Raw genomic sequence first — 72,089 nt, 5'->3', positions numbered from 1 at the left:
CAACCCTGGACAGACACCATTTTTATCCAATCTATGAAGGTTGATTGAAACCCAAAAGCATCCAGTGTGTTGTACAAAAAGCTCCACTTGACCCGATCAAAAGCTTTTTGTGCATCTAAGCTTAGTAACATGGTTGGCTGAGGATTGTTTTTAGTACATGATATGAGATTTAATGTTCTCCTAATATTATTAGCCCCTTGCCTACATGGGATAAAACCTGTTTGATCCGGTTTGATAAGTTTGGTTATACATCTTTGCATTCTCCGAGCCAATATTTTTCGTCAATATTTTTAGATCGTTACAAAGCAAGCTAATTGGCCTATATCCCTCACATGAAGTTGGATCTTTGCCCTCCTTATGTAGGACAGATATAATGGCTTCAGACCAAGTTTTCGGTGGATTACCTGAAGATAGAGCATAATTAAAAACTTTAAATAATATTGGTTTATTTTATTTATAAAATTCACCTGGAAACCCGTCTGTACCAGGGGATTTGTTATTTTTCAAAGTTTTTATAGTGTCAGATATTTCCTGCAATGAAATTGGCTGTATCATTTGAGATGCCTCCTCCTTTGTTAATGATGGTAAATGTAATCTATGAAGAAATTGTTGTGTTTTGGATTCTGTAAATTTAGAGTCTGAGTCATCATATAGCTTTTCATAATAATCTGCAAATGCTCCTGCTATCTCTGATGGGTTTGCCAACATTTGTTTAGAATTAGGGTGTCTTATTTTAGATATTATCCTATTTTGCCTTTCTGAGTTTGAATGCGAGAAGGCGACTTGCTCTGTTGCCCATTTCATAGTATCTCTGTTTTGTAAAACGTAGAGCTCCTTCTGCTTTGTATGTCAGAAGTTCATCCAATTTACATCTGTTTCTTTTTAGTTCAAGTAAGGTGCTATTGTTGGATGCTCTTTTATGTTCTCCCTCCAATTCTCTAATTGTACTCTCCAAACTTTTTTGCTGTTCCAGACGAGCCTTTCTCAGCCTAGATGTTATTTCAATTATTTTCCCTCTAATAACTGCTTTTCCAGCCTCCCATAAAATTGATGGTGATACCTCTCCATTATCATTCATTTGAAAGTATTCCATTAGATTTTGTTTGATCTCCTTCACCACTTTCTGGTCCGATAGAATTGACACATTAAGCCGCCCATATTTGAAAAAAGATTCTCTTCCCATGTCTATAGTCAATGTTATAGGAGCATGGTCACTTATGGTTATAGTCTCCATGTCACAATTCAAGACTTTGTGTATATGTTGTTGTGACACACAAAAAAAGTCTATCCTTGAATAGCTACCATGTGGGTTAGAATAGAAAGTAAAATCCTTCCCTCTGGGGTTGTTGTTTCTCCATGGATCTATGAGACCCAGCTCTTTAACAACATTGTTCAACACCTTAGATTTTTTGGAAGTTGGTCCTTGTTCTGGTGGCAACCTGTCTAATTTGCCGCTCTGTACAGTATTAAAATCCCCTCCAACTATTATCATGCCTTTTCCATTAGTAGTAATAATCTTAGCTATGTTTAAAAATAAATCCTCGTTCTCTTCATTTGGGGCATACACGTTCAGTATGGAAATAGCCATGTCTCCAATAGACCCAATTACCATTACAAATCTTCCCATGTGATCTTTTATCACTTTCTCTGCTGAAAATGGCAAATATCTATTCATTAGTATGGCCACACCCCTTCTCTTGCCATATGAAGCATGAAATACTTGGTTTACCCATTCTCTTTTTAGCTTTTGGCTTTCAACCTCGACAAGATGGGTTTCTTGAAGCAACGCAATTGAACATTTTAGTTTCTTTAGTTGGCTCATTATCTTTTTCCTTTTTATGGGGTGATTTAAACCGTGGACATTATAGGATACAATATTAAACCTACTCATATTGAATTATGTTGAAACCCCTCAGTTTTGCACCTCATGTAAATCAAAACAACTGTGCAAAACGACACACAGCGAAAAAGGTAAACAATAAACATCTCCATCAGAACACATAAACAATGACAAAACAACATGACTCCCAAAAGTCCCCTAACCAGAGAGGTGTGGCGAATTCTCCCTGTGGAAATAGCACTATGTGCACTTGCAACTTCCAGCTGTTATGTAAAGTTGCTACTTACTCTAAGTGAGTTGTGAATTTGCTCTATATTACCAACATTTTCAGAGGTAGTATATTACTCTAAAAAGCTCTGCTTGTGTTATACGTACATTATGTTAGGCATATCTCTAATCTCACTATGTTTCAGGACCTTCTCCTGGTTTTGTATATATTTGTTTTAGTCCTTTTTCTCATCCTTACCATAGTGATCACGACCGTCAGTTTATTCTGTGACGGCCTGTGGATCTGGCCCTGTAGTGTGAGGCTGACTCCTCTTCTCCTTCTGACTCATCACCATTGTCCAACTGCTTTGCGTTCTCAGCCTCTGTAGTTCATCCCTCTCCTCCTCCTGTACATGGATCCCCATGTCCCTCGGCATAGGCGCAGCCTCTGTTAATGTAGTGAATATCCTTTAACTTTTTTATTACGTCCCGCACCTGCTTTCTCTTTTTCTGAACCTCATTCGTGTAGTCTTAATTGAAGTAGATGGTCTGTCCCTCATATGTGGTCTTTTGTTTCCATGCCTGCTGTATGCACCTTTACCAGCTTTGATAACACTTTAATGCAGTGGTTCCCAACCTGGGGGGCGCGCCCCCCTTGGGGGGGGCGCCAAAGATCGCAAGGGGGGCGCCAGGCCTCAGATGATTTGAGGCCAAATATCATATTTAGACTTTTTATTTTTTATTTACATAAATATAAAAAATAATTGATAATTAATTTTAATAAAAATTCAAGTTAGTAGCTAATAAAGGCATAAAAAGACAGAAATGTATAGTTTTTTCTTTAATATAAATGTTTCTTCTGCCCGTAAAGTGTCCAAACCAGGCTTTTCTGGATAAGCGCATTTTTAAAACATAGTCATTGTCCACGCCGGTTTCAGTTGGATTATTTGTCACAGTTGCTCCAATCAGATCGGTCTCCTCCATTTTGTAGATTATTTACGACTTTTGAATCCACATAAACACATCGGCAAAATCCGGCTTACTTTGAGCATGTGTTTTAAACAGTTTAATTCCTTTGTGAATTGTTTCCACTTCCGCCATCCTTTAATTTCTTCATTCAGCGGGAATCCAAATGAATTAATCCTGAGTCCAATAACCATCAAAGTCACTCCAATAGTGCTCCTTAATTACGCTTTCATCCTCCTTTAACAAAATACTTCACATTAATTACATAACATTACATTGCATTTAGCTGACGCTTTTATCCAAAGCGACTTACAATAAGTGCGTTCGACCAACAAAATACAAACTTGAAGAAAACAGAATCATATAAGTACATCAGGTTTCATAGAGCAAAAACATTTCAAGTGCTACTCAACTGGCTTTAGATAAGGATGTAGGAAGGGCCAGATCCATTCGCAGCATGGTACGCTAGTACCATTGTCTTTATATTCTAGCAGTTACCGGAAGCCAGTGAAGGGAGCGGAGGAGCGGCGTGGTGTTTCATCTACTCTGACAGTCGTTGTAGCATTTTTGAGACTTTTAAACTTTAATTACCGCTGTTGCGCCCCAACTTACAACAGGAGTCATTTGGGGGGGCTCTTGGGAAAAAAGGTTGGGAACATGCATCAATAATTATAAAACATATATATTATTCTGAAATGGACCAATCTGCATCATGAATACTTTACTTGTTGTACTTTAAGTATATTTTGATGGCAATTACGTTCAACTTTTACTTGAGTAACATTTTGATTACAGGACCTGATAATTACCAACTTCAACTTTTACTTGAGTAACATTTTGTTATAGGACCTGATTACATTACCTGTAACACAGTATTCCTACACTCTAGTACTTCTACTTAAGTACAAGATCTGAGTAGTAGGATAGGGTGCATTGCAATAGCGTTTATAATCCCCTGACTTAGCCCTCCTAGATATCTTAAAAACTGATATTCTCATTGGCCTTAGCTGCACTTTGTGTTCAATGCTAATTAGCAATGTTAGCGTGCTAAACTAAGATGGTGAATATAGTTAACAATACCTGCTAAACATTAACATGGTAGCATTGCTATTGTGAACAGATAATCATGCAGATATCAGACTTTCAGCACCAAACAGCCTTTGCACGCCAAGTCCTTATTTGTATGAAAATATTGTCTCACCTTTAAAATAAATACGATCTGACAGTGTCAATTCCGTTGCACCAACTTCAAACATGTTTGATGTTATGCTTTGTCCAAAGCTTTTAGAATGTAGTTTGACCACTCAGTCATTATGGCCTCTGTAAAGTTGATTGACTTTGTCTGACAAAACACTTTACAACAAACCAGAGATTTTAATATAAAGATAGATTGTGGCAGCTGATTGTATCACTAGGCCACCAGGGTGGGTGGAGGGGGTCAGGAGGACGGGACTGAGCTGACCGCCCAGAGGCACAGCAGAGGACCAGGAAGGGATCTCGGGCGGACGGCCCGGGGGCAAGGCAGAGTTCAAAAAGGGGGATTCGGGCAGACGGCCCGGGGGCAAGGCAGAGTCTAAGGTGGGGGACTCGGGCGGCCGAGCATGAGGGCGAAGGCAGCGGCAGGAAGAGTCAGGGGGCCGGGCTCGAGGACGAGGGCAGCGGCAGGAAGAGTCACGGGGCCGGGCTCGTGGGCGAAGACCACGGCTCACAAAGGGCCGGGCTCGCGGGCGAAGACCACGGCTCACAAAGGGCCGGGATCGAGGGCGAAGACCAGCGCCGGAGGCCGGGCAGGACCCGGTGTCGGCCGGACAGGAACCGGAGCTGGTGGGACAGGCCTCGGCAGGATCCCCCACGGAAGAGGACCAGGACACGGGATTGGCAGGACCCCCGGCGAGACAGAGGATGGCGGGGCCTCCAACGGAACAGGACAAGGGGTTGGCAGGACCCCCGGCAGGAGAGTAGACAGCGGGACCTCCAACGGGACAGGACCAAGGGTTGGCAGGAACCCCGGCAGGAGAGTAGACGGCGGGACCTCCAACGGGACAGGACATAGGGTTGGCAGGACCCCCGGCAGGAGAGTAGTCGGCGGGACCCCCAACGGGACAGGACATAGGGTTGGCAGGACCCCCGGCAGGAGAGTAGTCGGCGGGACCTCCAACAGGACTGGACATAGGATTGGCAGGACCCCCGGCAGGAGAGTAGTCGGCGGGACCCCCAACGGGACAGAACATGGAGTTGGCAGGAGCCCCAGCGGAACCTCCAACGGCACTTCAGTAGGGACTTGAGTTGGGACTGGCGAGGGAACTCGAGAGGGGACTTGAGAGGAAACTGGAGAGGGGACTCGAGAGGGAACTAGAGTTGGGATTTGAGAAGGGACTAGGGAAGGGACTAAAGGAGGGACTGGAGATGGGACTAGAGGAGGGACTAGAGGAGAGACTTGAGAAAGGACTTGAGAAAGGACTAGAGAAGGGACTTGGGAAGGGACTAGAGAGGGGACCAGAGATGGGACTAGAGGAGGGACTAGAGGAGTAACTAGAGGAGGGACTAGAGAAGGGAACTCGAGAGGGGACTCGTGAAGGGAACTAGAGGAGGGACTAGAGAGGGGACTAAAGGAGGGACTAGAGGAGGGAACTCGAGAGGGAACTCGAGAGGGGACTCGAGAGGGGACTCGGGTAGGAACTTGAGAGGTGACTAGGGAGGGGACTCGAGAAGGGACTCGAGAGGGGACCTGAGAGGGAACTGGAGAGGAGACTTGAGAGGGGACTCGAGAAGGGACTGGAGAGGAGACTCGAGAGGGGACTCGAGAGGGGACTCGAGAGGGGACCTGAGAGGAGACTGGAGAGGGAACTGGAGAGGGGACTCGAGAGGGGACTCGTAAGGGGACTCGAGAGGGGACTCGAGAGGGAACTCGAGAGGGGACTCGGGTAGGAACTTGAGAGGGGACTCGGGTAGGAACTTGAGAGGGGACTTGAGAGGGGACTTGTGTCGGTCGGTACACCGACAGGACACAGGGAGCTGGCGTCGTCTGGGGAGCCAGCAGGAGACGAGGTGCTGGAGTCGGCCGGTACGCCGACAAGACTCGGGGAGCTGGCGTCGGCTGGGGAGCCAGCAGGAGACGAGGTGCTGGAGTCGGCCGGTACGCCGACAAGACTCGGGGAGCTGGTGTTGGCTGAAGAGCCAACAGGAGACGAGGTGCTGGAGTCGGGACCATGACTGCTGGAGCCGGTACTTGAGCCGGAACCATGGCTGAAACTGGGGCCGGAACCATGGCTGTATGGGCCAGCTCTGGTGCAGGGACCATGGTTGTAAGATCCAGTTCTGGAGCCGGAAACATGGCTGTAAGGTTCGGAGCTGAAGCCTGGATCATTGCTGTGTGGGCCGGTTTTGGAGCCGGAAACATGGCTGCTGGGGCCGGCAATGGAGCCGGAACCATGGCTGCTGGTCAAGGAACCGGAACACGGATCCATGGCTGTGTGGGGTGGTACTGGAGCATGGTACCATGGCTATGTGGGATGGTACTGGAGCACGGAACCATGGCTGCTGGGTCCGGCACTGGAGCCGGAACCATGGCGGTTGGGTACTGGAGCCGGAACCATGGCTGCTGGGGCTCGGGCTGCTAGCCTGGCCTTGCGACGACTCCTCTTAGCAGCCTCCTGAATACTCCGTGGACCTCCATAAGCCTGACGAGTTCCGGAATACGACTCCTGGACAGGAGCAGGAACTGGGGCAGAAGCACGGGTTGACTTCAGGCGGAACCCACCAAGGCGTATGGTGCCAGGTTGGGAATTGGGAGACAGGGAGCTAGCATGCTGGGTCCATTTTGTGGTCGGTTCGTTCTGTCACGGTAGAGCGAAGGAAGCAGGACCCAAATGCAGATTAAACTGATAATACCTTTATTTCAAGGATATTGAAATAGAACTTGGACAGACAGAACACTCACCGGTGAACACAGTCAACAACAAAAGACGAACCGACAAAGACAGACAGAAAAACCAGAACTTAAATACACACAAGACTAATCACACAAACAAGACAGGTGAGGAGGGAGGAGAAAACACAGGGGCCACAGGTGAACACAATCGGGTAATCAGACACACCAGGGAAACTAACGACAGGGAACCACAGACAGATCCAAACAAGACAAAACACAACGCAGACAGAAAAACAAAAACAGAAAACACCACAAAGACAGATCGTGACAGAACAATTAAACAGGAGTGATGTGTAGAACTAAATGATAGATTCTTGCTTATTTATTATCCAGCTTTAGACCCTATCGTCACCTATTGCACATTTTTCCCAACACATACAATAACAAAATGCATCGGACTCCAGTGTTAAGGCTATCTGTGTAAAGATTTTCTATCCATTCATGGATTAAAACTTAATACACTTTTTTAACAGTTTTCAATAGAACCGAATTGTAAGGATCATCATTTTTCGCACACAGACAAACATGTCCAACACACAGCCCTGAACCTTTACCTTCCTTAGGTCCAGATCCAAGGCTGCAAGGTAACCTTATGTCAGTTCATGATTCATGGACAAACAATCCTTTAAAACATGTTAAAGAGCATAAAGCAGCATATTATAAACTGCTGGTCATTGGTTTACTTTTGTTCCACATTTAAACCCGATGTGCAACAAGTATTTGCCAATTATTTCGCAATTGTTTGATTCATGTGAAGTGTAATCTGCATTTGTATTCCACCAGATGGGTGTTTTGTTCCTGTACCGGCAGACATTCACTACTAATAATACTGTTTATTTTATACTTCTGAGTATTTAACTTGTATCTCTGTCTGAACGTATACATACATTCATATTTGTACTGTTGATGTAATCACTAGTCCTTTTCATTTGTTTTGAAGAAAATGTTCACCTTCTGCTCCGTCATCACTGACAGATGATAATATCCTGTCTAACGCTTTGAATGGAGCCAGTACCAGCCAAGACAGTGACAGACAGTTTCAACACATCGAAACTCACATGTACATTCCAGCCACAGCGCCACACACACACACACACACACACACACACACACACACACACACGCACGCGCACGCACACACACACACACACACACACACACAGCTTTGTCTCAGAGGAAGCATCACAAACAGCCAGTCACTTCCTGTTTTTTGTACCTTGTTTTCGAGTTCTTCATTACTATAAACTGCAGACCGCATAATCCCCAGTTTCCTATGCTATTAATGAGTGATTAACAAACAGCCCAATGGAAAGATCCGGCAGTGCAGTCAGGGGATAATTCATGGTCAGGCTTTCTCTACTCAGCAGTTACTATCAGCCCGGTTGGAGCCGGAAAGCCTCTCCAACAGAGCGTATTCTACGTCAACCCAATCAAAATTGATGGAGGCGTTGGCGTTGGCCAGCGCCAACGCGGCAGAGTTGTGTACAGGCCGACGGGTAATAATGGATTTGGACGGAAATGTTGCGATCCTGTCCGTCAAATTGATGGGCAGCGAAAAAGTCTATCGCAACCTCTGAACCGCTTGATCATAGCTTTATTTCCAGGAATACTCATTAAACTGTATAGTGAGTGCTTACAATCAGAATGTGTGTAATTGTAGAAAAGACAAAGCAGGTCAAAGCTCTTTTGATTTCAGGGATTATATTTTAGCCAGAACAACATTGTGAAAAAAACCTTTTAAAGGTTGTGCCAAAGTTCTGAAAACATGACTTTACTCATTTTGCTAGAGAAGGCTCATTGCAGGTAACAAGATAATAAACAGTGTTCATTTTTCTTCCCATCTGTGAAAACAGGAGAAACAAAGTGTTTTGGTATTTGAAATGATTAATTATTATAGCTATTGAATGTCAGGATTTTGTTCTTGTTGTTGTAGTCTGACTTTCATCCACAAGGGGCAACATTACCCTAAATTACACTAAAAGCAAACATATTTTCTTCCAGGTGCATTTTAATGTACCGTATTCTCTTAACAAAAGTAATTTGCTGAAATTATATAGTAACCACTTTAAAAAATACTTGCCTTAATATGGAAACAAAGCAATTAAGGCAAAACCTCTTTTCTACCTGGGTAGATGTGTAGATGTCGACCCGGGCTGCGACCCGACAACATGTCCTTTGCAGCTTGTGAATAAATCACTATTCTTGCACCTTCCTTGCACCGCCTCTGACTCCATATCTCTCGGCACTACAATATTATGATTTTGGGTGTTTGACACTTTCCTGTGGTGTGTTATACAGGTTTTTGTGCATGTAAATGGTTTGCAAAGGCTCAAGTTAAATTAAAAAAATGTGTGAACTCACTTCTTAATTCATAAACACAAGAGCAAACAATATGTGACAGACTTGCCTCTCATGCCTTCCTCATGTTGTTTCGCTCAGTTTTTTTACAATTTTGTATTGCCACCTCATTGTGTCTTTCCTCTAACCCTTGCCCAATCCAAACAGAAATGATGGTTCATATAGTTCACTGCACCTGCCTCATTCATGCAGCCTTAGAAATCATATATCATTTCGGAATCAATCACCTGCCACTGACAATCCACAACAACAGGGTTAAGAAATGCAGTGTATGGTAATCGCTTCAAGTATGTAATCTACAAACACACCGAAGCCAGCAAGCAGAAGCTAGAGTGTTGCCACATCAGTGTTCTTTATTGGTTTTTCAGGAATGAGGAAGTGTGTGAGGCAGCGTCTTTACGGGAAGACAGTGAGTCAGTGTGGTAGGGAGGGGCTAATGGGAATGCATGTGGGCCGGGAGGTTATGACAAATATTTGTTAAGACACACAGTTAGGGGTGAGAAGTAAGACAAAGTGCAAATGTGGAACACTTTAATTACATTGGAGGCTGGGTAATCACATTTCTCATCGTACTCACACTCCTCAACTGTTGGTCTCTTTGTATCCACCCTGCCTTTGAATTATCATTGTTGCTACTTGCAAACATGGTGGTTGTTGTGAAGGGAAGTTTCATATCTTATTTGGCAAACTGGAGCATTATTCAAAGAGGGAATTATTGTAGTGTATTGTAGGGAATTAAATAGAACACAGTGTAATAACGCCCCAGGGCGTTATTACACTGTGTTCTATTTCACAATTACAATCAAATATGTTCCAGTTGCAGTTTTTGTTGTAGAATCTGACAGACATTGAAAGACATACAAAAAAACCCACTGTAGAAACAGTTACATGATTCACAGGTCAGTGACATGCACGTGTTTGCACCACCTCATTGATCTATGTGTGTGTTTTCCGCTACTACATGGATAGATCGAATCGGAGGGATGCAACCCTCTTTAATGGTCACACATGCAGAGAGCACATAACACACAGTGAAATATGGCCTCTGCATTTAACCCATCCTAGTACTATAGGAGCAGTGGGCAACTATTGTACAGCGCCCGGGGAGCAATGGGGTTGTCTGGTGCCTTGCTCAAGGGCACCAAGGAGCCAAGGAGGTGAACTGGAACCTCTCCAAGTACCAGTCCACACTCCCATATATATGGATAAAGTCTCTCACTGCAGTGCATTATTGTATTTTCTTCTTAGGTCCATATCTGGTGTTGCTGTGTCTGTTTTCCCACCCGCTGACAGAGAGCGATAGCAGGCTGACCTTTTCCCTTAAAGGACGTGGCAGCAGCCGGCACCTTCTGCAAGCTGGTGTGTCAGCCAATAGGAATGCACAACACTCCTACGGAATCTCCTAGAAACCTCTTTCCTTTCCCACAGAGAGATGGAGAGTTGACAGCTAACTACTGCTGCTAACTCATATATGTCTCATTATAGACATTAAAGCTTTTTTGTGTTTTGCACAATTCTCTTTTTAAGACAGGCAACCACCCAAACCCAAGAGCCACCTTTAGCAAACACTTAGTCTAACTCTATTTCCTGTATTCTAATCAGGCAATGAAATTAACATGATCATTTCCTAGTGAAACTCTTTATTCCTACCAAGAAGTTGGAACCAGATGGACCTGGTGGACCTGGTTAGAGCCTGCTGGGTTAGCCCTTCATCTATTACCACTCTCTTAACATCAGGTCTGATTTCATTCTGCATGTCAGCAACAGAATACCAACAATAACTTTTACTTCTGGAAGGTCAAATAACTTTGGAGATGCTGCTGAAACTTAGTGGAGCTCAAGTAAGGACTTCCGTCAAAATGTTCTAGGCATCATTGCTCCAATGTGCAAGTGATGCTAAACATGGTAACAAGTTGTCCTGCATTTGTATTGCTTTATCAAATAGTTTGACATTTTGGGAAATAAACATTATGCTACTTCTTGCAGAGAGTCAGTAGAGATGATAACACCACAAGATAGGTATCACTCTTGTACTGTAGCCTCGCAAGTAGGTGGTTAGCTTAGCTTAGCATTACAACTGTTAGCAGCTAGCCTAATTCAGTCAAAAACCTCCCACCATCACCTCTGAACCTCACCAATGTCATGTCTGTTATGTTAAATGAATTTTAACATTTTACAAGAAAAGATAGAAAGATGAGAAGTTGAGGTTTTAAATGGAGTTATGTGGTGTTACCACTTCTTGACGAGCTAGCAGCTGGGCGCAGTGACTTATTAGGTCTCTACTGCTGTGTACAGATCAAATAAGACATACAAATGTGTACAATTAAAATGGTTTCAGTCTTTGTGCCAAGCTAAAGCAGCATTTTCTTTTCTATTCATTTTTCTCAATCTGCTCTTTTCTTTTTCTTTTTTTTTCATTTGCGAAAGTTAGAGATGGCTTCCTTTTTTGGTACCAAAAGGTGGTTTTAAAACACAGCAGACAACTAATTGTTTAGAAAAAATGAACACTAGTGTGACAAAAAGCCGCATTCTTGGATAGCCCAGCTGCCGGTAGCAACCACAATTTTGTTTAACTCTGTGAAGATTGTTATCAATTGTATCTTGCTATAGATACATTGTACAGGTGCAGATTTGTTATAATTGCATCTCGCTAAAAGTAGGTTGTACAATTGACAAAGTGCAGATGTTTCTCTGTTTTGATGCCAACAAAAGGATTCACAGATTGTTAAATGTAAGATGATGTAACAACAGTTTAATTTGGCGTCGCTGTGGCGATCAGCCTGGAACCCTGTCTAAGCTAAGTAGGTACTATAGAAAAAGGCCTGGCACCAAATGTCAATTGTATCGAGTCGAGCCAAACAGTGCATCGGAGACTAGGCATGAGACTTGGCTTAACTCTGCAAAGAGAAAATAATAGTTTTTTCCCAAGAAATCCATCACTATTTCTTTATGGCGACAGTGTGCATTAACTGGACATTTATAGGGACAATTAAAAGGATCACACGTTGAGGTCATGACAAAAACTCAAACACTTCATCTAAATGTAGAGGAGAACCTTTTTTTGGTGATTTTGTCTGACTCCATTCTTCCGAGTTTCCTCCACCTCCCCTTCCCATAACCTTTCAGACTAGAGGATCTGCTGCCTCCCTGTCCCACAGCCTATCAGCTGCTCAGGGAATTAGCCAAAGAGAAAGTCAGGGTCAACCCTGGCTCAGACTCCCACTACCCTGGAAACCTAACAGGCATCCTGGAGACAAACACTGAGCCACTGAGCTACCACAGTGAGTTCCTTCACTCCCACGGTGTCCAGTCAGCCCCTGGGAAAAATAGGCAAATAAAAGAGAAGAGGCTGTTGGAGTGTGTTCGGTGAGAAGCTTTAACTGGCCTGTGTCAGATCAGGACTCCTAATTTCTTGAATACACTCTGTTGTTTATGGAAGAGGAACGTTTAGCTCATGTCTAGCTGCTTGAATACTTATTTGTCCTTCTGGCACTGGTCCAAATGAATTTCCTCTTGGTCAATGTTAAAGCTTCTTTATTACATTAATAACCGAACATAGCCTGATTCTGAACCCTGTACATCGCAAATTCCTACAAAATTGCAACAAAACTAATTTGTAAAAGATCATGTTTCGGTTAAAGGAAGTATGTTTGTTATGTTATATGATGTAACCAAAATACTTTTGCTTTCACACAGGGCACAAAAAGACGTCATTCGGTCAAAGTAGGGCTGAATATCGATATTATGTCAATATAGTGATACGAGACTAGATATTGACTTACATTTTGGATATCATAAAAGCACATATGTTTTCCTAATTTGAAAGGCTGCATTACAGTAAATATGTAAATGACCTTTACCCATTTCTCCATCATATCCACCAAAAATCTCAGTGTTTGAATATGTTGTGAAAACACCAATAGTCATCCCAATAATTATGTTGTAAATCCATATCTCAACCCTGTGTGAGAGTCCTGGGTTTGTTCAGCCCATCCATCTAACCCAGACCTGGCGTTAGATGGATAATATATGACCAAGGATGTATATTAAAAGAACGTGTAGGCCTGAACATATTTTACATTTACGCTGATAATAATCTTTGAATCTGGTGGTCAGCTCTGAGAGACACAGGCAAAAGAGGAAATGTAACTCATTTACATTTTTCAATGATTAAGACATGTAAATGAGTAGCCAGAACGCATGACTACCAGCATGATAACCCATCCTACAGAGGTCCAGGTAGACTGAATCTTTATGTTGTTAATATTGCTTTGCTGGACCAAAACCGGGACAACATATTGGCAATGCTTTGGAAAAAAAAATGTGTGAACCGTTACACCCCTAATAGTCATGTATAAAAGATGTACAAGAGTGCATTTTGCATGATAGGTCCCTTTTTAAAATAGGTCAGCAATTTCCCATCCTATAGGTTGCTTTATAGACAGGGGTGCACATAACTTTTTTAGTGAGTTACTCAGATGAGTACCAGGAGACAGCGTTAGGTACTCATCCCACACAAAGTGTGGTGTTAATAAGTGCAGTCTTCTTTACTGTCCTCCTCAGTGTCTCCTTCACTGTCCTCTAGTTCCTCTTCTTGCATGGTAGATGATGAAGATGCTGCAGATGCACCTCCCTGTCCCTGTTTAAGCCTCCGATTTGCTTTCTTCAAAACGTGTTGCCAAAAATGTGAAGTCCTTGCATTTCCTGAGGCCAAGTTGAAGGATCAAATACTAAGAAATGATCACATGACTTGAAGTCATATCTGATTTCAGATGTGGGAAGTTACTAAGTACACTTATTCAAGTACTGTACTTAAGTACAATTTTGAGATTCTTGTACCTTACTTGAGTATTTCTATTTGATGCTACTTTGTTCTTCTACTCCACTACAGTTCAGAGGTAAATGGTGTACTTTTACTCCACTATATTTATTTAATACCTTTAGTTACTTTACAGATTTGGATTAATGATGTAAAATATAATCAAGTCTTTATCAGACTTTAGTTCCACCTGGAGTAAATTCACAAGCTACCCTGCAGTATACAAAGTCATTACAACTAGCTGCACATTTACCAGCTTTTTCATAACACTTAATGATCAATAATTATAAAATATATCATATATATTATTCTGAAATGGACCAATCTGCACAATGACTACTTTTACTTTTGGTACTTTAACTATATTTTGATGATAATACTTTTCTACTTTTACTTGAGTAACATTATGAATTCCTACACAAGAGCTGAGTACTTCTTCCACATCTGTCTGATTTCAAACTCTTCCATTAACACCCTGAGTAAGTTTACACCTGTGTGTTCGGTTTTGCTCCAACTTGTTGTAAATAAAACTGCAGCAGCTTGGCAGCGCGTGAACTTTGCGATCAGCTGATTTTGCAGTTCTCCAGTGTATGGGCGGGGCACAGAATGTGCACAGGAGGAGTCTCCCTCCGCAGCCAGTTGACCTATGTTGTTCATACATAGCCTACCGACGTTAACAACAACCCCGTCTGTGCACACGGTGAACAACTCTGTCGTCCGGTAATCTAAGCCTCTGCCTCCTGTAAAGGCTTCACAGGTCCGTTATGGCCTGTGCGGCTCGGCTCAGTTCGATCAGTCCAATAAAGTCTGGAGATTTTTTTCAGGGAGCAAAACGCTAAAGTGGCTGCCTAATGTATTTTGTTTTTTTGGACATGTCTAGTTTGAATCCATTGAGTATTCACAAAAAACACGTGTGGACGAAATATGTGTTTTTGTTTTGATGACCCATCAGATACGCAAAGGCGCGCAGTGACAAAAGTGAGGTTACGCATTTCAGATGTTTGCAGCGCATGCATACCTGCGTACCATTTGTGCGCACCCCTATATAGATGTCCTATGGCAGTGTTGTGCTAGTTACTGAAAACCAGTAACTAGTTCCCATTACTAGTTACTTCATTTCAAAAGTAACGCAGTTACTTTACTAACAAAAAGTTATACGTTACTGTGAAAGTAACGTTTTCGTTACTTAAAACAAAGCTCCCATTAATGCCCTTATAACCTTCATTTCAGTACTGTTATTGCATTGGAGAATAATACAATCTGTTGATCAACTTGACATGCATTTGCATCACTGAACTCTGCTAAGCAATGTGGTCTATACAAACACAAACACAAAGATAGGCTATGTTTCAAAGTGCCAATTTATTTCAGGCCAGAACAAACTGACAAAACTTTAGTTGCCTGCAATCTACAGGTCTAGTCTGCCATAATTAACACAACATAGCTGTAAACCTGTTATGGTGGATCCGAACACACTCAACAATACACACACTAACATTCCCAAGATCAAATACAATCTGAATATATTATTCAGAATCAAGTTGGAAAAAATGAATGTACTTTCACACCAAATGCTGGTACAGACAAGACAACCATAAATGCATTAAAACAAAAAACATCAGCTCCTCAAAAATGAAATCTAAGCAATACCATAAAATAAGAGTTGTATGCCGGCTTTTCTTGAACTAATGGAGAGTAAGCTGAATATATTGTTCAGAATCAAAGTGCAAAAATTGAAGTGCTTTCAGCACCATATAGAGGCAACTGCTGTTGTAGTCCAACAAAATAAGTATAAAAAAAGTCAGTGTTTTTCCTTTAGTTCAAGTATGAAGTCCAGCAAGCATACAATAGGTGTTTTGGAATATATATAACAGAAATTAAAGTGCTGTTGTGTCCCTGTGGCACACACACACAGATAACAAGTGTGGGCCTAGTTAATCAAAACAACAAAAAGTGCTTATTGGCAAAGACCTGAATTAATGTTTGAGTGGAGGTTTAGCTTTCGAACCAGTGGTTGTACCTCATGAGAAGCAGCTTCTCAAACCTTTGGTCAGACAGCCTGTTCCTCTTTGGAGACAGTACCAGACTTCCCAGACTGAAGAGTCTCTCAACTGGTGCACTGGATGGGGTAGCTGCATTTAGCTTCAGACAAATTGCCTTTATTGTGGGAAATGTTTTGAGAATCTCCATGCCTGTTTCGGCTGTTTTCAAGTAGGCCATTACCTCAGTTTCCACAGTGCTGAAGGTTTCATCGTCATCCTCAAAGCAAAAAAAGTCCTGCTCTTTGTCTTTGGAGGAGCCTGAGTCTGGTGGAGTTGTCGGAGACACAGGATTCTTGGCTGGTTGCTGCTCAGGGCCAGGGAGAAACTTGTGACACTCTGCTGCCAGGATTCCCTTGACCATCTCTTTCTTCTTCTGGTCTCTCACCCACCGTAACTTAAACTTGGGAAGTGTGACGGCTGCCAGCATTACATCGTTGCTTTCCAAGACAGATGCAAATCGTTTTTTGATAGCCTGTAAAACAACATGTGACACAGACATTAGAATAAGTGAGATTCCCTTTTATTTATTTGTGTACATTTCCATGAAAGCTGCACACCACCAGGTGATTTTGAACTATAGATATTAGGAGTTATTAAATCATTTAAACTAAAACTTTATTTAGCCAAAACAAGTATTGCTATGTATTTCTGTTGCACCCTGGAGTCGAGTTTATACATTTCAGTCAGTTTATCAATATGTTCAAGACTTATTGTGTCCCTGAGAATGCATTGAAAACATTTCATCCATTTTCTTTGGCTGTATTAGTGCTCTCTCTCAGCTAACAATAGTAATGACATCTATTCTATAGTTAACAATTATACCACGTGTGCTGTAATAAAAATGAGTGGTGTCCACTGATTACATGCAGTCTTTCTCTACAGTGAAGAGGGAAAACCAGATAATTACAAAAGTGTTGATGAATGTTTCTTACCTGAACTATGGCTTCAGGTAGGCCAGTTGCTACAGTCAGACTGTCTTTCATCTCCAGGGTCTTTGACATTAATGTTTCTAGAGTGGGCAGGAGGGTGCCAAAGTAACAGTTGTCCTCTCCTTGCAGGATGTCCAGAGCAACTGTGAGTGGCTTCATTATGGCACAATATTCCTTCAGAAAATGAAGTTCCCTGTCGCTAATATATTTTAGCTGTAAACGATCAGAGATGGCACTCAAGTCAATCATAGGCATTTCAACAATTCTTGCCACAGCATCATAAAATGAATTCCATCTTGTAGTGCATGGCACAAGCAGCTTTTTGGTGAACACATTGTGACAGTTTACTTATTTAGGTTATTTGGGGTGCCAGTCAGGTCTCTCTCCTGACGTTTCAGATTTGGCTAGTCAGTCAGTTTTAGTAAGTCTGCACAAAGGTGTATACATCTCACTGTAAACACCCAACATTGAATGACATTATAAAATATAAGAAAGGACACAACTCAAAATCATAATCACAAATAGCAAGTGTATTTTTGAATACCCCCCCAAACAATTCGTCTTCCCACAGTTCAATGTTAAATCCAAAACTTTCCACTTCGGGTTTTCTTCAAAATAAATAAAACAGTCAATTACCACGGGAGAATGTCAGTCAGTTTTAGCAATCCAGTCGGTTTTGAAAAACCAGTCCTGGTTTTTAAGGTGGTTGGGAGATGAGCGGCTCCTTTCAGTTTTGTACACAATAATCCAGGAACGTGAAGCGACACAAGGCAAGGCAAGGCAAGTTTATTTATATAGCACTTTTCAACACAAGGCAATTCAAAGTGCTTATGGGGTATGATGACGGATGACGGTGGATCAGACAAACGGTAACACGGACTTTAAACGACCTAACTGCTGGTTGCTAAACAGATGAGCGTGTTGCTCCGCACACACACCTTTCCCTTCCGGCTCCGTCTAACTAAATAGGGGGGAAAGGAAATGGAGGCGCCAACCAACAGCGAATCACTGGCTGGGTGGGTGTTACCGTGAGTGACTACCGGTCACATAAACACCGGTTGTTACAACGTCGCTCACTATCTCTGAGGCCACTGTGGACCTGCTTGCCTTATTCCACAGTGCTGTGCACTTAGCTGTAGAGCTTCTGTAGATTCCTTTAGTCCCAGGATTTGAAAGGAGCCACTTCAGCACGTCAGCGCATGAAATTAAGTTTAGTGTGTGAGATGCACATATTTGGTGCGGAGGTAAAACAATCCCTTCCTCTGCGGCGGTGTTAAGCACGTCTGCAACGTCAGTGAAGATAACCTCTTCTTCATCATCGTCGTCAGAGAGCGATTCCGGTTGATACATGGCAAAGGCTTTCACAAGTTAGAGCCGTTATCAGTAACCGTGGAGGTAACTTTTGTTGACACTCCATACAAAGAGTGAATGTGGTCAATCTCACTAGCAATAAGATCGTACGTGTGCCTACCCTTTATCCTTCTACAGGCCAACGCAGCTTTCTGGCGTTGTAAAGTGGTGGGGTTTATCCAGTGAGATGTTATCCCGAGGAAGCTTCTCTTGTGGACAGACCAAATGTCTGCGGTGGTCGAGATGTATTCCAGCCCCTCAAATGTTTTCTTTAGCTCGCTTTCCATTTTGGTATATTATTTCTCCAGGTAGTTGGAAAACGTTTTCCGTCCCATATGCCGTGTGCCGCCCGGACATGGTATCATGCTAACTAGCTCCCTGAAAGCGGGTGACTCCACTGTAGAAATAGCCTGCATGTGTTCTACACATACCGTGCAATGGCTTTATCTACTTTCACCTGGCTAGCAGTCCCTCGGTTGAAATCCAGCCGCTGTTGCTTGGGTGGAGGTGGAGTGGCGTCGGATGGCTCTGGGTCTGTGCCCTGTGCCCGGATCAGTCATTAGCCCGACTTTACAAGGGACGACTTTACTTGGAACTTTACAAACATCATATGCAAGCATGTTGTTGTTGTTCAGGAGGCTGATCCCGCCCATGCCCCTGCCTCGACGTAAGAGAGACGTAAGCGACGCCGCCTCTTAGCTCCGAAGCTCTTGCCTCTAGAGACCGACAATTTTTTGGAGCTGGAAGTGAACCGGATTCTGGAGTTAAGAGGCGGCGCCTCTACGGTGTGAACAGGAAAAACCGGTACTTTTCAGGCTCCAGCTCCGAGCCGGAGCTGAAAACGCGTTGGTGTGAAAGGGGCATCTGTGTCAGTGGGGAAACTTTGCATTCATACTCCTTTCTCTGAGCAATTGGAGCATCCCCCGGCAGCACAGCAAACCATGGGGGAGACTATATGCCAGGACAACACGGAGGAAAAGGCACTGCATCCCCTCCCCCTAAATATATCAATAAACATTAGGATGTGATGCTCCTGACTTCATACAAGTTTAAGAACAAAATATTTGTTTTAAAGAATTCAAAGCAATAAACAACAGCAACAGGCTCTTTAACCAAGGCAACGTTAGCCTAACATGTATATGTTAACAAGGCAGGTTAAATAGCTGTTCACACTATCTATGTATATTCTCTACTTTTTGTAATGCTATTTTATTTCTATTTAAGATGTTTCATTTTGGATTGTTTGATTCTAGTCTTTTAACTGTCTAATCTGTATGCCTTGTCTTTTGCTGCTGAAATGCAAACATTCCCCCAATTGGTATCAATAAAGTACTTCTTATTTTATCTTAATCCTCAAATATTAGCAAATTTTACTTTTCTTTAAAAAAACATATTAATGTAACTACATACACATATCGATATGTTGTATAAATATTGCAAATCAAAACCTTTATTGACCACTGATTACCAAAAATCGCAGTTCTATCTCCTGTTATTAATGCATTCAAATGGCCCGCCACGAACTTCCGGGAACTTTCTGAGTCTCTCTGAACCACGCGACGATCAAGCATTCTGGACTTCCGCTGTCGCAACTCTTCTATCTATACGGCGCTGATAGAGGTGTGTGGTGCAGTGGACTAGTGCTTTGGTGTTCGGGTCAGGGGAGCACAGGTTCAAACCCCACTGCAGTCACCAACTCCGGGGCCTTCGGGTGGCAGTATACGCCGTGAAGTTGTTAAGAAGAAGAAGAAGAAGAAGAAGAAGAAGAGACGTCAGCGGCTCCCTCAGGGACTTATTCTGGTGTGAACGCGATCTACTAGATAGTTCCGGAACTATTCCTGGGAAAAGTACTTGGTGTGAAAGCGCCTATTGTGTCCCTGGGCAAGACACTTCACCCCAAATTGCTTCTGTGGGGATTGCCCACAGTATTGAGTATGTAAGTCGCTTTGGATAAAAGCGTCTAACATGTAATCTATTATGCTAATTAAATAATTGAATTCTTATTGTAAGCTGTATTTGCTCATTTTTAAACTTAATTTAAGATTTACATTCTAAGTTTAAGACAAACTCACTAATATATTTGATATCAGGAATCATTGCTGGTAATAAGCATTTTGTTCTAGTTTCAAGGCCCGTTATGGTCTTTCAGTAGCTAGATTTCAATTCTAGTTATAAGAATTCTAGCCAAGCAAATTTGGCTCACCCCATTGGCAGATTTTGTGTTTGATACAGGAAAATCTGACTTGATTCAAGAATATTTTTGCTTGTTTTTGGAAGGGCTATTTTTGCAGTGGCATATGTTCCTAAGCAAGATCAATTAACTTTTAACCTTGGCCCCGCCCTCAAAAATCTAATTCACCCCCATGAATGTAGGTCTGCCGCCAGGTCTGATCCAACCTGAACTCCTACCAACCAAATGTTCATAAGAAACATATTTAAAATATATTAAAAAGAAATGTGAGGATATGCGTTTCCCTAAAAACAAAATTGAAAATGGTTTGGGAAGGCAATTTTTAGCAGCCACAGCATAAAACTGCCTTTAATGTGTTGCCAGTTGACTTAGTAGGAATTTGAAAATGTCAATCCATGCTCTCTGGTTCCCACAATCCCTTATCTGCAGATCTGGTATTTCTCCTGGGAATTGTAATGCATAGTTAGGTGGTTGCAACAGGAGCCCTTACACAATATGGTGTTATGTGTGTTTTGTGTGTGCAGCCAGCCTACACAGGATAAACCTCCCCTGTTGGGGCTTGTTCTGAGGCGTTTGGCGGGCTAGGGAAGGCCACAGCCCGTGGGATCCTGCGTAGCTGTTGAGTGTTCTGAGGCGGGGCGGGGAGCTGTCCGCCTCCTCTCTCTGTCTCTCTCATTGGAAGTCTGAGTCATTCATAAAAATGTGCAAACAAAGTCAACAACAAAACCGCCTTTCGTGTGACAACAAGTCGAGAAAGAAGAAAGACCGCTGGCTGTCGTTTCATGCAGATTAAAGCGAACAGAAGGAATGTACGCACACAGTGGAAACATTCTTACCTAATGAGGCAATCAATAACACCGCCATGGGAACGTCAGTTAATGAACAAATGCCGCGCTTCTGTGGTTGCTTTTATTTATTTCACACTCTGCTGTTTCCTATTTGGAGGGAACCTGCAGATGTACCATCAGTAGGTTATCACTAACACTTTTATTGCTCTGTGCTGAAGCTGTGCTGCTCAGGATGGATGGGTAGGATGACGTCTGCAATGATTTACAGTTTAAATGCAATATTAATAATTATAACATAAAGAATGACAGGGTAGATGTTAGGAAAATATCACTCGACACCAGGTTGAGAATCAATAATCAGGTACTAATTTATTCTTGCAAGAAGGAGCAGAGTTAAATCACATACAAAGGATATGGGTTAACCCACACACATGGTATATGTTGCTCAACGGAGCAGGAAAAAACATCATGCTTATATAGTCCAAAATACGGAGATAACAACAAAGTCGTAAATCGAGGTGGCGCTAATATCATCTGCAGGTGTCGGAAAGGTGACAGGGACATCTGCGACGTCTTCTGGAAAGAGTCACATACTTCCTTCACGTCTCATAGAAGTGGGATATTTAGGAGACAACAAGTCTTCTCATAAATATCAACAACCTGAAATGCCCTGCCTCCTCCTATCACAAGAAGAGGCAGCTGCAAGGTCATACACAGTGCAGTCACACATAGTATCAGTGCATTTATTAAAACAACCCATAAAGAGGAGACAACTTGTTTTCTCCAACAGTAGACATGTCTCTCAGTAAATAATATTGGCATCAATTTGTCTGTCCCTTTAGTTTTTATTTCGCTGACTGATCACACTTGTTTATTTGTGTGGACATTTGATTTATCCAGCTTGTGGTACAGTAGCAGATGGGTTGGGCCAACTGACATTGCATTGTAGTACAGTATATTATTGTGCTGTTGTATTGTGATCTGCTGCAGGAGGGGCAAGCATTTTTACAGTATTATGGACCGTCTGAAAAGAAAACTGCAGGGTTGAGAAACTGATGATGTTGTTTGAATTTCATAAATACACAAAACATTTAGTTTGATAAGTTTCAGACTTTACACTTTTCAATACATAGTTATGAATATTATACTCAGTTTTCTTCTAATTGTTGACCCTAAATCCTACAGACTGGACCTTTAAGGCCCAGAAAGCGTAAGAAAAGTTAAACTGGGCTGCGTTATGCCACTGTTATTGTATTGACCAAAATACACTGCTTACTCTAACCTCTCACTTCCTGCCATCATGAATCACATTTACTTAAGGTCAGATTTCCTCTGCAATTGCTTTGAAACTTATCGGGTTATCCACAATATCGATATATTTTTGAACATGTTTGTGGTTAGATGCTTTAACCTGTTAAGCCCGAGAGACCACCAGTTAAAATCATGATTTATGTGCATTCGAAACACATTTTAAGCACAATTGTATTATATCACCAGTGTGTTGGAAATATACTTAAAAGGGCATTCGTGTGCATTCGAAACATGCTTTAAGTATAATTGTATTGTATCACCAGTGTGTTGGAAATATACTTAAAAGGGCATTCTGCTCAATTCATAGTAATTCATAAGTGTGTTTTCAACATACTATTATCATACTTATTCAAGCACACCTGTTATATTTCCAATTAACTTCAAATGCACTTTCTAACTGTATTTAATACTTTTAAATTGTGCTATCATGTTAATAAAAATGTATTTATAGTAAGGTTCTATCACAATTTAAGCACCATAAATCCATGTATTTTAAGTATAATGTTATTATACTATAATGTAGAGTAGAAGTGTATGGTATCACTGCTTATACTACAGAATAGAAGTGTATTTTACAATAATGTTACCACTGCAAGTACTGGGTTATGTGTTACAGAAACATACTTACAATACATCACTATTATACTTCATACACTTTAAGCTACTTCCGGATACCACTTAAGTACACACCAAGTGTGCTATTCTGTTTCATGACAAATTGCACTTCAATGAGAAAAACATAATTTTAATGACATAAAAACAACAAACCAACCAAAAAACGTGTTTATATTAAATTTAACAATTAACAAAACATGATGGCTAAACTGACTAACTAACTTGCAAAGTCTATATAAACTAAATGGTGACCATCAGTGAGGAGTAACGTTGCTTGTATATCTCTCGTTGTTGCATTTCCTCCGCAGCAGGGCCCGGATCGCACTCACCTCGGTGCCCGGACATTTTTCTCTCACGGTGTCTTACAAAACAGGAAGGAAGCATGGGATTTAATACTTGATAATATAGACAATATATTAGATTGAAATCCATTCATAATGATAACATTAATACAGAATATCTGTACCTATAATGGCATTGACTTTCTCCGGGTCAAGGGTCTCTGCGGTTTTCCCCTTCCCAGTAAGGGTAGACTTCGCCAGGGTCTCTTTCCCAAAGATTAGCGTTGCTAGTTCCTGGGCAAAGAGAGACATCCTTCTGTTGCCTAATCTGTGGAAGAGGCGTGTGGAGACCTGGACGGAGGAGTTGCCTAGGAACATCTGTAAAAACAAAGAGGTGGATTAAAACAAGATAAATTACAAATATTGTACCTGTACCATCAAATGAACTTGAATGCTTTGCTATATTTTAAACACACTAGAGATATAATATAATAGTCATGCAAGTGTATTTCTAATGGCAACAAAACATATTTGTAATGGTAAATGGACTGTACTTGTAGAGCGCTTTATCTGGTCAGCAGACTACTCAAAGCGCTTTTACACCACATATCACATTCACACACATTCATACACTGATGGCGGAAGATAAACCATCAGAGGTAACACATTCACTCACATCCACACCAATGCACAGCATTCTGAGCAATTTGGGGTTAGGTGTCTTGCTCAGGGACACAACAGCGCATGGCTGCCAGTGGCGGGGTGGGGATCGAACCACCGACCTTCCGATTGGTAGCTGACCTGCTTTACCACAGCCTTCCCCCGTAATCAAGTCAAGGTATACTCAAACCAGAGATGGAGTACTCGAGTGCCGATTTTCGGGACTCGTGACTTGACTCGGACTCGCGCACTGATTGACGCGACTCGGACTCGTGAATTCTCACGCACGATGACTTGGACTCGAACACAGGTAATGATGACTCGTACTCGGCTCGGACACTCCTTGGATGACTCGGACTTGGACTCGAGCAAGTTTTCTCTGGAGTCTGATGTCCTCTGTGTCCTGGCGTGTGCACCTGCGAGGCGAGTTCACGTACTGGGCGCTGCTATACCAGTCTAAAGATGTCCAGAGACACACCCCGCATCGTGCTGTATGCTTTTAAAGATTTCGTTTCCATATTGGGAAAGAGCAGCGCAAAATGCACATTATGTGGACAGAAGATAGAAGAGAAGACTGGGACAACGTCGAATTTCAATCGACACCTTTCACGGCGGCACCCAGAAAAGTAAGTAGAAATGCTATTGTTAGCTTGCTAACCCACATTAACGTTAGCCACTAAATTGACTCCACAAAGGTTTTAAGATGTCGGGTTAGATGGAGGTAGGGGTTGATATCACATCCTAGGGACCAAGTGCAGTTTTATTGTCTAGAGATAGATACTGTTAAAAAGCTATACATGTCCTGGGTGATACTGCAGATGATGAGTAGCCTAGCCCTAGCGTACAATGAACGTGAAAATTAGAGACTGAAAATGATCTCCGTCACGGAGGCCCCATAACACATTACTCTAAGGATGGAGTTCATATATATATATATAGGTAGGCTGTATTGAACACTATCATCAGAGTAATGTGATCAAATCAATAAGTAAAGATTCAGCCGATAACATGAAAGCACATGGCTACTTAACATGCAGAATGTCGTCATTGTGCATGCTAAGTAGCAATGTGCTTTCTGGGGCTTAATCTTTATTGATATCATTTAAACGTTCACTTATTGGTTGTTGGACATTGTGATATTATTAAAAGCAATGTAGAGGAGCTACAGCTACATTTCAACACATATCCACTAAGATTAATACATGAAGACTTGACTTGGACTCTTCTTGGGTGACTCGGACTTGGACTCGGACTCGAACACAGGTAATGGTGACTCGGACTCGACTCGGACACTCCTTGGGTGACTCGGACTTGGACTCGGACTCGACTACGACTCTCCCTAGGTGACTCGGACTTGGACTCGAAGAGTGGGGACTCGAGAGTGACTTGGACTCGTGAATTGGTGACTTGACTACAACACTGACTCAAACAGTACTCGAGTACACTTCTGTATATAATGTGGGGCAGCTCTCGTCTTGGCTTCAAGGGTGTGAAAATACAATTCCATTGATCCGCAGTGATTAATTTTGTATAGAACAATAGCAATAGAGTATCATTACTATGTAGGTCATACCAAGTCATTACTGCCAGTATTGCGGCCAGTTTGCTGGGAGTCACCGTGGCCACTACTGGAACAAGATCCTGATGAGGACGATCCTGAAATGTTGTCCAGTGCTGTCTTCATGGTAGCCACCAATCTTGGCATCTCTAAAAAGTGGGTATAAAAAAGTATCCAGGTGTAAATAACAAATTCAGACATAAAATAGTGTCAGCCGCAAAATACTATGTACTATGATTGACCATGGTGCATTCCAACAGTCCTGATTTTCTGAAATTACGCTCTTTCTTTTGCATTTGTTTACTGTTGTATAAATGCAATAGATAGTTTATTTTCAAATTTGTAACATGTGGGAAGTCGGGTCGGGTCTCAAAATAAATGTGGGAATTTCATGAATTTTACTTATATGGGAAACACTGCATATCAATTTGAAAAAAACAGTTAAATATTTAGACCTACAAATGGTTGCTTTTTGATCGGCTCAAACAGGTCAATCGAGGTGATATCAGAATCTGAAGAGTGTTGAGGTGATTCAGATGTCACCTCTTCTGAGGGCTTGGAGGTTCTCTCAGCCTGTAGGGATCTCTTGAGCTGTTCGCCCATGGCAGTTACCATCTGTGAACCAGACTGACAACATACATCATGTTTGAGTGTGCCTTGGAAAATTACCACCCAAACACCAGGCTTAACGCTTGTAACTTAAAACAACATTTCACCCACATTACATTTCCTCATATTAAGACTACACTTTTCCATTAATCCACAGACGTTGCATGTATTTAAAAAGAGCATTTGGTAATTGTAGGATGAAAATGTAGTGGCCTCAAAATACAAAAAAACATGTGTTATAACAAAAAGCCATAGCTGTCAATATCATTGAAGGTGAAACGGAAAATGATTTGTCAGTGAATGTTATAACAATAAACAAAATCAGTCAATGTCATTCCATTCAATCACAAACTATCAATCATCAAAAAAAAACACCAATCAAACTTACTGCCTTTCCTTGGTTTGTTTTTTGTACAGCCTCCTTCACATTTTTGACTGTACATGTCTTTCTTCTGCTGTCTCTTTTCTGGGACTCGGCTACCGAAAATATGTCCTCCCCTCGGATTAAAGCATCCCGCTTTTGAACCACTTCTTGGTAGACTTCTGTGAACAAGATCCAGTTCATTCTGACATTACAAAATGTAAGCACTTTTTCGTGCACTATTGTTCACACTGATACACACACCATATACAGGGTAAAATGTAAATTATAGTGCCCGTCCAAAAAACAACCATTATTTAAAGTGAAAACCACCCTTGAATGATGGGATAGTAGACTAAAAGCTTTAGGAATCCAAACTATAACATATAATATGTACCCTGTATCAAGATTGATGCAAAACAAGTTCATATTTTACCTTTTTAGAGAGGTTTAGAAGAAAAAAACCCACTTCTGGGGTCATTTGGGTGGATTTGACCTATCTCTGGCCCCCCTTGTTCGATTTTGATGATTGACATCTCTTTTTAACAGTTAGAGCTAATAGAATCGAGGGGACGTTCCTAAAATCCATCTAAACAAGACCCATTGGTGAACCGGAAGCTGTGATACGCTCTGGCTGCTATCATTAGCAGCTAATATGAAATATCCGGTTTTTACATAAAAATGAAATGAAGTATTATCAGTAATACTTTCTAAGTGACACAGACACATAGGAATAACCTTCAGCCACGTTTTTATCGTTTTATAATGTAAAATAATAAGTAATAAGGCTATTTTTTACCGTGAGTTCTGGGCTAAGTTTGTTAGCATGTTTTCGCTCAGGGCTAATTTAGATGCTTCTTGTGAGACTTGTGCTTTGATTCGGAAAAAATGATTCATATCTTCAGTTAGCTGAGTTTATAACCGTTAACTGAGTATGACACATTAATAGGTCTTTAAATATTAAGAAGCCTTGAGAGTGAAAAAACACCCCGCAGGACCCAGATTATGGTTACCGCCGCGTTATTAGCTTCAGTGCAAGGTGAGCACATTCAGTGCCTGCAGGAGCTCACAAGTCCTTATTTGCATATGTGAAAATAAAAATTAAGATATTATCTAAGAGATAAATATCCCACACCCCTAATTTGAACATATGTTAACGTTATAATTTACCACCACCGTATACACATTTTTACTGAATAGAGCTTCATAATTGGACTCAAGCTAACGTTAGCTAGCAAGCTAGTTAGCTAGACAATAAACCAACTCTTTCTACTAGCATTAAGTTATCAGTTACATTTCTAGAGAGACAATAACCAAAGTTAGCTAACGTTATAAAGATTTTTTCAGAATCATTTAATTTGTATTTGTAACTTACCTCCTACGAACAGCAATTTGGCTGCAACTGGCTTCGACCCCTTTTGCGGTCGACGTTTGGCAGGTCAAATCACCTCTATCCAGCCTTGCTCCAAATCGAGGTCTTCCCTGCAGGTAACTGTAACTTTTGCAGCCCTGTTTACATGCTTTATGATAGATGTATGTTCTACTCTAACCGACCCGTCTGGGAAATAGAACAGTCCAAATGTTGGTAGGTCCAGCAGAGACATGTTGAATTGTTGTAGTCTGGCTGCTCAATTTCAAACAATAACCGTCCGTCCACCGATGCACTTGGCTCCACCACAGTTGGCGCGCAAACTGCTACATTGTGATTGGGCGTCGTGAGTGACCTGCATCACGTGATGCAGGTCCAGTATTATTCGGTTTCAGCCGTTACTTTATAGCCCTTGTTCTGGTTTAACGCTAGCTAGTTGTTGGAGCTAATGACTAACAATTATATATTATAAATATGCCACCAGTACAGTCATTGTGCATTATTACATGATGGTAATAGTCCAGACCTATACACTTCCCAAAGGTGTAAACAAAGTACACTATTCACAAGTGTTATAAAATAAACACTTACAAACAAAGTACACTGAAGTACAGTTTAAAATGAACTAACATTAAAGTGCACTGTTTGTAAGTATACTTATGTACACTTCTAATGGAGTGAAATTCAAGTCTACTTAAATAAAGCATACTAATAGTGTATTACAAATGACTTGCAAATATTGAACTTTTCAAAAGTAAACTAACGTACCACCGTAAGTATTTGCAAGTTAATATACTTTTTAAAAGTACAATGAAGTACAAATTAAGAAAAACGTATATTAAAGTGCACTTTTTATAAGAGTACTTAAATACATTTCTAATGAAGTGTATTAAAGCATGCTAATAGTGTATTACAAAATAGTAACAAAAGAATTGTACTTTCGATAAGTATACTTAATGACTATAAGTATTTGCGATGTAGTACATATAGCGAAAGTGTACTTACTTGCAATTCACAATACACTTAGTTTCAAGTACACTTTTAATAAGCACACTGAAATACCATCCATCCATCCATCCATCTTCTCCCGCTTATCCGTGGTCGGGTCGCGGGGGTAGCAGTTCCAGCAGAGAGCCCCAAACTTTCTTTTCCCTGGCGACATCAACCAGCTCTGACTGGGGGATCCCAAGGCGCTCCCAGGCCAGCGAAGAGATATAATCCCTCCACCTGGTCCTAGGTCTACCCCTTGGTCTCTTCCCAGCTGGACGTGCCTGAAACACCTCCCTAGGGAGGCGCCCAGGTGGCATCCTAACTAGGTGCCCGAACCACCTCAACTGGCTCCTTTCGACGCGAAGGAGGAGCGGCTCAACTCCGAGTCCCTCCCTGATGACCGAACTTCTCACCTTATCCCTAAGGGAGACACCAGCCACCCTGCGGAGAAAACCCATCTCGGCCGCTTGTATCCGCGATCTCGTTCTTTTGGTCATGACCATCCTTCATGACCATAGGTGAGGGTAGGAACGAAAATGGCCCGGTAGACAGAGAGCTTTGCCTTCTGGCTCAGCTCCCTTTTCGTCACAACGGTGCGGTAAAGTGACTGCAGTACCGCTCCCGCTGCTCCGATTCTCCGGCCCATCTCACGCGCCATTGTTCCCTCACTCGAGAACAATACCCCGAGATACTTGAACTCCTTCACTTGGGGTAAGGACTCATTCCCTACTTGAAGTGGACAGTCCATCGGTTTCCTGCTGAGAACCATGGCCTCAGATTTGGAGGTGCTGATCCTCATCCCAGCCGCTTCACACTCGGTTGCGAACCGATCCAGTGAGTGCTGAAGGTCGCTTTAAGTATTTCAGAAATAGTATATTTATATTTAGTACATTAAAATTGAACTAAATTACATCTATTTTGAATTATACTTTTTAAAAGTACATTTTAAACATACTTTCAATTAAGCACAAAAAGTAGAAGTATACTTGTATACACTTTTGTATACTTACATTATATTTCTAATACACTAAAGTATACTATTTTTTTACCTGGGGACTGCACCGAAATTCACTCACAAAACCGTATTATTAATCTTTGCTGCACATCTCAACCCATCGTTTCACATCGTGAGGAGACACAGAATCGAGGGGTGCCAGAATCGAGTTCGTACTCAATTATACGAACTCGCGGAGATAATAACAAGGACAGACATCAAAACATATGGCGCTAGGTAGCTAAAAAACGCTAAGATGGCTCACCTGTGTCGTAGTCTGGTCAAAAGTGGTCTTCAATGGCATTAAAACGATAAAAACGCTGATGTAGTTAATCCATAGGTTAATCCAATGTGTCTGTGTCCCTTTGAAATGATTTCTGATAATCCATGAGCAATAAACCTGCTTTTCGGTTTTCAGATGTCAGAGCGAGAGATGGGTTCACTCTCATGCAAAACTGTGTGCACGAAGCCCCCAGTTTTTTGTTTTACCATGTGTGTGAGTGGGGAGAGTCCCCTTCGATTCTATTGGCTCTAACGATCAGAAAGAGATGTCAATCACCAAAATCGACCAATGGGTTCCAGAGAAACGGTAAAACCCCCCATTTCCACCCAAATCACCTCAGAGGTGGAGTTTTTTTTGTTAAACCTCTCTCAAAAGGTCAAATGTCACTTGTTTTGCATCAATCTTGATACAGGGTACTTATTATATGTTGAACTTTGGATTCCTAAAGCTTTTAGTCTACCTTACCATCATCCAAGGGTAGTTTTCACTATAAGTAAACAATTATTTTTGGACGGACACTATCATTTATAGTTTTTTACAATGTTCAATCTGATTCTGATTCTGATCAAAATAAAAAACATCTATATTGATTCTGACTTTTCTACATCCAACTCACAGGTTTATCATTACTTTGAGAAAAAATATTATTAATTTAACTGGCATGGAGTCAAATACCAATAATTCATGAGAAACGGGTAAGTTGAGGTGACTGTATCCCTCTGATAATCAGCAGCTACTGGCCATATTTTAACCAACCTGTACCACTACATCACTGCGTGACTCATTCCACTGAGGAGATGGAAACTGTGAGCTGATCTGCGGAAAGTCGGTTTTCAATCTGGCAACGGACAAATACTCCTTAAAGGCTAAATTGGATTGAGCATAGCAGCCAGGAAGGCCCGACAGTCTGGTGCCCGACCTCCCTCCCACCGCACGCACAGTCTGGATCAACTGTTCAACAAGCTGAGAAGAGGAGCAGGGTCGGAGCCAGGTGGTGACATCTGGAACACGGTGTGGCTCCATGAGGAGGCAGCACGGCACTACCTTTACTGGAGCATCGCACCCTCAGTCCTGCTGGAAGGAGTGACACTGGCTGGCCAACTGTGTTGGTGTGTGTGGTGGTGTGTGTGTGTGTGTGGTGTGTGTGTGTGTGGGTGTGTGTGTGTTGGTGTGTGTGTGTGTGGTGTGTGGTGTGTGTGTGTGTGTGTGTGTGTGTGTGTGTGTGTGGTGTGTGTGTGTGTTGTGTTGTTGTGTGTGTGTGTGTGGGTGTGTGGTGTTTGTGTGTGTGTGATGTGTGTGTGTGTGTGTGTGTGTGTGTGTGTGTGTGTGGTGGTGTGTGTGTGTGTGTTGTGTGTAGTGTGTAGACCTTCTGCTTATGCGGTTGTAGTTGACCTCGCAGACCTAGAGAGATGGCCAGGATTAATCCGATAAGGACACTTTGCTCCTTGCTTAACTGGGGATCAGGTAGCTTCAAATGGTGTGGGAGGTTAAATTGGCAGCACATCAATCGTGAACTGTTAGGTGGGTTGGGGTTGGGGGGGGGGTTCATGTCAGGTCATATGAGGCCCTATGCACTGCGTGTGTTCTGCATATAGGTTTTTAGGCGAAAAACTACTTGGTTAGATAATTTCAGTCAGACATAACATATTTAAAGTTAGGGTAACCGCATTAAAGTAAAGTAGGCACACTGTGAGCTAAGTTTAGTATGGCATGCAAGTTAACTTGAAGACATAAGTTAAAAAAAATACTTGTTTTTTCACACGGAGGTCTGTTGAGGGAAAGTCCATGTTTGTTTAAGCCATCAATCCACACAACCTTTCAGGCTGGATGATCAAAGTTGTGTTCTTTGGAAGTAATATAATGTATTCTAGGTTTATTTTATGGATTAACAAAAATACCCTATTGAGTTGGATTATGGGCAGGTTTTCTTTACTTGACTCGAATTAAGGTTAAAAGTCTCTCTTCGTGATTCAATCCCATCCATTTAATTGTTTTTTACAAAAACATTAACACACAATAAAACGTGTTCTTTGTTAAAAGCTGTAACCAGAAAAAATACCTAAAGTTTAATCAGGTTTCTTTCTGATTTTTTTTTTTTTTGAACTATTTATTTATTATATTTTTTGAAGAATTTAAATATAAAAAAATAAATGACTGCTAGTATCAGAGGGGGAAACCTACAAACAATACCAATATAAAATGGTGGAGTAAACTAACTTTACACAATTTTTTTTTTAAATGTAGCTGCATGTCTACAGATCTGCATTTGACAAACAGCTCATCGTCAACCTAGAGCAAACATTTTGATATTTCCCATTTCCCTTCCTAAAACCACACCAGCATTTATTAAAGAGACACCTATGACTGGTCGAGCCACTTTCTAAATCGTTGTTGGTGTTTTTGAGAAAAAAATGTTAAAGGTCCCCTATTATACTGTTTGCCATCAATACATTATAGGTTTCAGATATACACAAAACATGTCTCTGAAGTGTTTGGCTCAAAATACCAAACAGATCATGCAATGTAGCATCCCATAATCCCCTCTGTTTCAAAAGTGCTGATTCTGTGTCTGTTACTTTAGATGAAATTAGGAGCCACTCCCCACGCCCCTCTGCGAGATATTTGGTTAAAAAGAACACAATGGTGCTTTAGGCAACCCGGTATCACGGTGAGACGTGAACATGTGACGCTTTACCATTGCTGGGAGATGTGAAGATGTCACGGTTTCGTCTTTTCAAAACGTGAAAAGCGTGACAGCTACACGGTATTGTTAACCCATGTTAACCAGTGGAGAAATAACCGGAAATACCAAGCAAATGCTACCCCGACGTAATGATTTATTTTTTAATAGTCACACTCGATTACAGCGATTTTCTTGTTGCCCCAGCTGGTCGACACCTCTTTTAGCAGAAACAAAGGCTACATTAATGTATTAAATCGATGTTAATCCATGCGTGTGGATGTGGAATTAACGGACGTGACGTTGTGCGATTGAGTTGCCAAGCAACAGCTTCGGTTCATGTTAATTTACAAACTATTCAACTACAACCGTAGTTATATTTAAAAACATGTTAGAAGGCCTCACGAAATACTTTAATGCACATTAAAATGTAAATGTGAAGGAATGTGTGTATAACAAAATACATCCGTCATTAACAATACCGGAAACAGACGTAGGCAAGATCCTCAGCTCGGTGATTCGATGGTTTAGCCACAATGCACGCTGGGATTTGGTGTTTATGCGATGTGAATTCCGGATTTTTTTTTTTAAATAATACTTTATTCCGAGTGTGCTTGCTTTTCTCTTTGAAAGTCATCACATAACGGCATTGTAATACACGGTTCGGCTGCATTAAATATTACATATATGCCGTAGTTCTCTATTTATAGAGCCCTGATGAGAAGACATCTAGACAAACATGAGGAACTGCCGCCAAAACTGAAAACGTGACGTGGATCATAAATATATTAGCAAATAAACAACATTTTCAATTTCTCTTCACACAATACGTCTCCTTGCAGTATCAACACTAATTCGGCTGACTTTTATATTTGATCCAATTGGTAGATAGGCTGTATTTACACCATAATGCACAGCTGATAGAAAGGGACACCTAGTGGTTAAAGCACGTTATTGAATGTTATTATTTTATTATTTTTCACAAAAATGAAACCATCAATAGCAAAAACAGAATTAACTGTCATTAGTAAACCACTCAAATAAAAAGATCATAAGTGGTTTTGTTTTATATATATTTTAAGGATAATAATATCAATGTAACACTGTCTATGACACTTATAACACTAATTTTAAAAACATAAAGAAAAAATTAATTCACTGCCCTTAATAAAGTATTTAAATATACATTTCAGGTTTGCTGTTTTGTTTAGATAATTAACATCTGGAGCTCTTTTAATATCCTTTTTGATTATTGTTACACCAGGTCTTGTCAAAACCTTTATTCCATATTCTGGAATGTATATTATACATTACTAAACAAAACAGCAATTATACTCCACGACAATTCAGAGGTTAACCTGGTATTTTTACTCCACTACATTTATTTTAGTTACTTTGCAGATTCTGATTAATGATGTGAAATATAAACAACCCTTAAATCAGGCTGAGTAAAATTCAGGGAAAGGTGATTATCAAGTGCCAACAATCAGGAGAGATATTTGATTGTTGGTGCTGACTAAACATTTATCTGCAGATCTCTATAAAGTATATTCTTTACTCGTTATTCTCTACTAATAGTTAATTAAAGACTGTATATAAGGGCTATTTTGCATATCCCTTTCAAGATTTTCTAAGGTTTATTGACATACACAACTAATTCAATAACGTGCTTTAACCACTAGGCGGTTTACAAAAGGTACACACAGCCATAATAACTTTGTATTATTAGTGTAGGACACTTGTGTATGTATAACATCTGAAGATGTGTAGTTCTATTCATGTTTTCACATAATTGTACAGGATATTGCTATGATATTTCACATGTTTTACTTCTAATATCTGATTTGTAAAGCATCATAGACATCAGTAATATCTTTAAAAACTACAAGTCATTTTATATCAGCTGTGCACCGTTATGGTGTAAATATACTACTATATCTACCAATTGAATAAAATATGAAAGTCAACCGAATTAGTGTTGATACTGCAAGGAGACGTATTGTGTGAAAATAAATTGAAGATGTTGTTTAATTGCAGATATATTTATGATCCACGTCACGTTTTCAGTTTTGGCGGCAGTTTTTCCTGTTTGTCTAAAAGTCTTCTCATCAGGGCTCTATAAATAGAGAACTACGGCAGATATGTAATATTTAATGCAGCCGAACTGTGTATTACAATGCCGTTATGTGATGACTTTCAAAGAGAAAAGCAAGCACACTAGGACTAAAGTATTATTTATTTATTTTTAAATGTTTTCGGATTTCACATCGCATAAACACCATTTCCTAACGTGCATTGCGGCTAAACCATCGAATCACCGAGCTGAGGATCTTGCCTGTGTCTGTTTCCGGTATTGTTAATGACGGATGTATTTTGTTATACACACATTCCTTCACATTTAAATTTAAATTAAAGTATTTTAGCTGGGTAAATATGACGCTCTTTGTATAAAAACAAAACAAAACGTATCTTCTTATATATCGACTTTGTCCACTTCGATCAACTTTGTTTCCTCCGGCTTCAATTTCCATCACTCTCGTTCGTTCTCTCTATGTCTGGTCAGACATCAATCTGTTCCACCTAACGTGCCCCCTAGAGGCCTGGAGCATTGTGTGTTTTGGGGTTTGTCTGTGTTTTTGACTTTGCATATCATTTTTGTATTTGCAGCGTTTTTCTGTTGCGTTTGTTTTCGGGGTTTGTGTGTTGCATTTAGTTTGCATAGTTTCTGTAAATGCAGCGTTTTTTTGTTGTATTTGTTTTCAGGGTTTGTTTGTTTTTCATTTCATTATTTGCAGCTTATGTACAGTATACATTTTTGGCCATTGTTCCGCGTTTGCACCTGCCAGCCACCGTAACTTATAAATATATTTTCAGTGTTATATATTTTTCTAACAATCAAAATATACAAGATGTGAGAAAAAAAGTGAAACATTTCCTATTTGCAATGCAAAGGAATAGTTGCACAAATGAGATACTCATTTATAGAGCCTCAAAACTGCCCTTAAGTATGGTAAGTACTTATTCTTATTTTACACCTAAGGGATTAGGTTCAAATTGAAGTAGCAGCTATGGCAGGTCAATTTCAGTCCCTCATAATTATAGTGAAATTAAATTTGTGCGTGCTTGAAAGCTTTTATAATGACTTTTTTAAACAGCCCTGTTTCGCTGTAATTGAGGTATTTACTGTCTAGATTTATAATCGTCCCTCTTATCCTTACTGCGTAGGCTAACACTACAGATTTCATATTATGTGCATGTGTGTAGGCCCATCTCTCAACATCATTATTTACAGACCGAACCAGTGCACATATGATTTCCAATTAATCTGTGAGAGTTTTAAAGAATGTGTCTGTGCCTTTGTCAAGCAGGCAGATAGAAGATGGAGATAGACAGTGACAGAGAGATAGACAGAGTCGGGGGGGGGGGGGGGGGCTGAGGATGAAGGAAGTCCTTGTCAACATTGCCTCACATCTCCGGCTCTGCGGCTCACAGTTTGAACAGGGAGGAAGGTAATAATGCAACAGCAGAGCTTTATCTTTTTCATAAGAAGGTGCAGCTCACGACTTACGGGAATAAGAGAACGATGAGCCAATCAGCTCTCACCGGGGAGGATGTCTCAGGCCAGTTACGCCTCCTAAGGCTGAGTAAAGCTCAGAGGGGAAGAACACATTGCCTCTGTAATGTGATCAAAACAGATGACACTCATTGACTCATTATCATCTGTAGGTCACACACAAATGACTGGTCAATGGGTCTTTTCTTCTGACTGCTAAACATAGACAGTGTTTTAAAGTTGTTTTTTTCAGCCGGCTCTACTTTGGTGATGACTCACTTTTGAAGTGAGCTCAGAGAGAGTGACTCACCAACAGTCCATGCAAATACCCAACCCAAACCGTGTTGGACTCTGAATATTGTTTGCATGATGGGTATCTCCACGAGTGCAGGGAAATGTGTGGTCAACAAACAAGCAACATGAACAATAGGACAACACAGATCACTGTTGCGTCTATAGAACTGCCCAAAATGTAAACTTGTATCTAAGATTAAAAGGAGTTCAAAGTTTTACCTGTGCCTGAATTGCTTTTCTAAGCTGGCTCTGAGGTGCATAGCCTACTGGGTTTGAAAAAGAGTTTGGACCTAGCAAACATTTAGCTTAGCATGACTAATCAGTTTTTCCGCTATCGGCCTCCTTGTCAATAATATATTAGGTAGTCTTTGCTCCAAAGAGCCTGAAACATGGCCTATACTAGCTGACAATGTGCCTAATTCAAACTATTTTCTAAAGAACTTTATCCAATTTCCTCATATGTTTGGGACAGCGGCCACGTCTACTTCTCTGATCTGATAACAGCCATATGTAAATCATCGCCTATCAGCCACTTCTGATGAAACAACAATTTGCTTACCCAAATTGAATGGCTCCAAACTAGTAAAAATCAGCAATGTGAATTTGTTGTTTCCATCAAATGTATTCCAATCTGTATGCTAAGCTAAGCTAACTGGCTGCTGGCTGTGGCCTTTTGTTCAACATGGTATCAATATTCTCTTATTTTCTCCAACTGGGGTCAATGGAACCAGGTTGTAAACACAATAATAACATATCATCACCTTCTAAATGTATAGCAAACAAACAGTTACATATTTACAGATCTAGCAGTTACAAAGCACCATTATAATCATTTTGTAGAATCTTTCTGTCTAACTTCTCGTTTGCTACTGAGCAGGGAGTGTTAAAGAAAAGTGGCAACCATCATTGCAAAGAAGACCAAAATAGATTCTATCTTTGGTTTTCATTCAACGATTACCTGCCATGCCTTTTGCATCCATAATTGAATAAAAACTGAAAGATGAAGAAGACTGAACAAATAAAACATGCTTTACAGCTGAAATACTAGGAACATATGGAAATGCAGAAATTCTAAGCTGCATTTTAGAACATGCTTAACAACGGTAGCCGACATGCAGAGTCAGATGTGGCATGTGGTTCTCAGAAAGAGAGGGGAAATTAATGGTGAGGTCTTTCGCAGAAAACTACCTGTGGTCTACAACACACTGTAATCTTTTCAGGGAAATTGTATGCTGTTTGAGTACCTGCTGAAGAGAACCAGCATCACATCACAAGGACTACTGAAGACTGACACTCCACTTTGAAATGCCATTTTATTTTTAGGGCTCATTTCCTTTGATGGCCTCCTTCTATTATTATCGGATACCAAAATACACATTGGGACTTGCATGGAGCCACTGCAGGACTTTGAATTGGTTTATTTATGACTTGAAACGTGTCTGAGAATAACGACGGCCAATATGGCGACCATTTGCATTTGAGTCCCCATCCAGTCATTCTAAACATAGCTGGTAAATTCACATTGTATTCACCTGACATACACTGATGGGAACCAACCACCATGTTGCTTGCGGTTGCGTAAATCTATGTTTCGCTGCCGGTAGCGCCGTCTGACAAGAAGATTAGCGGTGAGGCCAGAAGTCCCACAGGAGCGTCACAACTGATTAACCCCCCAACTCTTATCGTTTCAGAGGAACAGATACCTGATAGGCTGCTGCCTGCTGGCCACTATCTCCACTCAATGTCTGCATTAACACACCAGAGCATCCTCTCAGTGGGATTCAAACCAAAGATGATAGTGGCTAACATCCAGCTGTGAAGTTGGTTACTATAACTTCCAACTGATGCTTTAAGTAGTATATTTATCCTTAACTTAAGTCAGGGATATCGAAAGTGTTTTCACTTAGGGCCTCATACATTAAAATATACGAAAGGCTGGGCCACTCACTAGAGGTGAGATATATTGCCTCATAAATTAAGTGATAAGATAGCAAAGTCAATCTAATATAGGTTAAAATATGCTTGATACTTGAATATGCTTTCAGAAAACAAGCTCACAGCTTTTCATAGGGTTTCATTTATTTTATATAAGTTATTGGGCTTTTCTTTTATCAACAAGGGTTGAAAATGTTTTAAACTTTAATTGACTGAATTTCTTTGAAAAGTGGGCTTATAAAAACATGAATACTACTGTGTAATATATTTTTACAGTACAATATAAGAAAAGCACAAGTTTTAGGAGTGGGCCGTATTTCAATATACTTTTAGAATTTCTTATGGGCCACAGTTGGCCGGGGGCTGTAGTTTGGACACCCCTGACTTAAGTCAAAGTTCTGTTGATATTTTGAAAAATACTCCAAGCTTTCAAGCAATTACAAATAAAAGTAATACATTTAGATGTTTTTACTTCAGTAAAAGTTAAGTATCACGAGTAATAGTACTTTGGAGACCAGCGGTTCCAAAGGCCAAAGCATGCAAGTCAATGTCTGCCTTGAGATTGTGTGACGCAATTTACAACTATACAAACAATTATGAATGGGTTTTTTTTTTTTTTTAGGAAAGTCACATGCCCGACACTGCAGACATCTCACTGTCTGGCTACTTCAGTTTATTTAAAAATGATTGAAAAAATATGTTTGGATTTATTGTAGTTAGAAAATATTAAATGAGTAATGTAGTTGTTTTATCAGGTTGTATTTGACTTTATTGAATCAAAAGTTATACAGAGTGATACAATCATTTCAATTTTTCAGGATTATAGTTGTACTTTGTTGTACCGTTGGTATTTTTGCAGTACAACTACATTTTTGTAGAGGAGCCTTGTGTCAAGTTTAAAAACTTGACATGAGTTTACATGACTCTGGGACCAGGAAGGAAGGTTCCTGACTGAGTAAATGTAAGTAAGTGGCAGCCATGATGAGAGCTAGTAGAATTCTATAAATGCTGTGAGACGATGCTTCCATGCATCCTTTCTTTTCTCCTTTAGCAGAGGGAACACTGGATCATCCTCTATCAAAGGTATATTTAACATAAAAGCTGTTTTATACATTATGACAGATTAATGTGAGTGAGTCATTTCCTGTTCCTGCGTGTGCATCTTTGGATGGATTAAGGTGGAATGGATGAATAGGTTTCTATCACTAATGAACTCAGTGCTGCTTCCTAGTCTTAAACACCTCAGTTTTAGAAAGTAGTAGAAAGTCAATTCCAGGAATGTGTTGAGATAGCGTTTTCCTATTTGTATGCAACCCGCCCCACTTTTGTTGCTATCTGCCTTCCACCAGCCGTCTCCTCTTATCTCTTCATCCTCTCTGCATGCGCTGCTTCTCTACAAAAGGTGTCAAACAGGAAACTTGCTGAGAAATGGTATATACTTCTGACCTAGTACATTCTAATTGTGTGTTTGTAACTGTTTTACATGTATGACATTTGGTTCAGTCTAAGCACTTTCTTTAACATGACTACTTGGAGCTACAGTACACGGCAAGGGTCACAACAACATTCTGTAAGATAATACGAAGGAGTCAAAAGTCATTGTTAAAAAAATATTTATTGAAATCGTATAAAAATTGTTTCCAAGATCATTTAGAATTCTAGTTCGAATTGATGAAAAAAACAATCCAACCTGCAGTCATGAAAACAGAAAGGTTTTCTCATTCACACACACATTCAGAATCCACTCGCTCCCTCAGCAGACAACAGCGTAACAAAAACTGTTACCATCAGTAGACGTCCAATGTTCAGATAAATTAAGATGGAAGTGCTTTTTTGGGACTATTTACATGTTAGATACATGACACACAAACATCTGCTCTTTAAAAAATAATTCCACGCCATAAATATGGTCAGAAATAAAAAATCTTTGTTTGTCTCTTTAAATAATCCGTGGACCCTTCAGTGACTGGAATGAAATACACACAAACAGCCAAAACAATTCTCTCATAGATAAATAAATAAATTCTGTGTTCATTAAATGTGTAAGTCACGGCAATAATAAATATCATTATTATTATTATTTACAATGCTTGTCCCCACTGAATATTTAAGACCTGTGTGAGGCACTGTTTGAACGTTAACATTTGAAGTGAAGAGCAGAGGATGTTGTATTTTGGTATGGTTGCATTGTGGTGGATGTGAAGTCAAAAGAAGGAGGTAAGTCCAGTGTTTCTTTGTTTGCACACGTTGCTATGAGGTTGCTAATCACATGGGAGTGATAGCAGTGGTTATAAATGACATAGGCTTTGCTGATCTAGGCCCATGAGAGGGAAACAATATAAAGCCTTGTAAGGAGCTAAAAAAAAAGGGTCTCAGACAAGGAGCCTTTTTTTGCTTTCAAGTATTTTCAGGGTCTCCCCAACAATCTCACAGAAGGCACTTCTTTTGTATTCCTCTTGCACCTCTGCTCATCCCAGAGAGATGCAGCAGTGCAGCGAGAGATTACATAACGCAGCCATTCAGCGAGCGCATGTGCTGTCAGCGCAGAGCATGCCCTACTACAGTCTGATAAACACCCAACAGCGGGGGGGAAATCAAGTAGTTTGGGGTGATGAGGGGCGGAGAGCGCTCCAGGTTGAAAACAAGCCATGATTGTGTAGTCATGACCTTAGTTTTCTTTTAGTCCTTTGACACCTTACTCGTGCCTGTGTCAGGACGGCCAGCCCATGCGGCGCCCCTCCTCTCTGCTTCAAGTCTGTTACTTTAGTAAAAGTCTCAGTTCAGTCCTGTTTGCCTCCATCACCGAGCCGCGGCTACGGGAGTTGGCGTGAAGGCGGTGGGCTCGTGGGCGATGCTGTGCAGCCGGATCATTGTGGACGGGACGACTGAAGAGGATGTGCTCTGCATCCACGAGTGATTGATGATGTCCTCGAAGGAGGGGCGATCGGCCGGCCGCAGAGAAAGACACCACTTGATCAGCTGCTGGCATTCTGAAGGAGGAAGAGGAGGAGAAGTAAGTATGCTGCAATGAACCGAGTGTGACACATCATGTGAATGTCAACGAAAATGCTGATGCATGTTTTGGAATGTGAATGTACCTGTTGAGATTCTTCTCCGGAAGAGGACCTGCCCTCTTGTGATCTCCTCATCGTGTTCAAATGGAATGTCCCCACACACCATGTCGTACAGCAGGACACCCAGAGACCAAACTGTGGCAGAGCGCCCGTGATAGCGGTGATATTTGATCCACTCTGGTGGGCTGTACACTCTGGTGCCTGTCAGGAAAAAAAGAAAAACACCTTTAAAAACTGTACAAATGCCCACGTATTAGCTAAGCACTCCAGAATCTATTATTGTATTTCAGTCAAATTGAAAATGAAAGCATTGCAGGTGTGGTTGAATTATTAACAAAGAGTGCAGCGTTATCTTGTTTGGGAGGCTGTTATCTGAGCTCAGGTGGCAGAGAGCGTGACAGTCTGTGTGTGTGTGTGAGAGAGCAGAGTGTGTGTGAGAGGGGGGAGCGGACATGTGACTTTGTTTACAAACTTTGAGTTGTAAAAATGCAGCTTCCCTCCTATGGGGGGCGCCAAAGCAAAGGCAATGCTGCTCAGCCTGTATTAATATGCTGCTTTGGAGGGCGGATGTCAGAAATGACACAACCTTGGAATTCCTGCCCCTGCCTAAACCAGGGCTACTGGATGATGTTGAAACTAATCAAATAAAAATAAACACGTCGAAGACTGTTTTGATCTGTGACTCACCATCAAAGTCTGTGTAAATGGTGTCTTTCAGCAGGGCTCCGGACCCAAAGTCGATGAGCTTGATCTCCCCGGTGCGGAGGTCGATGAGGATGTTTTCATCCTTGATGTCGCGGTGCACCACGCCGCTGTTGTGGCAGTGGCGCACGGCCTCCAGCAGCTGGCGGAAAAAGCTCCGCGCCAGATCCTCCGGTAAGGCACCTTTCTCTGTGATGAAGTCGAACAAGTCTTTGACGTTTTCGGGCCTCTCCATTACGATGATGAAGCTGTCCGGTCGCTCGTACCAGTCCAGCATTTTGATAACGCCGCGGAAGCCCGAGCTCACTTTCTTCAACAGCACGATCTCCATTGGGACCCGCGAGCCATTAGGCTGAAGAGATAATAATAATAACATAAGCACTTCGATCATCAAAGGCAAAAATAATGCTATAATACTTCGAATATTTCACTTCATTGTCCATTATTAAAGCAATATACTACTATTGTGTATAGTATACCGTTAATTAGGTGAATATTAGCGCTAATAATGATTTCTTACCAGCTCTCCCCACTCTGAGACTCTGTCCTTGGCTACGTGTTTGACAGCAACCTAGAAGGGCAAAGAAGACACCGCGTCAAATAACATGTACAAAAAGCATATAAACATGCAAAGCAGCTAGTTTAAAGTGTATTCTTAAAATAAGACATATAAGGCGTATTTACCGGAGCTCCGTCAGCCACCCTCGTACCAGTGTAGACGGTGCCGAAGCCCCCGCTACCCAGCACCGCGCCGACCTGATACAGCTTCTCGAAGGGCTCCTTCTCCTTCCCTGTGGACAAAACATAAACACAGCCGGTGAATACCCGGGAAACTAAGCTCTGAAAATACCAGTGCATACGCCAAAGAAACAGCAGTTTAGAAATATCAAAAAGCAATAATACTGATAATACGTTGTTAATACATAATAGTATGCTCAAAAACAACTGCCGTGCTTGAAAATAATCAAGTATAACACGTAAGGATAAACTACGATAAGCGGGCTGACGGCCATTGCTGCAGCCCCGTGCTCAATGACAACACGGAGGAGAAAAAGAAGGGCGTCTAACCTTGATGAACTTGGTGCTGCATTTTCGCCGGCATGTCTACGGTGGAGATGTGGGCAAGAGAATTCAGCTTGGACAGAAGCATTCTTTTAAGGATATATCCACCAGTGGTTTACGAAGTGTGTGTGTTCTTCGTTGTTGTTCGTTTCAGCAATATTATTCCGTTTGTATGACTCTCCCGTCTCCCGTGTAGAGCTTAGAGTCCACGTTGCTGGAACAAAAATGCGGTAAGGGTCCTCTCATCCAGATGAAAGAAAAGCCGCTTGTGAATCCAGGAAGATATAACCGAAAATGTCGTCCCACCTAGAGTATGTATTGTGTTCACAATACAATCTACTGCAATACACAGCTGTTCCTCGCACTGTTTTGTAAACAGTTATAGGATATAAACAGATAAACACAGCGTATGAGAAATGTCTCTGTCAGACACCGGCTCTTGGAAACAACTAGTGAGGGGGGAGGACTGTTATAAACCAGTAGTAAGGGGGCGATGCCAAATGCACACGTCAATGTTTCTCCACCCCTTTCTGCTGTCTGCACCAATAGGAATGCGAAAACGCAGTCCAAATGCACGTCAATCACATAATGGAAATACAGCCAACCTTATAACCGGCTGGGCCAGACACAGACGTGGCGGGAATAAAAACGCGCGAGAAAAAATAAAGAGAAAGGGGGGTGGTGATACTTAAATTGTCTTTATGAATTCAAGTTGGAGAGAAATGCTAATTCGCAGCCAAGGGCTCCCCAAGCTGTCTCCTCTCTTTTGAGGGAGACTCAAATAAAAGTATGATCATAGGCCTACTATTATTAATAATAGACTTCACAAAACAATATAGTGTATTGTTCTAAGGAGAAACTAGTTTCTTATTCTATTTTAAAATATACCGTTTCACTTTATTGCAGATGTCTCCTATTACCTTGCTTTTTAATTGTCCACTTTTCTCTACGTGTTGTGTCTGCACTTAAGTTAGTTGCACTAAAGCACCCACATGGCTTAATAAAGCCATTTTGCACGATGAGTCACACACAACCTGAGAGAAGTTCATCAATTGCATTCCAGCTATTCTAACCCCCTGCCATTTACCTGATTATTTTCACATTAAACACTGAGGTTTATTGGCTGAAGTGAAGTCCAGGACTATGCTCTTTATTTGAGTTGCCTGACAATGCCTCTCTACTGGCTGCGCATCAAAGCGCGCCGCGGAGAATAGGCGCATTCCTGTCATTCTTTCAGATTGGGTGGCCCGTTTGCAGTCGTTCACAGGATGTGGGAAACTAGAGATAAAAGACTTCCATTTACCCCCCCTTTTTACCCTTCTCCCCTCCTCCTCTCTCCGCCCTTCTTTTCCCGCGCATGTTATTGTCTGAATGGCATGGTTCTCGCTCTCCCCCATGACTGAGTTACGTTTTGTTTTCCTTTGAGATTTCATGGCAAGTTGTAAAACCATCCTATTGCTGATCAATTGTACACGTTTGTAATGTGTCCAACCAATCAAACTGCAGGAAAATCTGGAATTCAAAAGCAATCTTTAATTGTTATGATCAACTTCACAACAAGTTCGGAAAACTTCACTATTTTTAATAATAAAGACGAATTCATCTAATCTTCCAATCATGTTGTATGCATGCTCAAGCAACCCTTTATTTAATGTATATTATGTTAAATGGGCCAACATGTGGAGATCTGCAAACCAAAACAAAAATATATAACCCAAACGGTCTTGTTCATACAGATTAGTGAACTATTGCTCAAACTGTCTGCAGGTGAGCCCCTTTGTCTGGAATGAAATTTGGAGCATACTTTCCTGACGCCTTTGGCAAATTCCTTTAAAAGCCTACCTCTGAAGTTTTTGAAGACAATATGCAAATGGCGTGTTGGCACTGAGTGTCAATATTCACTTTTGACAGAGTTAAGCACATCCTGTTTTTCTAGTTTCTTAAATATGTGTGTGTAAACATTTAGCAGATACTTAGCCTCTTTTTTGTAGCCTCTTATTGATTTTATAGAATGTACAGCTTGATGTTAGAAATCACAATCAGAAAACAATATTACATTGTAAAAAAAGAAGAAGTAAATATTGCACTTAAAGGTGGGGTAGTTTGAGAAACCGGCTCGAGATACACTTTTAGTTATATTCCATGGAATGCTCTTAACATCCTGATAGCAATGAATATCTTAAGTGCTTGAGACAAAAAATCCATACAAACATTTCATCTGTGGAAGCCGTGGTACTACCTGCCTGTCAGCCTTCCATCTGTGCACAAACTTATCTCGTGCCCTCATTGGTCATGTGCGTGTTCGTGTGTGTTGGAGGAGGGGCTCTGTAAGGAAGTGGCAGATCTTTTCCGGCTGTGTATTTTCAAATTCTAACTCACTCGAGCTGGTTTCTCCAAAAGTACCTACCCCACCTTTGTTATTGCAACAGTGTTTGTGTGCAACATGTGAAAGAGATATGATACTGTAAGGCTACTGTATTACCAAGTGAGAGTAGTTCAAGGGTTCTATACAGTGGCGGCCGGCCCATAGGGGCGCTAGGGGCGCCGCTCCACCTCTTCCCACATACAAAATTAAAATTAAAAAAAATATTTTTATTTTTATTTTTAATAAACAAGGTCAATATTATATAATTGGTATCAGTAAAATGTATAATCTACAATAAAATCTCGTTTAAAATTGTGTTACGACGATGTCTAAAGTTACTGATAAGTCACATGTTTCCTGCCTGGCCTTGCCCATGTGTCATTACCTTTATATATACAGTCTATGGTCATTACCCTCTCTCGTCTGGGCGCTAAGAAAGGAGCCCTCAACCAGTGCAGCAGCAGCCACTAGCAGCTGACTGTTGCTATCTGTAAACGATAATGCCGAAACATAATTTCAGCCAATCAGCGTCGTGAAATCTGATGATCACCGGGCGCCAATGTCAGCGCCCGGTCCAGTCTGTGAGTAGTTTGGACACTAGTGACTCGTATCCGGTGGGGTGACGCAGTACGGCAGTAGTTGATGAGGATGGCTTCATGTGCAGGTAGAGTCTCCGGACCTCGGTCCCCGCCCAATTCCGTTCAAGAGCTAATCTCCAATCATTTCGAAAGGAGAAGTTTGGGAGATAAACTGTTGCTTAGAGACCTTGGACCGGACCAACCCGATTTGTATATATCGCAGCAAGCTCGTGAAAAAACGTATCAACGAGGCTTCTCACGTAGCTAGTACACCAGAAAGGCATGGCTAGCTGGATGCAAACAGGTAAATGCTGTCTTTTGTTTCCCATGCTTGCTCTTCAAACAGCCGGGGACAGATACGATCTGTTCAGAAACTAGACAAAAGTTAAACAAGTACAAACCACATCTGTGTCATGGAGAATACAGTCGCTGGTTTATTTATATCTGTATAGGCCGTTGTTGTGAGTGTGGACGGTCGGAGCATTTACAACGTTAGCTTAGCCAATCTCCATTTAGAAAACACGCATTTTAAAAGGTTTTTCGCCTGCCGTCTGTCTGCAGACTTGTCAAAGCATTAATTCATGGTTTTTACTAACCGGTATCAGTATGTTGTTACTTCGGCATCATTTTGAAACGTATTACAATTAAATCACGGTCAAATATGTTCATCTTGTTCTAGTTGTAGCCCCCTTGCCAGCGATTCTCTCTCTAGTTTAGCATACTCAGCCCGACTCAGCCTGGTTGTTCCTGGCCCTAGAACCACGATTTTATGGGGCCAGAAAAACTGTGAATTAGGACCCGTTAGCCGGTACTAGGCCAAGTGGAAACGCAACCAAAAACGGGCCCCGCACGGCTCGGCACGCTTAAAGCGAGCTCCGCGCTGCAGTGGAAATGCGCCATTACATCACCAGAAGTCCTAATTTAAGGAGTCATTTCTCCCAAAAACATTTTTTTTACTCACTATCAACAGCCCCACCAAAAATATTTTCCATCAGCCGCCACTAGTTCTATAGTATCTTGAGTGGCTCAGAAAGAGGAGTGTGCACCAAGTTCATGCTCAGTCAGGGGCATAGGAGAGGTGTGTGAAAATGGAGAGTTCCAAAGCGGTAAGTGTGACAGTGACCGCAGGCCTATGAAATGCCACCAGTGAGCGCATCTCTGCTGGAGGGGCTGCCGCACATATCCCTGCCTGCATGATCAGCACGGCTCAAATGACAGCCATCTAACCCCATCTGTCAGAAGGACAGATTATTAGTTGCACTGCTCGCTTTGGGGCCAGCTGCTCAGTCCAATCTCTGGAAGTGTCCCCCGAGGAGAGGGCAACAGGTTCTTATAGGCCTACTGTAAAGCAGGGCATCACCGCTTTTTTAAAGTCCCATATCTGATGAGCTCTTGCCACAGTCACTCAAGTGTTTGCCACCTTTACTTTTACTCCTCGGTCATGCACTGCACTCTGAAACTGTAGAGGTCACAGGGGGGAAAAGCACAGCAGCAGTAGGCTTACACAACGCCTCTATGAATTACTTCCTCTTTCTAGAGAAATTGATACTCTGCACACAACAACGCCCACCTATATTTCTCCGGAATGTTTGACAAAAATAGATTGAATAAACACATGCACAATCCACTAAAAAACATCACGTTCCTGAATTTAAAATAATTATTTGAAATGCATATTGACTATATTTATGAAACATGACGTTTTTTAATATGGAGAAATATTATGGACTAATATGCAGATGTCAATATATCTGTTTTTATGAAATGTCACTCTATTACAATTTTTTTTTAACTTTTATTTATTGACTTAGTTCATTAACAGATGCACTTTGCTTGGAATCAAAACTATTACAAAATAAAGTATAGGTAAATCACAAAAAAATAAAAAATAAAATAATAGAACAAATATGACTTGATCTTAATGATTTATCTTCCTTTTTTTGTGCAACATTGTGTCATAACCTGGAGGTGAATTTTTCCATAAACTCTGTTATCTACCTTAACCTCCGGCACACCCCACTCCACCCCCGCCTCCACACTTCATCACAATAATGCCTATGTAACATATTAACCACCTTAAGCACACAGGGGATGATTCACTCTCCCCTGCAAGGCCTCTTACATTCTGCTTCCACCGTCTCTCTCCTTCAACTCCTCTGCATGTCGTAAAAGGCTCAGCCACTTGTCTATACATGTTCCTCCATCAATCATGACATCCAGCCAATCACCTCTCCAGCTGTCCTCAGATCCCACCTGCTGCCAATCTGTAAGTGACAGGAGAAATAATCATGGAGGTGGATGAGACAGGCGTGGGCTTGCTCAGGGTGTTTGATGGTTCTGGGTTCACCTCAAATGGATTATACATAATATAGAACATATCCTTCCTGGTCACTCCCATGTCATGTACAGACAGAGATATTCACATTCAGTAGCATCCTCCAATACACTTTTCATCATAAGATATGTTTTGTATCTCCAACAAGCATAAGCCTGGGGGGGGTTTGGTCATGTGTGAACATGTATGTTTCTGTATGACTGTCCAAGGCCAATCTCACATACTTCTGCACACATCAAGCTTATATTTTGTGTATGTTCAAGGACCTTTCATGTTGAAGGGGATTAACTATAAACAAACTGAGAATTGTATAGACTTTTACATTCCTTATTGATTGCTGTCAATCCTGCCATCTTGACTGTAGGAGCTCGCAGGGACAATGTTATTTGTAATGGTTTTTTATTTGCATTTTAGGAAATTATCTGTTTAGTGATCATACATAACACAAATAGATACATTTACAAGAAACAAAATATAAATCCAAAGAAAAAAAACGAGTTAATGAACATATTAGATTGACTGTAACTAACAGTCAGGTTGATACTCACATTGATACATACATTAATGGTCACATCTTACCATAGAGGCAGTGGCGTAACTATCGACGGTGCAGCCGGTGCATTGCACCGGGGCCCACAGCCGTCCAGGGGCCCATGCAAAAAAAAAAAAATGTATATAGGCCTATATAATTTTTTTATTTTTTTTTAAAATATATATTTTAGGGCCCCAATGGCATTGAGTGGTTCACGCAGTCTTCAAAGTAACCTAGCAACCTAAATTAATTTTTAATTCGTCTGTCCAATGACCTTGCTCCCTTTCATGTCATGTGATACCTTGCGTGACGAGCGAACCGTTTAATCAACATCAAAAGTGATATGTACTACACAGCTATAGCAGCAGCAAGATCGGCAGAATTATAACAAATTGAATAGCTTGCATTTATAATGTACAGCAAACCAAAACACAAGAGCGGCGCTCAAAAGAGAAAGGACAAGAGAGAACAAGGAGATGTAAAGGCTAAACAGACAAAATTAGACAGTTTTTTTTGTCATACATCGTCCTCGAAATCGAACGCTAACGTTGGTAATGTTGACTTGCAGCGGCAGCCGGAGCCACTGCATAGAGGCATAATGTTATGTCTCCCCCACCTATTTTTCTAATTTTCATCAAAGATGTGAACTTATTCTCATTGTTATTTTTTCCCATTCCATACATTTTGTTCACCAAATCCTTCCATTCCAAATGTGTTAAGTTATTATCTTTCAACCAGTTCCTGGGGGGATAATTGAGTGAGATTCAACTCTCCTTTTTTTCGTGAGGGGAGAAGGAGAAGATTGGTATTGTTCTAGTTTTACTATAGTTCATAATAATATCATCTGCTTTATCTATCTGTATAGAAATGAGACTTGGAAATATTGTAACAGCTTTAGGTAGTTTATGTAAAAGCTTCTTGCGTTAAGGGCTATAGACACTTTACATACCGCTTTTATCATTACAGGCGGTTCTTTAGCGCTCCCAATTAGCTCAGCGCTGTCGATGTGTAAATATGACCAACTAAGGATAATTGCTGTATTTATATTATAATTGCGTGAAGCTGTGTGAGTCTACAATGGGCTGATATAGCCTTTCAATTGATGATGGCAATGCAGATAATGTATGTTCTCTTAACAGATTTGAATGATGCATTTCTTTTGCATAATTTCACAGTAATTGGGCTTCATATATGCATCAGGATTGTTGTGCCGACGTAACATATGCATGGGATTTAATAGAAATATGATCGAGACAAAAGGCTACTGCTAACTGAAGCTTTTATGCCCATGAAAAGGCAATTTTACATTACAAATGTAACCATTATGCCATCATCTTTGAAATGTCAACGTTAAATCACTCAAAGTACCTGAAAAGTCATTTGCATGCTCTTCACTGACAGCACGCTGTTCTGGATGTGTAATGGAATGAAGCCAGGGGTCTCATGGTTGTATGTGCCTTGACAGTGATTGAAAAATATTACCCCATAATTAGAGAGGGGTCGTTGTTCTGCCCTGCAACTCAGCAGGAGGAGCAATCCTCAGACAAACAAAGCCTGTCTAAAAAAGTTGTGTTGATTGGTTTGCCAGACGATTGAGCCTTGGGGGTCACAATTTCATATAATATTAGACTTGATGGTCACTGATTAGTAAAGGCCTTCTAAACATAACCCTGTCTCAAATGACGTTCCCATACAACTGAACTGCAATTACGTTTTGAGGGAACCATATTTTTTACAGGATTCAGTCGCAAACAAATGGGTAACAAACATCTTTGGTTAGGTTCAGCAAAAGATCATGGTTTGGCTTTTGACTTTTGTCACATCATACTGAAATTAAAACAAGTCAACGTTGACTTTTGGTTTCCCACTGGTCATGAACAACGGTCTCCTGGGCGATAATCCTGTGTGTATTTGACCAATCCATCCACCACACTTTTGTAGTAAGTCAAAAACAAAGTAATCTAGGAGAACATGTTTGATCAAAACAGTGTCCTTGTATGGGAACATATTCTCTGAACACTACGCTGAAAACAAAGTAGTATTAGTTTTAAAACCACATATTTGACTTGTTCTGGTCTGCAGTCTGCAGTTGCCATGGGTTTGTGTTCTTGCTGTCAGTGGTTGTGACCTCATCGAACATTGATCCCATGGCCAAAAAACGTCTGCGGAGAAAGTTATGTTTGGCAGCTGTCTACTCTGCGAACACGGGACCTGGAAGTCGCTAACCCGACCACCCTACACTTAAACACACAAGTAAAACGCTAAAATATTATCTGTCATGCCTCTAGATAAGCTGTCTTTGAACTCTCCCCAAATAAGGAGAGCACGTGTGAACATTTGTGTGTGCATGGGGTGCTTGGAAGGGTTGGTGAATTATTTTTAGGAGGTGTCTTAGAGGAAGAAAGAATGGCTGTGTGGTGGGTATCTTCCAGTGTGGGTTGACCTCTCCTCAGGTTGCCTCTTACCCCCTCCTCTCCTCCAGTCCTGAGAGGTCTTGACTGGAGGGGCCATGGGAAAAGGCTCCAATGGACATCAAAGGCAGGCCTATGTGGGAAATCACCAAAGAGGGCCTGTAGAGTTCCCTAAAGGTCACCAGGGGTCAACTTTCATGTCAGCACAGGCCTGGTTTGGGGTCAGAGGTTTTTGGCATACCTGTCCAGCGCCACACAGACTGTTCTTGCAGGAAATTATTCCCACTTGTCTCAATTAGGGGGCCTGGCTACTGAAGGGTCTATGTAAGGTTTGTTTATGGCTATAGTTGTTAAGGAGGAGGAGGAGGAGGGTGTAATCTGTGTTTAAAAAGGGCAGGATGCCTTTAAGGTTGTCAGTGGTTACAATAATAGGACTATTGTCAGCTTCCATATGGGGGTTCACATCACAGGAAACAACACTTCCAAGTTTATCCCTCGGATTCCTGTTGATAATGACATTGTTGACAGAAGTGATTACGAGGTATCCTATAAATAAAAATACTTAGTTAGCCATGTGATATAATAACACTGACCAAGAGCATGTTTAGTATGTTGTCAATAGTATTGGATTAAGCCGTTTGTTTGGTATGCTTTTACATTTTGATAAACTGTTGAAATTATTTTATTGTACAGACACCTATTTGCTTTAAAATTAAGGATAGGGTAATGACACTGTTAAATATTATTTTAGGGCGTTGAAAGGGATAAAAATGCACGATTCTGCATTGATATCTCTTTGGACTTTTGGGGAATTTTGCCCCACATCCTTAAACTAATGCCACATTTCAGCAACATGATTCAGCTCGACTTGTCTTACCTCACTTTTGGTAACAGGTTTTTTCCATATTTCACTTTCCACTGTGAATTCTCCTTCAAACTAAGCTAATTACAATGGATATTTGGTGATACTGAACATCGCCTTCAACAGGAAACTCGCTGAATCCATTCATCAGCAAGCAAACAGAGAAACCTTTTAGTGTTCAACTGTGCCATTTATCAAATCTGTGTCGATTAAATAATACGTGGCTGCTATTGATGTAAGCTTGGCTATTTGAAAATGGCACGCTGTTGGTTATTCTCTCCGACCAATCAGTTATCTCTCATGTTTAAAATGTACTGTCTAGTATCGGCTTAGCTTACACTTATAAAGTGTAAGCTTATAAAGGTGTTTCCAAAAATTGTGCACGTACAATCCTCACATTTTGGCAATGGAAAACCAAAAAGATCAAGTCCTGCTGTATAATAAAGTGGAAATGCGTCTTAAGTTGCGTTAACATTTTGTTGGTTAAATTATGTTTTGCTAACACTAACCCTAACAGAAAACAAGAAAGTAAATGGTCTAGTCTCCTCTGGGCTGCATAGGTCAAAGGGTCTTGGTGATCTGTCATTCCCGCTAACCAAACCCAAACCCAAGATGATGCACCGGCGTGGCTTAGTCTCAAAAACCTTGCTCACTCTCAGCACTGCCCTCCCAATGGTGTTGCAATGGCTGTACCGGCCACACAGTAAAGTGGGTGGGGGATAGCTGGAAGACATGTGCCTGTGGAACTCAAATAGGAGATGCTGTGGAATGCGCTGAACCAGGAAGAAGACGGCTGGTGTCACCTTCCCACGGAGGTTAAGAGGAGAGGGCGGGTGGGGGGTTGGGGTTGTTTGGTGTGGGCTGCACTCATTTATCCACGTGGGAAACAGAAAGTAGTGACACATTAAAACTGTCGTCACACAAACAAGCCTGTGACACTGTTGCCAGTCACTGTTCAAGAATGTTGGCTGTGGGATTATTTTGAACTTCCCACAGGGATAGGAAAGGTTTTTTTTGCCTTTGCCCTTTCTTTACTGTTTGGCAATCAGCTGGTTTGTTTTGAATGAGACATGAATGGGGCATTTATTCAAATGATAAACAAGATCACAGATGAGTTTCACCTTTAAATAGCCCCGAATGAAAACTCTCCTGTGGAACATTGTTTAAAAATCCCCATGACTAGCAAACACTACCTTCTCTTTCCGGTTAAAGTTATTCAGCTGTTCTATTTTGCTTCTGCCTGTTGACTCAAACCCCCAAAATCCCACCTCCTTCCCACTGTCTCTCACTCCCCCTCACCCCCTCCCCCTTGACACTGTTTACAGTCGATTTGCATTGTTTCCCAAAGAGCAGGGCAGGCAGTTATTGTTGTTATCGTGATGGCGGAGGGGTTTTCCCACCAGCTTCTCCTTTCCCCCGGCGGAATCAAAACACCTCTGTGTTGTTGCCGGTGATGTCATGGCCCAGAAACGACTCTAAGCTGCTTCCCTGGGAAACCCCATATCAGGAAGTCCAGACATTTCTTTCCTCTCCTTGATTGTTATAGCAGAGCAGCTTGGAAGAGACTGTTTCTGATTAGGTTCCCATACTGCCGGTGGATGCGGCCAGCACAAACCCGCTGAACTCAAATAACAGGGCTCTGCTGCTCATCTGCCCTTTTCTTTCATTGCTTTGTTTCAGAATAAACGGATGATTTGTGCTTGGCAATGGCAATGAACAAATACTACAATGAGGGTGTAGCTACTGCTGCCAATATTTGTGTTTTACGGTTTGTTTAGCTATTTTCTGCATTTGGCAATAAGCAGTGAGAGAGAGTTCAGTTTTCACATTTTATAAGCCTTATGAAATACTGTCAACATGAAAAGAGGAAGACAATGGCTGATGGATTAATAGACCCAAACCAAAACCTATATTTTGCAGGTACTTCTTAGAATTTAGCAGATTATTTTGGTCTACCCGAAAGCCTTTATAGATGGGTATTGCCATGGACTTGTCACATGACTGCTTTTAGACATATTTGTGAAACCATCTCTGGGTGGGTGTTTCCCCTGACAGAGGTTGACTGTCAACTACCGTGGCACACCACTGACTAGTGAACACCATGGAGTCTATGGACATTCATACAAGACCTTTTTCCCTTTTTCATACAAGACCTTTTAGCCTTGGTTATCAACCAATGATGACTGGTGTGGGTTTAATATTTTATTTCATTTTCGGGGTCAGAATTTAACTCAACAGAAGTACATTTTGAACTGTTCATCAGGGTCTATGTTCTCCTCTAACACTTATTTGTTGTTTTTGCCGATTGCAGTTTTGACAAAATAAGTACACGAGTCAAAACTAAGAAAATAATACAGATTTCTTTGTGAATATGCATTTTAAAAGTCAGTTTTGTTCTCTTTGTTGGCGCTTTTGGTGAAAATTACAAATTGCTTATTTGGATTTCATTACAGACAAGAAGTAGTGAAGGCTTTTCATCAGTGGGCCATATAGGCTGGATCGCCATTGTGTTACCTCATTCAGCAATTGAAAGTGACTTAACAGACCTTTACTTAACCAAAGATATTTTTATGACATTACTTTTACAACAACCCCTCATAAGACCTATTGAGCTCAAATGTTAACAAATCCATCTCCATGATAACTAAGCAAACTTTAATCAATACAGAATCTCACCAATGATGGTTGTGAACAAATCTAGTAAAAGTATATATACATTTGTCTTTAATGATATTTCTGAGTTTAAAATAATGTGTTTCACCTGCGCAGTAAAATGCATTCCTTCCATGAGTGAAACCTCACTGATACTCAACACAAAAACAAATAACCATTAACCTCAACGAGTCCTGACCTTATCAGTGGAATCCGCTACTATTCATGGGGAGAATGTTAAATATTCAGTGTCTTCTTTACTTAAGCAGCTTGTCAAATTGCATTTTTACAATGTAGATCATGAATCCATTGTGTAAGGACCCATTCACATTGAAGAGGTGAAGCTTGTGTACCTTCAGTTTCTCTTGTGGACCCCATGGTGAGTGCATTAACCTGTGAATGGCAACAAAACATCTGGAGGCCTCTCCCTCCATGGCCTCGTATCCCTGCTGCTATTCCTCTCCTTTGCAGAGGGGAAGCATGAGTCGTCTGGCCGCGCTGTCCCTGGAGGGGAGGGCGGGAATGCGGAGCTAACATTCCTCTGCTCCTCACCTCCTTGTCCCGTTCCATCTGACTCTTTCTTCCCCTCGCAATCCGTCTGCTGACTACACTCTGTCTCCGTGCCATCACAAGATAACACATACCCGTCATTCCTCTGCGATAACACGAATGAAATGACCACCAAACATCAAGCAATTTAGTGCTGGACGTGGTGTCCTGTTTTTCCCACAAAGAATCGAAACATCCGGTGGTCTGTATACAGGAGATTCTGATCCTGATGTTCTCAAAGGAATGCTTTTGTTGTTTCTTCTCAGAAGTAATCCGCATTATGAATGAAACCGAGCCTCTGTGCACAAATGGTGTGCTTTTACTGTAGTTCTTTCTTTCTTTTTCTCATGGCCTTCACTCTCTGCTCTCAGCCGCTGCGGTGACCTTGAGGGTCGCAGGGGAAGTTAATGATAGAGCAGACACATGGGGAAGCACAATGAGTTTACAGCAGCTGGTTGACTGGATGAATGATTGTAGCGGCTGCCACTTCAAACTTTTATTTTCTTTGGACTCACATGAAACAGAAGTAATATTGTGTTTTTTAATCATCGTCTGCCTATTCACACAAACGTATCATAGCTTACAGTAACCTGAGGCTGAAACGGATCAAGCTGACTTAATTGGGATATTGGGAAGCAACGATTAAAGAAAAAATAATTCCCGAAAACAATATAATGTGTCCAATATGAGCATTTTTTATGATTGTTAAACTATATCATGTTTTATCATGTTGACAGCAGTGATAGAAGAACTTCAAAAATAAAGCCAGCAATACAAAAGTGTAAATGGAAAGCAAACTACTTTAGATAAAGTTTGGTAGTTTAATCTGGAACAATATCATACGTCAAATTCAAAAAGTTGATCATAACAAGATAATAATTAGTAACTTGCTTTACAACAAGGAAAAGTACATTCTATGTTAAGTTAATAAATGTTGATTAAAAATTGTAACATTTCCTTCAGAAGTTAATTATTAATACTAATAATAATAATGATAAACTTTGTTTATATTGTACCCTTTGTACATGGAATGCAGCAGAGAGCTTAATTTTCCATTAACTGCTACATCTGTTTGTGTTTTTCCTTGTTGTTAAGAAATATGTGTCTGCTAAACTTAGAGAATGTGCTCAGAGGCCTGTACGACAAAGCCGGATTTTCACTTAGCGAGCTAACTTCAGAGAAAACTCCTACGACGCTGGTTCACTTCTTAGCAGGCTAGATCTCCATGGTAACTTATGCTGAACGGCTAGCCTGGTGTGGAGCAGGTTAGGTTCCAGGATAAGAGATCAACTCAGTGAAAGCACCGCCTGCTGACCAATCAGAGCTCAGTGTGCGGAGTTTAAAGCGATCAAGTCATATTACAGGAGAAAGGAAATACAGTTTAAATTGCCGTTGCAGGAAAGACGGCCGGCAAAAATCACCGACTGTGTCAACGTGAACTTTAATAGAATATCACCTCCCATCTTCAGAGCAATCTGACTATTATAACATTAGCGTTACTTAAATATCTGCCACAAGTTAACATAAGTAACCGGATCAGAGTAACATTACGTAGCCTACAGTCCGCGGAGTGCAGACGTGGATGTGTCCCATTATCATTCATATCATATATATTCCTTATCTGAGTCAGCTTCTTGAGTCGTATCTGGCCGTGCAACACTTACAGCTTCATACTGTACGAAGTATTATTTTAAGCAACACATTAAGTTGACGAAACACTTGAGTCAAATGTAATTAAAGTCAGATCCACTCGTGTATGTCAGTGGTATCATAAACCCGCACATAACTAGTTAGGGCAAAACTGGCTTGAGTTAACGAGTTGATAACCAGCGTCGTAGTACAGTTTAGCGAGAGCGCGTTTGTTTTGGATTAGGTAAACCGGGTAACTCAAACATATCCAGGTTAGGTTGAACCGGCTTCGTCACACAGGCCTCTGGTCAGAATCAGAAATTATTTATTTACCCAGGAGGGAATTTGGTTTTGTGACAGTTGGTCCATGAAATAATATAATAAAAAGAAATACATCTAAAACAAATTAAAATAAATGGTTGGAAGTAAAGTGAGAATGTGCAAAAAAGGTCAAATAAAACATCAGATATAAATAAAAAATGTCCAATAAAAGATAGACTATAAATAATAAAATGTCGGAATCAGAAAAACTTTATCAACCATTTAGAATGAAATAAAAAAAAATCAAAGGAATAATAAAAAAATGAATAAAATAAAAAAACATAAGCAAAATAAGCCTTTGCATTAAAAAAATATTATAAAAAAATAAACTAAAACGTGACAGTTGCTCTATGTTAGAATGAAATAAAAATAAAATAAAATATTTGTTTAAACATTAGAATTGAAGTGAGCATGTGCGATACAATTAATATAAAATAAAAATATTATATAAACAAAAGCTTCAAAAACTTCCATGTCCCTCCTCTCACTCTCAAATACGGAACTTTACTTTCATGCTCCTCACACGCCATCAGGGCCACTTGTGTAAGGAAGCCTGCTATAAACACTGGCCAGTGATGTGGGGGGGGGCTGGCCTGGAGTCCCTGCCTCTGTTGACATGCTGTGGCCTGACGTCAGTGAGCTGGATCAACACAGGCCGCACGGGAGAGTCCTGTTGACTTACCTGGGAAAATGACTCTACACATCTTTAGCAAACAGGAGATGTGGGGGAGGGAAACACAAAGGCAGAGGGGGAGGAAGGGGGAGGAGGAAGGCGGGGGGGGGAGGAAGGCGGCGGGGGGGAGGAAGGCGGGGGTGGGGTGATATGAGTTGATGGGAAAAATAGGTTAGACTTTCTGTGACGGTCCATAATTGATTATAAACATGCGTATAATCAGTTTATGGCACCGTATAATTGAATTAAGTCACTCGTAAATTAAACTGCATTTTAAAAATGTGAAGTATAATACAGCTTCATATTTGCTTGTAACTCAATGTCATTTCTTTGCAAGCCCATGTCTATAATGCAATATAAAATGACTTATAATTCAATATCATCTGCATGTAGCACCATTTAATTACACAATTCAAGTGATATTGTGCTGGTGTTACCTTTCATTTGAGTATGTTAGTGTTTGAGTGAGATTTTAGGGGGAAAAAGTTGAATGTAAATGTTTACTATTATCAAAAAGTTGTCACATTGGAGTTTTGATTTCCTGTAATAACCCCTTACACAACATCCTTTTAAGTTTGGTGTGTTGTAGCATAGATTTAAAGGGGCCCTATTATGCTCAAAAACAACCGTATTCCCTTCATCTTTATTTTATTATTGGACTAAGAAAACAATTAAATTAATAAACAAAAATTAGACTGGATATTCCATGACTTTCCATTATTGTGGGACATATACAACATGTTAAAATGTATAACATGTGTGACCCCCATTCCAAACAATATCCTCCATAGTAAAGAAAATAAAGCCAAAGAATTCCTTCAAATAAAATGTGTTTTGTGCTCATTGTTATCAAGCATTATAACCATGTATGACTGCTTCAAAACATAATAAAACAGTTTATTCCTCATTGTAAGTGTGTTTATTGGGCATTAGTGACATGGGTGCATAGCAAAGTGTCACAGAAACACATTGTGTGTTTAAGCCAACAGGAAAGGGATATAAATTAAAGTCTTACAACATGGGTGTGTTAGGCAAACACACGGCGTCAGAGCAGAGCGACCAGTGGAAGCCCGTCAGTCAGCTGTAACCTGAGACTGAGACACACGTCAAGCGCTGACACCAGAGATTTCCATTTTCAAAGCGTGGTTAATCTCCCTTCATCTGTGTCATGTGCTCATTTCCTACGTATGCCCTGTGACACGTGCACACATATTGATGTTTTGGCCCTTCAATCATATTGTCATCATTTATTTGTATTCAATCGTAAGAACAGGGGCAGTCTTGACACTTTTCCATTATTAGACATGAGAAGTTTGACATTTATGATCTGAAAGAGGGCTCCGTCCTGATCCAGATCCCGTTGTGTCTTAAACTTTTATAATACATGAGACACATAAACACATGATGAAGTGTTCAGGAAATCAGGTCATTTGTTTCAGTGGCTTCAGACAAACTTAAAATCACAGTGTTTACACTGGCATTTGTCATGCACTGGTCAATTACATTTTGGGCTATTTAAAGACAATTGGAATAAGATTAGGCTCCTTTGCATATGTTCAGATTTATGTCCTGGAATTATGCAAATGACCACACAATTAATTAAACATGTCTGATTTCAGATCAGTGGATCCACAAAGTTTCTTCTTTTTTGCATCTGTAGATGGATCCTAAATTGACCAAAAGTTAGCATTAGATATTTGCTTATGTTCAGATACGTATCTGATCTGGAATATTATACAAACTAGCATATATTTAATAAAATACTGCCTAATTTGTATATTTAAACATACAATTTCAAACTAAACACAATTGTCTTAATGCAAGTATTGAAATGGGGACGTTTTTTGGCTATATCAACAATATCAACCTGTAGTGTCTCCTTCTACACAATTCTGACCACATACAGGAAGTCATGTCTTGTGTTTCAGCACCTTTACGCACACTTTCACAAACACATGTCAGTGTTTAAGGTGAGACAAGGCATTTTTCATGCACTTGTCTATGCACATTTCTGCATTTTAGCATCTGTTAATTCCTCCTAAATTCATCACCTCATTCAGAGCCAGTGTAGATTTGACTTTATAACACATAATGAAGTGTTCAGAAACTTTCAGGAAGTCACGTTATGTGTTTCAGCGCCTTTACACAACCAAAAGTCTGTTTTAGGTGAGACACTCCAATGAAACGCAGCATTTTTCATGCACTGTCAAAGAGGATTGTGACTATTTAATTAAATGACATACCATGTCTTCTTTCAGACTAGTGGAAGATAGCATCAAACAATTATACCATGTGTCTTTTTAGCATCCGTACATTGCTTCTGAATTCACTCATTCGCCATTTGCATAGATATCTGTTCTGGAATTGTATGCAAATAGCACCCGTTTGATAAAAAAGTCCCTCATTTATATTCAAACATACACTTTGATAAAACTTGTAATACAAAAGGTAAATATATAAATGTCAGTATTCAACTGGGGAAGTTTCATGGTGACATCTATTAACCTTTTACTGCAGGTGAGCTGTAAAGCAATAAAAAGACTTTCAGCCACACCCAAACTGTCCACCTCTCAGAGCCATAACTCACTCAGATACCTTACATTTCACTGCGCCTCCTGACGCTTTTAGTCAAGCATTGTCACGTCACAGTTTAAAAGGAATCCTGTGCAGGCAGGTGGGGAGAGTTGTATCAGCCGACCTGTGGTAACACTCCGATAATCTCCCAGTTCAACCTGCTTTCACCACTGCAGGCCCTGGAGCTGATCATCTGTCAGGTTATGTAACTGCAGCGTAGTGAAGGAGAAGATGTGTTTGTGACAGCTCCTGCACCAGCACTATGCAAATTCTTACTGTTTCAGCCACAAATGCAGAGAATAATGACATTGTTTGATCAATTTTCTGTGGTGGAGTGTAACCAGAGTATTTGTATATAAAGTGCACGATAAATACATAAATAGTTATTTTAAAAAAAAGTTACTTTTAAATGTTGTGGACTATAAGTAGACAGTGGTAGGAAATACCTAATTACTTAAAATCACTGTAATTAAGGGACCATATTTTGCTCATGTTCAGGTTCATATTTGTATTTTGTTCCTCTACGGTGACATGTCTCCATGCTTTAATGTTCAAAAAGCTCTTCATTTTTCTCATACTGCCTGTGCTGCAGCACCTCTTTTCACCCTCTGTCTGAAACCAGAGCCCAGTCTGCTCTGATTGGTCAATTGCTTAGAGATGTCCCGCCCCTTAGCCTATCACGTACAATGTGCGGGAGCAAGCCAATAGAAGAGCGAGTGTTCCATTGTGACGTAAACAACGGAGTCCAATGGGAGGCGTTTCAGGCAGGGTGGGAGTGTGGGGGTATTTTGTTAGATACAATAGATATATTAATAGCCTTTCCAGACCATTTCCATGCAGAACAACTTGTATAACACACTACAGGAAAGGGGAAACCCCAAAAAGCATAATAGGGCCCCTTTAAGTAAATTCACTCAGTCAGTATTACAGCAGGAGTGAAAAAGTATATTTTATTTTTGTAAAATTACAAATACATTTATCTGACACATTTGTGAGAACCCTGTGGTTGTCCATTGTGTGGTGCTGGAGTCAGGTCCTGTAATCAGGAGGGATGAGACCCCACTGTGGCCCCTGGCTCTTTAAGAACAGAACAGTCCCACTCTCTCTCAGCTGCCATGCCCTGTGCACCAGACCAGCACTCCTCAGTTTGCTCATTTGTTATTTGTGACCAGTTTGGATGCTATAAATAAATTATTGTTTTGGGCAACTTTTGTTTAAATATTCTTTCCTTTTGTTTAAAAAAGAGCCATCTTGTAAAGCAATGTAAAGCAACTCTGTTCAACATTGGATTTTGGTTAAAAATACACATTATGTTACACACTTTTATTCAAAGCGACTTACATAATCAATACGGTGCAATTTGGGGTGAAGTCAAGTGTCTTGCCCAGGGACACAACGACATGCTGACTGCAGTGGGGTTTGAACCTGTGCTCCCTTGATCTGAACACCAACGCTATATCCACTGCGCCACACGCATCCACAAGTATCATCTGCAAGTGTTTCCATTTCCAAAAGTAAAATCCTTTCAGTGTTGTATACATAATGTAACTAGGTTATTATAATCAATACATTATCAATGCTGGCAACACATTCATCACTTCAAATCTGTTATGTAGATTACTTGATACAAATATGTTGTATTTTATATCTTCTGACACCTTGAAGGCTAGGTTCACAATTCAACAATATCCTGGGGCCAATGAGATTATTAGGGCGTGTAATGCTATAATCTTTCCTTCTGTGCATACTGGGCATTATAAAGATTCCTTTCTAATGTGCTTTCAATGGAGGCGACGAAGGACAAAACCACAGTCCCGTTGTGAGCCAAAATACATTCCAATGTTCAGCCTAGGCCCTAGGCTAAAAGGAGGTTTCGGCATCGGTGTTATTTGGGTGTATATTAAAATGAAATAATGAAAGTTACCGTTTCTCAACTGAAGCTCAGCAAAGAAACACTTATGTGGAGATACAAAACAGATATTTGGTACTAAAATAAATAATTTTAATCAGAAAATACAAAAAATATAGCATTTTCAAGTGCTTTACAAGACAACATAGAAACATAAAAAATAAAAACAATTTAAGAGGATGCTATTTGAATATACATATACATATATATATATACAGTACACGGTACAATATGGAGTGAATGAAGATGCATATGAGAAAAAAAGTAACAAAACAATAATTTGATATTTCAAAATAATAATACAAATTGGTTTTAAGTAGTAATTTAACAGATAAAATAACATCAGCTCTTTTTCTCTGACTTGTAGCTGTTACAGCTTTTGCACAAAATTAGATGTTTTGGGTATTTTATTTTTATAACTTTCTTCAAGGTAATTCAAGTTGCTGTTTGAGAAATTAATAAAAGCAGGAATTGTGTTTGTCTTAAAACAAGTGTAGGAGAACATTATTAAGTACGATATTTGAGCAAGAGTGAGATGTTTTATTGTCAAAACACAATAGAGACACTCAGTTCCAACTGCAGGTGTTGTTATGTTGACTTGTAGTATTGTGGAGGAGGCCAGTGCACAATACATTCACAACAAAAGTTTAATTAAAAATAGTGTTGACTGCCCCCAACATAAATAAAACTTGTTCTACATAATAAGCCACAGTAGCAGGTGTTACCATGCATAGCTCCATGAACTCTGCTATTGTCCCCGGTTATCTTTTCTCCCAGTATGTGATATGGGAGTGCAACACGTCTATCATTGTCTAACCTTGATGCAGACTATCTGCTGTGTTTCTTCCTGACAGGAGCCCATAACAGAGGAAATATTCACAGAGGCTGACATTGTGTAGGACAGCATGTTCACTTCCCACTGAGGGAGGCATGGAGCAGAGACACATAGCTGGATAAGATACAAGAAGAGAAGAACATGATCCCTGTTACAGTGGGCACCGTGTTCCCGGCAGGCCTTTAGGAGTAGTGGATTAGCTCAACTGTTAACATGCTATTGAGATGACATTTGGCCTCGTTTCTGGGTCTGTGTGACCGACAAAGTGCTACCAATTTAATTCAATAAGAACGTAATCTGGAGTATAAATATTATAAATATGTGGCACTGATATGAACAACAATTTACGATAAAAAATAAGCAGTTGTCAAATAAACACATTAATAAATGCAAGCTGAAATACACTTATGTACATTGAATTACATGTCATTTAGCTGACACTTCAGTATCTTGCCCAAGGAAACTTCAACATGTCAAATGCAGGAATCGAACGCCACTTCTTGGATAAAAATGTAATAATTTGGTTCGGTCCTGCCTCGTTCCGACTAACGGCAATTTCAATTCCAAACATTACTTAATTTACATTACCAACACTTATTTAAAAAGGTCCCATGTCATGGCCATTTCTACTGATCATAATTCCATTGTTGAGGTCAACTAGAATATATTTACATTGTTCCAAAATCACATTGGTTCTCTCATATAGCATCTCTGTATAGTATGTGTATTCACTCTCTGTCCTAAACGGCTTGTTGGAGCTCCTGCCCCCCCCCCCCCCCCCTTCCCTATGAGCCCACTCTGTTCTGATGAGTCCACCACCGTTACAGCGCAACATCAGTGATTATGTGTTACAATGGCGTTTGTTAGCAACCAGAAAAGGACACCAGTAATGACAAACAGATGAAAATGCTGCGTGGGGTCTGGGTGCTGTGTTGGCGGGACGTTGCGCGGCTCGCTGCTCCGCCCTTTGAGGCTCGAGGAGGGACAGTGTGAGCTGGATTACTGGTGTCGTTTCTTGGTTGCTGCGTGGGGTCAACTTAAAAAAGCTGCAGTTGACCAACACCGGAAATTCTGCTGTGTTGAAATGCAGTTAGACTGAGGAGGAAATTGGCTGAGAGTGGACACAACGGCATGCCAAGTGGCCTAAGGGCAGTTACAGTAACTCTTAGGATATTATTTGCAAATTCCGGTTATATCAATAATATATATATCAACTCCTAATCCACTAACCCCTCACCCTTATTCCACCTAGCTTAGAACTTTTTACTTTTGTTGTTATTTTGTTTTACTTGCTTGTAAGCGCTTTGAGCACCAGGAAAAGCGCTTTATACATGTAATTTATTATTATTATTATTATTATATCCTCTCCAATCTGTAAAGTCCGTTTTCCAAAATAGTGACAGGTGCCTTCCCAGAAACAATGGAATTTGTTGTAGCTGTATAATTAAACTGACAAGACATCAATGGAAACGTAACTGTTTCAGTTGTTAGTGTGGAAGTGCATGAGTAGAGGAGTGTCATTGAGAGCCATCCTTCATCCGGTCTGACTTGTTTCAAGGCTGAGGAAGCGAACACCTGCACAGTGTCCTTGACTGGAGACTGAGCCCTTCTATCTGAAGGAGTCCCTGACCTCCCTGTGTAGGAGGGTATGGGAGTAGAGCACGAGGGACCAATAGAATATCATAAAAAAAGGAAATGAGAATGGGGTGTTTCTTCATGGAAGTGAAGCATTTCTCTGGGGAAATTCCTTTAAGATTGCTTCCTTTGGGTCAGGACTCTAAATAGGTTGCGGGCCTATTACTGATGGATCCCCTCATGGTAATGTGTTTTAATGAGCATGGGTCCCATGGCAAGAGATTACATTTTAGATTTAGGATGAGAGAGTTTAACAGGGCATTGTGATGGTTATTGACAGCTGTTGCATTTTGCAGCTAAAACTCTGGAATTTTGTTGTACAGTACCCCTGAGAAATTGCATGTTTGATTCAAATGAATCTCTACAAAAAATATATCTGCTTATGGATGCAGAATCTGTAGGCAACGGGACCAGATTTGTGACCAGGGGGGTATACTACGAAGCAGGATTTTCGCTTAGCGAGCTAACTTCAGGGAAAACTCCGGCTTTCCGGTCCTACGACGCTGGTTCTCTTTTTAGCAGGCTAGATCTCCATGGTAACTTATGCTGTGCGGCTAACCTGCTCCGGAGCAGGTTAGGTTGCAGGCTAATGGCGCGTTTTCACTGCAGGCCTCGCTCGGTTTGGTTAGGCCTTATTAGGCTCGGCTCACTTTAATGCTGCGCTTCTATTACAGTTTAGGAACTGGGGTAGTTACTATAGTAACTCAGTGTAGGCGGAGCCGTGACGTCATCTTCAATGAGCGCCCCAGAAAAACAACACAGCCGTTAGCTCTTAGCACTCAAGAGCTCTTCATATCTGTTCAGAAACTTGACAAAAGTTAAACAAGTACAAACCACAGACTGTCTGTGTCATGGTGAATACAGTCGCTGGTTTATTTATGTCTGTATAGGCCGTTGTTGTGAGTGTGGACGGTCGGAGCATATATAACGTTAGCTTAGCCAAGCTACATTTAGAAAACACGCATTTTAAAAGGGTTTTTCGCCTGCCGTCTGTCTGCAGACTTGTCAAAGCATTAATTCATGGTTTTTACTAACCGGTATCAGTATGTTGTTACTTCGGCATCATTTTGAAACGTGTATTACAATTAAATCACGGTCAAATATGTTCATCTTGTTGTAATTGTAGCCCCCTTGCCAGCGATTCTCTCTCTAGTTTAGCATACTCAGCCCGACTCAGCCTGGTTGTTCCTGGCCCTAGAACCACGATTTTATGGGGCCAGAAAAACTGTGAATTAGGACCCGCTAGCCGGTACTAGGCCAAGTGGAAACGCAACCAAAAACGGGCCCCGCACGGCTCGGCACGCTTAAAGCGAGCTACCCGCTGCAGTGGAAACTCGCCATAAGAGATCAACTCAGTGAAAGCACCGCCTTCTGACCAATCAGAGCTCAGTGTGCGTAGTTTAAAGCGATCAAGTCATATTACAGTAGAAAGGAAATACAGAAAAGCTGCCGGCAAAAATCACCGACTGTGTGAACATGAACATTAATAGAATATCACCTCCCATCTTCAGAGCAATCTGACTATTATAACATTAGCGTTAAGAAAGCTTACTTAAATATCTGCCACAACATAAGTAACCGGATCAGAGTAACATTAAGTACAGTCCGCGGCATATCACATCATAATGTATCATATACTGAACAAAAATATAAATGCAACACTTTTGTTTTTGCTCCCATTTTTCATGAGAATCTGTGATAGTGAGCACTTCTCCTTTGCCGAGATAATCCATCCCACCTCACAGGTGTGGCATATCAAGATGCTGATTAGACAGCATGATTATTGCACAGGTGTGCCTTAGGCTGGCCACAATAAAAGGCCACTCTAAAATGTTCAGTTTTATCCATAGACTGTATATATAAATGGACGTAGGGTCCGTGACGTCACCCATAGGATTCTGCAGCGTTGCCGTGAAGCCCTTAGTAGGCGGAGTCGGCCACTAACGGCTCGACAGTGACGCCAGAGTTCAACTCCCGCCTTCTCCAAATAAGGGCAAAGAGGCGGAGCCGAGGCGGGACCTGCTGCCACCGAGCTGAAGCTACCAAGCTAAGCTAACATGCTCCCCATCTGCACGCTGCCGTCGCATTTTACGTTTCTAAGGTAAGCGGACATGAAATATTCAGCAAAACTATAAATAATAATCTAAGTTATTGAGCTTTTAGCATAATACTTCAGAATCTTAAAACCCCTTAACGTTTGTATGCAATTGTGCTAAATTCAACACTGGAATCAAGCAAATATTAATATGTTTGCATGACATTAGTTATTTATATTTTGATATCACTTAACTATACGTTTAATACATTTAAGTCAAGCTAAGGTACATGTGATGGTAGCTAGTTAGCGCTCTTACCTGTGAGGCCTCCTCCAAACAGCATAATAACCAGACATTAAAACTAAGTACCAGTTATAGATCCTTGACTTTAGACAAACAATTCAAAAGACAAAATGTATTTAAAGACCAATCTTTATTTGAATGTGCCTCTTAACCTGAGATATTAGTTATACAGTAATAGTATTGACAATCTAAAAAAACTGAGCAACTCAACAGTCAACTTTATATTTCTTATTGTCTAAAGCATTTATTATTTTCATTTTCCCAATCTCATATTCAGTGTGGACGGATTGAGACAGCATGGTGTCCAGAGAGCTGCAGAGACTTCAGGGAGAAACCTCCGTGTGATGGACGTCCTGTCTGTTGGTTTGGAGAGGACTGAGGGTCTTTCCTCTGCGAGGAGGACCAGGGCTGATGAAGGAGCCCATGCTGGGCAAAGCTGATACCAACTGCACAGGCCTAGTCGGTCACTTTATTTGACTAAATGTGTTTAATACATTTAATAGGTTTACACCTTCTGCCCATATGTGCTTTTTATTTAAAACATTTGATTAACTTTTGGTTCACATTTCAATAAATTGTATTTGCACTCCTTTTGTCCATTATTCTTACTGAAAATGTTAGATTACACATTCACATCTGACTGAAGATTGGCCCCATTTATTTGTGACGTTGCAAAACAAGGTACATGTTGTGAAGCTCATAAAGTGAGGCAAATAGAAATAATCAGCTGATGGAGTGTAGATGTGGAAATAGCTGCATTCGATCAGCTGACTGTTTTTACAATAAAAGTAGTTTTAGTGAATGTCCTGTACTGGTCTCAAAATCTCATAACATCAGCTTTTAATGTTCCTCTTGGATGTTCTTCTTGACCCTCAGAGAAGGAGAAAATGTCGTGTCTTTCAGGCATGTCCTTTCCTAACAAAAATGACAGGAAACATAAAACATATTATTGCAGAACAAGTGTGTTATTTATGAAAGCGGTGTGTTTGTGTGTTTATGGGCTGTAGATATAATTATTTTGTAATTGTAATGTTTTTTTTTTTATTTCAACAATGAACTACAAAGACAATCAGATTATGAATGAACAGTATGAAGTTCATCCACATTGAAATATATGTTATTATCAAAATAATATTTAACTGTTATCAAAACGTAGTGCAACTGTAGAAGCTTGCTCTGTTGTCTCACTGAAAGAATAACTTTTACCACGTTTTTTACAGACAATATTGAGAGATAAATAGTAGCAGTTCTCACTATGTGTTAAATATCTTTGCCTTCAATACATTAAATTAGAAAGCTGACAAAGTCATATTGCTTGTTATCATCTAAATGTAACTTTTTGCATGGAAAAAACCCTCAACTTAACTGATGTGTAGGTGATCTAGTATTTAGTATTGTTTAATGGCATGTATATCAGTGTATTCAAGTCAATACTTCATTCATTTAAACCAATATATTTCTTGATTCTTTGTACAGTATGAAAAAAGAGTCTTTGTACCTGTGCTGAAGTTCACTGCTGTGAGGAGTCCAGTTCTGTCTGTCACTCTCTGGTCCAGCCTGTCTGCATCACCTGGACACCTTAAACAAACAGATATATATGTAAAGTACCATGTGTACAAACAATATAACTGATTCTCTTCTGTTGAACATGTTGGATTGTGTATTGTCTGAGTCAGGGTCCTTTTTATTTTACTGTAACTTTGGAAGTTGTGTTACCAATGCTTACTGTTTATTTGATTCCCATTTGGTAATGAAATTAATAAAAACAACAAGGTTTGGGTTCGTTCTTCAGATGACTGACGTTAACGTGTAAGCTCAATAATGAACTCCAGCTCAACCAACCATATTGTAATATCTAAGTAATCATCTTGAAATATGACATTAATAATTGTAATATACACACATCTTATTGTGAGGTTGATTTCACATACACTACTTCGACATTAGCTTGTCTACATACTTGAGCATAGCCAATTTAAATTAACCTTAGATGCATACAGTTCTACCTACATAATAAAATATCTCTAAGTTACAAGGTTGTAACCTTATTTTATCAACCTCAAACAGAAGCCGTTTGTTCAACAGTATTATCCCACTTAAAACTTGTCTATTTCGTTGTAACCTTTATATATACAGTCTATGATTTTAACTTGGAGGCTACGATTACAATCGTTAGCACCGATGTAGCTACCACTAGCTTACATGCTAACCCAAGCCTTACCATTCATTACGTAGCTGATTAAAATCATTAACACATAAATAAAGCAATAGAATTTCACTTACCGCAAAACCGCATTCATGCACCGTCTGTTTTAACCGCAGAGCGAGTCACAATAGTCCGATATATAAGCATGAAGAACAAACAACCACGGCCGGCTACAAGTTGTGTTTCCTGGATGAGCTGAGCAGGCAGAGTCCCTGTAGCTAGCTTCACGGAGCAGCTAGCAGAGAGACAAGAAGCTAACAGCGGCAGGCACTTGACAGAGCCGTCACTCAATGTGACCACACCCTAATTTATGCACAAACTTTAAGACCTAATATAAATAAAAGGGTCGCGTTAGAAAACAATTCACTCACAGATCCATAATCATGAAGGTGGAATCTAACTATATCGATAATAAAATGTATGGAGCCAGGGGTAGAAACATGTTTTTTTCTGCTGTAAAGTTGGGCATTTTAACATGGGGTCTATGGAAATTGCTCCTTTCTGCAGCCATCGCCTATCGGCCAATATATGAACTGCAGTGTGTGGCACTTCCGTATTGGCTTCCCGGCTCTACCCCACAGTTTGCCGCTTGGTTTTTATCACACAGCACAATGCCACAGATGTCGCAAGTTTTGAGGGAGCGTGCAATTGGCATGCTGACAGCAGGAATGTCCACCAGAGCTGTTACCCGTGAATTTAATGTTCATTTCTCTACCATAAGCCGTTTCCAAAGGCGTTTCAGAGAATTTGGCAGTACATCCAACCGGCCCTCACAACCGCAGACCACGTGTAACCACACCAGCCCAGGACCTCCACATCCAGCATGTTCACCTCCAAGATCGTCTGAGACCAGCCACTCGGACAGCTGCTGCAACAATCGGTTTGCATAACCAAAGAATTTCTGCACAAACTGTCAGAAACCGCCTCAGGGAAGCTCATCTGCATGCTTGTCGTCCTCATCGGGGTCTCGACCTGACTCCGGTTCGTCGTCGTAACCGACTTGAGTGGGCAAATGCTCACATTCGATGGCGTCTGGCACGTTGGAGAGGTGTTCTCTTCACGGATGAATCCCGGTTTTCACTGTTCAGGGCAGATGGCAGACAGCGTGTGTGGCGTCGTGTGGGTGAGCGGTTTTCTGATGTCAATGTTGTGAATCGAGTGGCCCGTGGTGGTGGGGTTATGGTATGGGCAGGCGTATGGGCAGGCGTATGTTATGGACGACGAACACAGGTGCATTTTATTGATGGCATTGTGAATGCACAGAGATACCGTGACGAGATCCTGAGGCCCATTGTTGTGCCATTCATCCACGACCATCACCTCATGTTGCAGCATGATAATGCACGGCCCCATGTTGCAAGGATCTGTACACAATTCCTGGAGGCTGAAAACATCCCAGTTCTTGCATGGCCAGCATATTCACCGGACATGTCACCCATTGAGCATGTTTGGGATGCTCTGGATCGGCGTATACGACAGCGTGTTCCAGTTCCTGCCAATATCCAGCAACTTCGCACAGCCATTGAAGAGGAGTGGACCAACATTCCACAGGCCACAATCAACAACCTGATCAACTCTATGCGAAGGAGATTTGTTGCACTGCGTGAGGCAAATGGTGGTCACACCAGATACCGACTGGTTTTCGGACCCCCCCAGACCCCCTCAATAAAGCAAAACTGCACGTTTCAGAGTGGCCTTTTATTGTGGCCAGCCTAAGGCACACCTGTGCAATAATCATGCTGTCTAATCAGCATCTTGATATGCCACACCTGTGAGGTGGGCTGGATTATCTCGGCAAAGGAGAACGGCCCGTCCACACACAGGCATGAGCTGGGCGTGTCTGAAGCTTGGCGATTTTTTGCGAGCAACGCGACCAAAAACCAATCACATGAATCTCCCGCCCCCGACATACAAAGCAATAGCAATGTTAAA

The 72,089-nt window shown here is 40.9% G+C and overlaps 2 protein-coding genes across 2 annotated transcripts; both read right to left on the bottom strand.

Moving 5' to 3' along the window:
• Window positions 1–15,886: 15,886 nt before the first annotated feature.
• Window positions 15,887–18,450, bottom strand: LOC117532723. Its single transcript, XM_034196164.1, has 3 exons — window positions 18,161–18,450; window positions 17,096–17,425; window positions 15,887–16,635 (listed from the first exon to the last, which is right to left on the bottom strand). The coding sequence occupies exons 1-3, from the start codon at window positions 18,440–18,442 to the stop codon at window positions 16,117–16,119; spliced, it is 1,131 nt and encodes a 376-aa protein (XP_034052055.1). The 5' UTR covers window positions 18,443–18,450; the 3' UTR covers window positions 15,887–16,116.
• Window positions 18,451–40,510: 22,060 nt separating this feature from the next.
• On the bottom strand, window positions 40,511–44,212 carry LOC117532722 (serine/threonine-protein kinase pim-1-like). The gene is made up of 6 exons (XM_034196163.1): window positions 43,759–44,212; window positions 43,375–43,481; window positions 43,211–43,261; window positions 42,676–43,042; window positions 42,013–42,189; window positions 40,511–41,904 (listed from the first exon to the last, which is right to left on the bottom strand). The coding sequence occupies exons 1-6, from the start codon at window positions 43,838–43,840 to the stop codon at window positions 41,714–41,716; spliced, it is 975 nt and encodes a 324-aa protein (XP_034052054.1). The 5' UTR covers window positions 43,841–44,212; the 3' UTR covers window positions 40,511–41,713.
• Between the last annotated feature and the right edge of the window lie 27,877 nt (window positions 44,213–72,089).

The sequence above is a fragment of the Gymnodraco acuticeps genome, unplaced genomic scaffold, assembly GCF_902827175.1.
Source record: "Gymnodraco acuticeps unplaced genomic scaffold, fGymAcu1.1, whole genome shotgun sequence".
Lineage (NCBI taxonomy): Eukaryota > Metazoa > Chordata > Actinopteri > Perciformes > Bathydraconidae > Gymnodraco > Gymnodraco acuticeps.
The sequence above is the reverse complement of the archived record's forward strand: the minus strand, read 5'-3'. Positions and strand labels throughout refer to the sequence as shown.

Bases quoted from the DNA above. Each gene is read 5' to 3' on its own strand.
- LOC117532723 (XM_034196164.1), bottom strand. From the start codon at position 18,442: ATGTATCAACCGGAATCGCTCTCTGACGACGATGATGAAGAAGAGGTT. The intron at 17,426-18,160 runs GTTGTAACAACC...AACTGTCACAAT, and splicing joins CCTCAGAGATAGTGAGCGAC to GTGTTCACCAAAAAGCTGCT. The intron at 16,636-17,095 runs GTAAGAAACATT...GTTGTTTTACAG, and splicing joins TACCTGAAGCCATAGTTCAG to GCTATCAAAAAACGATTTGC.
- LOC117532722 (XM_034196163.1), bottom strand. From the start codon at position 43,840: ATGCTTCTGTCCAAGCTGAATTCTCTTGCCCACATCTCCACCGTAGAC. The intron at 43,262-43,374 runs GTAAATACGCCT...TTGCCCTTCTAG, and splicing joins GGGTGGCTGACGGAGCTCCG to GTTGCTGTCAAACACGTAGC. The intron at 43,043-43,210 runs GTAAGAAATCAT...TTATCTCTTCAG, and splicing joins TCTCAGAGTGGGGAGAGCTG to CCTAATGGCTCGCGGGTCCC.